Source organism: Pituophis catenifer, unplaced genomic scaffold (assembly GCF_029215685.1).
Source record: "Pituophis catenifer annectens isolate HBS135680 unplaced genomic scaffold, rPitCat1.0.hap2 SCAF_3, whole genome shotgun sequence".
Taxonomy (NCBI): domain Eukaryota; kingdom Metazoa; phylum Chordata; class Lepidosauria; order Squamata; family Colubridae; genus Pituophis; species Pituophis catenifer.
This window is the reverse complement of record NW_027256883.1, coordinates 214,537,844-214,608,470: the sequence shown is the minus strand read 5'-3', so window position 1 is coordinate 214,608,470 and position 70,627 is coordinate 214,537,844. Positions and strand designations below refer to the sequence as shown.

At 46.6% G+C, this 70,627-nt stretch overlaps 1 protein-coding gene across 1 annotated transcript; it reads right to left on the bottom strand.

The window, feature by feature from the left end:
* Positions 1-16,324: 16,324 nt before the first annotated feature.
* DNMT3B (DNA methyltransferase 3 beta) lies at positions 16,325-55,022 on the bottom strand. Its single transcript, XM_070941856.1, has 20 exons — positions 54,866-55,022; positions 53,224-53,309; positions 51,425-51,577; positions 50,004-50,132; positions 47,837-47,995; positions 44,667-44,774; positions 42,784-42,925; positions 41,392-41,523; positions 41,125-41,169; positions 40,822-40,901; positions 40,389-40,501; positions 38,693-38,876; positions 36,127-36,211; positions 25,240-25,385; positions 24,736-24,826; positions 24,482-24,630; positions 23,799-23,884; positions 19,542-19,611; positions 18,967-19,085; positions 16,325-16,466 (listed from the first exon to the last, which is right to left on the bottom strand). The coding sequence occupies exons 1-20, from the start codon at positions 55,020-55,022 to the stop codon at positions 16,325-16,327; spliced, it is 2,376 nt and encodes a 791-aa protein (XP_070797957.1).
* Positions 55,023-70,627: the final 15,605 nt, after the last annotated feature.

Genomic DNA, 70,627 nt, shown 5'->3' with positions numbered 1-70,627 from the left:
CTTCCTTTCCTTTCCTTTCCTTTCCTTTCCTTTCCTTTCCTTTCCTTTCCTTTCCTTTCCTTTCCTTTCTTCCTTCCCTTCCCTTCCCTTCCCTTCCCTTCCCTTCCCTTTCCCTTTCCTTTCCTTCTTCCCTTAGTGGCACAGTGGTTACAATGCAGTATAGCAGGCAAACTCTGCCCACTGCCAGCAGTTCGAGCCTGACTGGCTCAAGATTGACTCAACCTTCCATCCTTCCAAGGTTGGTAAAATGAGGACCCAAATTGTTGGGGGGGCCAGAGGCTGACTCTGTAAACCGCTTAGAGAGGGGCAATAAAGCAAGGTGAAGCAGCATATAGGTCTAAGAGCTGTTGCTATTCAGCTCTCCACCATTTTGCCCATATGAGACATTTCAAGGTACATCTAACACCACAGCACTGCATAGAACTTTAAGACACGCTTAAGATACACCCACCGCTCCGAAAAGTGGTGCAGGTAGAATCTCCTTCTACCCCCCCAGGAAGGGAAGGGAAGCATTCCAAGTAGAAATTTCAAGAAGATTGGGCCAATGCTACAAAGGCAGTACACTTCTGTCACCTTTGGTGAGCTGGATAGATGTAAGTTTGATAAAATAAATTTACACTTAAGTCAGAAGGCAAGCAACTACCCACCAGAGAGAGCCCCGTTACCGTTTTCCAACTGCTTAAAAGGAGAAATAGTCATGAGGAAAGGCCTCGAACGGACAGTCTTCTGATCTCAGAGGTCCCTCTTACCTGAACAAAGTTGCTCTATCTTCGTTAAAGTTAGTTGTAACGACTCGTTGATCCAGGCGAGCATGTCATTGTCGGCTTAAGTTATCACTCGTCACAGAGGTGGAATACACGTTCACGGCCATTTTCTAGAGAAAAATCGATCGAGAAAGGAGACGGTTTTTACTCAAGAGTTCAGAGCCATAGCTTGCTCCTAGACATCATCTGAGTCAGTGTTTCTCAACCTTGGAAGCTTGAAGATGGGTGGACTTCAACTCCCAGAATCCCCCAGCCAGCGCTGCTGGCTGGGGGATTCTGGGAGTTGCAGTCCACCCATCTTCAAGCTACCAAGGTTGAGAAACACTGTGTTAATCTCTGCTCTTGTGGGTATTTTATTTCTGGCCAGGAACTGCAGTGATCTCTTAGCTTTTTGATTGTCTCTTTTGAATGGTGTGTAAATGTGGTCCATCTCTATGTGCCCGTTGATGGCCGTTTTGTCTGAGTGCCGCTGGCTGGGGGATTCTGGGAGTTGCAGTCCACCCATCTTCAAGCTACCAAGGTTGAGAAACACTGATCTGAGTCATCATCAATTTAGGGCACTCGCTTAAGCTCACTTTACCAGAGACAGCGTAGCTCAGTCTTTCTCAATCATGGCAACTTTTAAGATGGATGGACTTCACTTCTCCAATTCCCAGAATTCGCCACCAGCATTCATTCAGCTAAAAGGTTTACTCCACTCTACAAGTGTGGGTATATATGGGTATATATATTATACATATAATATATATGCATACGCATTATATGTGTCTGTGTGTGTGTATATGTGGGTATACACACACACATTTATGTATATATGTATGTATATGTATATAATTAGAGGACCCAGATGGTTGGGAGCAATATGCTGACTCTGTAAACCACTTAGAGAGAGCTGTAAAGCACTGTGAAGCAGTATATAAGTCTAAGTGCGGTAGGTAGGTAGGTAGGTAGGTAGGTAGGTAGGTAGGTAGGAAGGAAGGGCTGTGGTGGAGTAATGGTTAGAATGCAGCATTGCAGGCTGACTCTGCTCATTGCCAGGAGTTCGATCCTGACCAGCTCCAGGTTGACTCAGCCTTCTGTCCTTCCTTCCTTCCTTGAGGACCCTGATAGTTGGGGGCAAGAGGCTGACTCTGTAAACCACTTAGAGAGGGCGGTAGGTAGGTAGGTAGGTAGGTAGGAAGGAAAGGAAGGGAAGGGAAGGGAAGGGAAGGGAAGGGAAGGGAAGGGAAGGGAAGGGAAGGGAAGGGAAGGGAAGGGAAGGGAAGGGAAGGGAAGGGAAGGGAAGGGAGGAAGGAAGGCCGGGCCGTGGTGGTGTAATGGTTAGAATGCAGCATTGCAGGCAGACTCTGCTCATTGCCAGGAGTTCGATCCTGACCAGCTCCAGGTTGACTCAGCCTTCCGTCCTTCCTTCCGTCCTTCCTTCCGTCCTTCCTTGAGGACCCTGATTGTTGGGGGCAAGAGGCTGACTCTGTAAACCACTTAAGAGAGGGCTGTAAAGCACTGTGAATATACCGGTAAATCTAAGTGCTATTGATATTACACACACACACAATCTGTAGGCATAATGGCCTACCAGAAAAGATGAGGAAAATAGACTCATTAGCAACTGAGTCACATAACTTTTCTGTTTGAGGGATTTGGTGTCTCCTACTTTGCTCACTTGCATAGAAATCACTCCAGACAGGAGGTGTTTTCTCACACGCACACACAAAAAGGAACTGACAAATAAATCTGAGATTTAACACCCTTAGACCCAAAGGACTAGGAACTTAAGTTAAGGGGGAGGGAAAAAGAAAATTAATGGGGTCAGATAGAGTAGAAGGCAGTTGAAGGTACTATAGGATGAAAGGGTCGTAAAGAAGGAAAGATTCCGCAGAACGGAAGGCATGACGATCAAAATGAAGGAAGCAATGATGGCTAATAAGAGAGATTGAGGAGAATATTTGAAGCTCAGGGTTGAAATGAGGGGACTTTGGGGCTGAGCTTGGTGATTTTCTAGCAGACGTTTCATTACCAAACTAGGTAACATCATCAGTGCTACCAGTAGTAGGCAGTGGGGTTTGCTCTCATTTTTATAAAAGCAAGAAAACAACCAAGCTCAGGGAGCACCAAGGATCCCACGGTCCTCCTCCTCCTCCTCCTCCAACCTACAAACCTCACTCCCTTCTAGCATTGATGATGTTACCTAGCTGGGTAACGAAACTTCTGCAAGCTCAGAGAGCACCAAGGACCCCTCACCATCAGAGATTATTGGAAACAGAAATTATTTCAGCATCGACCACACTGCAAGGCGCAGAAGCTGAAGATAGAATGGGAAGGGCCAGGCTACCTACGGAACTGTCTTCCTTCCGTTACATCAGGTTGTCCCACCTGGTCAGAGAGGGAGGGCATGCTGCAGAACCCATCAGCTAAAGATTGCAAGGGTCCAGGAAGAGGGCCTTCTCTGCTGTTGCCCCTGCCCTGGGCAATATCACCTCTCACTCCCCAAAGGTGGGCCAGGCCAGGCAACTCTCCTGTCCTTCTGGAAAGGCGTGAATTGGACGGAAAGCTCAGAGAAGCAGCCAGCCAGGAGCTGCTTAGTATCCTGAAAGCCTTCCCTTCAAAGTTCAATTAGCTTGAACATTGTCTTATCATCCTTGCCTCCCTTCTTACATTCTGTTTTTAATGCAGGTATCCCTTGACTTACAATAGTTCATTTAGTGACCAAAGTTACAACGGCACAGGAAAAAAAGGGACTTAAGTTTTCACACCTACGATGGTTGCAGCATCCTCTTGGTCACATGATCAAAACTCAAAGACACTTGGGCATCCGATTCGTATTTATGACGGTTGCAGCATCCTGGGGTCACGTGATTCCCCCTTTTTGCAACTTTCTGACAAGCCAAGTCACTGGGGAAGCCAGATTCACTTAACAACCATGTGGCTAACTTAACAGTAATTCACTTAACGGTGGCAAGAAAAGTGGGGCAAAATTCACTTAACCACTGTCTCACTTAGCAACAGACATTTTGGGCTCCATTGTGGTCGTAAGCCGAGGGCTACCTGTATATTTTTATATTGTAATACTTTACTGTACACGAGGGAGATGACCGGTTCAGATATGTGACAAATATATATTATAAAAAAAAAAGAAAGGATTTAAAAGCAGGGTGTTTTTCACACTCAGCCGCTTGAAGACTGTCTGCTTCAATTCAGTGGTAACAGAATAACAGAGTTGGAAGGGACCTTGGAGGTCTTCTAGTCCAACCCTCCCCCCCCCTTTTTTTTTTTTTGCTCAAGCATGGGAATTCTGGATGTTGAAGTCCAGGCATTTTTCGAGTTGCTGAATTTGAAAAACAGTGCAGAAGAGCACAGAGAGGATTTGAAAGATTCCGTATTCTGGCGACTGCCATATGGTTTTACGATGCCTTGTTACGAAGTCTAAGGAAACCCATTGATATTCCTAGAGTCGCCCCAAGCAATGAGATGGCAGTATATAAATTTTATTATAAATAGTAACAGATAAATAAAAGTCCTTGCGCAAGGAGATTATAGGAGAGGGGAGGCACACAACTGGGCATACAACTGCAGTCCTCCAAATGCTGCCGGAGTACGGCCCCCCTCCCAGTCAGCAGCCAGCGGTGAGGGAAAAAAAATGGAAACCAAACTCAGCAATTTCCAGGGAGAGCCAGCTTTCCTGCTTGTGAAAGAGCATTTCTGCCATTAAGACTAAGGTGGGACCCACACCTCGGGGGCACGCTTTGGGAATACTCGAGAGGAAACATGGCCTCCCCCAGCAGTATCAAAGAGGATGCAAAGAATCCCTTAGAAGAAATGGGTGGTGTAAAAATGCCCCAAAAATGAAGAAAAAAATAAATGGAATATAATAAAAATGAAATATAATAAATAAATCCTAAATACAAGCTGAGTTTGGGAAGCCAGGCATTCTCTCTGTGGTCTTAGGGGAGGGGAGGGGAAGTGGAGGAGGGAGAACTCTGCACATGCCCAGAGCAAGTCATTAAAAGGCAGGGGTGGAAATTTAAGAATAAAACAATCTGAAGGGGGAGGGGAGGCAGCCCTTCTTCCCCACCAGCAGGAAGGCCTCTGCACATGCCTGGAGGAAGTCGAGGAAAGGCAAAGTGAAAATTTAAGAATAAAATAAAAATAAACACTCTGAAGGGGAAAAAAAGCAGTTGCCACCACCCCACCCAGGAGGGAGGATTCTGCACATGCCCAGAGCAAGTCAGTTAAAGAAATCTAAGACTAAAATAAATAAAATAAAACAAGTCAGAAGAAGAAAAAGCAGCCCCAACCCCCACCCCAAGCCCCAAAGCAGCAAAGAATCTCTGCACATGCCCAGAGCAACTCCTTGAAAGGCAGAGTGGAAATGTATGAATAAAATAAAATAAAATAAAATAGGAAAAAGCCCCCCCCAAAAAGCAGAGAGCACTCTGCACATGCCCAGAGCAACTCCCTGAAAGGGAGGGTGGAAATTTATGAAATTTATGAAATGAAATGAAATAATAAAATAAAATAAAATAAAATAAAATAAAATAAAATAAAATAAAATAAAATAAAATAGGAAAAAGCCCCCCCACACACACAAAGCAGAGAGAACTCTGCACGTGCCCAGAAAGGGAGGGTGGAAATTTATGAATAAAATAGGAAAAAGCCGGGGCGGTGGGGGGGGGGGCACAAAGCAGAGTGGTCTCTGCACATGCCCAGAACAATTCTCTGAAAAGGCAAGAGTGGAAATAAAATAAAGAAAAATGAATAAAATAAGAAAATAAAATAAGAAAAAAAGCAGCACCTCCCTCACCCCCCCCCCCCCCAAAAGCAGAGAGGACTCTGCACTTGCAGAGAGGAGAAAGTCATTGAAAGGCAGGGTGGAAATTTCGTACAATAAATGAAATATAAATATAAATATAAATATAAATATAAATATAAATATAAATATAAATAATATAAATATAAAAATAAATATAAATATAAATATAAATATAAATATATATAAATATATGCTTTCTTCTCTTATCGTAGGTTTAAAAGTATGTATTTTTCTTCAGCCGGGTATTTTCCTACGTAAATCAAGTTTTTCAAATTGCAGCCATAGCTCAGTGAAATCACATCCACTATCCTCGGCTATATAGGTATAGTATTAGTATAGTATAGTATTAGTATTAGTATTAGTATTAGTATATAGTATAGTATAGTATAGTATAGTATAGTATAGTATAGTATATAGTATAGTATAGTATAGTATAGTAAAGTATTAGATAGAGAGATATAATATATATATACACATTATATATATATAGTAGCCCCCTCCCCACCCTTTTCTGCAGGCAAGGAGCCCCCCCCGCCCCCCACATGGTGAAAGGGCTCTGGGTCACACCCACCCACAGGCCCCACGAAGTAGCTTTGGGGGCAGGGAAGCCCCCTCCCCCAGGCAGGGCCAGACCCCACCCCAAGAAAGGAGGGGTGGGATAGCAGGGCCTGGGGGGGGCAAGAGGGCCAGACCACTCCTCAAAAGCAGCGCCTTAGAGGTCAAAGGGTGGGGGGAGGGAGAGAGAAGCCCCTTCTTTGGACCATACACAGCCCCCCCCACCCACCCATAAGGAGGAAGGGCAACCACCTTATTTGGGGGAGGGGGGGACAAGCCCCTTCCCCGCATTGGGAGGCTAAAGTGGGGCGGGGGGGACGGGTGGCGGGCCCTCCCTTTCTAACACCCCCCCCAGCCCAGTAACCAGGTTGGTTGCGGGAAGCCAGGCCGGGTAGGCCCCACGACCCCCCCCACGTCACCCCGCCCCCAACAGACCCTCTTTTCTCTCCCCCCCCCCCGCAACGACGCAAGGGGGGGGACGCAATTGCCATGAAACCCCCCCCCCGTAGCCCTTAGGCGGGGGAAAGGGGAAGAAAGGCCGAGCGGGGAGCCGCCGCCTCGGTTTGGGGCCTCCCGCCCGCCTCGCCCGCGCCTCCCGTTACCTCAGCGGTTCAGCCGTTCCGCCCGGCCCCGCCCGCCTCGCCCGGGATCTGACGTCACGCGCAGGCCGGCAGGCGCGTTGACGTCACCCGCGGGAAAACGGAAGGGGAAGAAACGTCGATGCCGGACACGCCCCCTGGAGGGCGGGGCTCGGCCCGGCGCCGTTGCTAAGAGCCCGCCTTGCGGCTGAGGCGACGATGGCCACGCCCCCCCCAGGAGGCCACGCCCCCACCCTAAATTTGAGGTGATGGCTTCCAGCTTCTTTAACAGGCCTAGTTCACTTTTTACTCGACCTTAGCCGCTTTAATATATGCAGGCGTCCGCTCTATTTATTTATACAATAAAATTAAAAATGATAAAAACCTGTTTTATTTATTAAATGAAATAAAGTTTTATGATTGTAAATTATTATTAAGGTTAACGCTAGGCCTCCCCTCAGCCCGTCTTGCCCACATTTCGGCCCATTGGCCGGAAGAGGCCGGGCAACGCTTGATCAGCTCCCGTTCCCCATTGGCGGCGCTCTGGCAGGAGTGGGCGTGGCCTGGCCTTAGCAGCCAATCGAGGTTTAGGAGCTTCCGCTGGGCTGCCGCTGCCGGGGCAGTGAGTTCTGTACTAGAGCGGCTTTGTTTTCCCAGGGCGCTCTTTCCCTCCGGCTCATTTTCTTGGAGGCTGAAAGGGCAGGGAAGGCCATTTGATTGCAAAGATACTTTTAAAGCAGTGTTTCTCAACCTTGGAAGCTGGAAGATGGGTGGACTTCAACTCCCAGAATCCCCCAGCCAGCGCTGCTGGCTGGGGGATTCTGGGAGTTGAAGTCCACCCATCTTCCAGCTTCCAAGGTTGAGAAACACTGTTTTAAAGCTTTGCAAGAGGGTTAAATCTGGGCTTTAAATCCAAATCCTTTGGTAATTCACTCTTACTTTATCCTCCTGCCACATATTAAGCTCTTTGGCCATGGGGTGGAAATAAACCCCGCAATTTAAACCAAATCAACTTTGCATAATTTTTTTTCAGAGGGTGATTTTGCTTAATATTCTGTAAGGATAAATTGCCTTATTTTGAATTTATTTTGAAGTTCATTTTGATCAGATTCAGCATGTTGAACAAACGCAGCTCTTTTGAATTTTTCCATGTATGGCTTAGTAATAGGTATGAACTAGTTCATGTGGGTTTTGTGGGAAGCCCTTCCCCCCACTCCCCAAAAAATGAAATATTTTGGGAAATATTAAAAAGGCAGAATATTATATTACCCCCAAAAGGAAAAATATGTTTTTTTGAGGAAGTAAGCAACCCCCAGGTCTTTCTTAATAGCCCACAGCAGATGCCAACATTTAAGAGAGAAAGAGCTTATTGAAAGAGGAAGACAAGTATCTAGATAGCTCTATTCATAAGCAAAGCAAAGACTGCAGGCAGCCATCCATTCAAGACAGGATATTTTGAAACTCCCTGAAGCAAAGTCTGAACAAAGGCAGAGTAGTAGGATTAGAAGCAGCCCCACACCTAAGTAGCCAGAGGTTGACCAGATTAGCTCAGACAAGCACCTGGGATTTGCATTTCCTCTTTTGCCTCTAGAGTCTAGACCCAGCTATGACCCTACATAACCCCATAGGAAACTGACAACAGCCAATAGAACATTAAAGGACATGTTCTGGAACAGGAAGCTCAAATACAGAGTCCAAAGAAGGTATAAAAAAAACCCCACTCTCAACTCCCATTTTGTCACATATTTATGTATAAATATGTGATGAGTAGAATATTATGTTAGTGATGAATTGATATTATGGACTGGATAACGATCAAGATAGAAGAAATGACAACTATACAGAAGAAGAAAGAACTTTGGAAGATAACACCGAGATGTCACAGGGAAGAGAAAACTGATGTATTAAATGTTTGTTTGTTTAAAAAATAAAAACCTTTTTTAAAAAAATGGTATAAAAAAAAAACCCTCTCAACTCCCATTTTGTCAGCTGCCCAGAATCACATTGATGCTTCTGCTTCATCAATGAACTATCTTTCCAATCAACCTCCATGTTTCCAATGCTTTTCTCCCAGTTTGGAAGTGAGTCAGAGAGATACTTCTCCCCACAGTTTGTTTAGCAAACCATGATCTGAGAATTGAGGGATTCCTTTGCAATTAAATCTAGAATGGCTTTGAACATCACACAATTTACTGAAGCTAATTGCATGGTTTTATACACTACATCAATATTTTTCATCCTGGCGGCTTTAAGATATGTAGAAGTCCGCACATTTTAAAAGCTGCCCAAGTTGAAAAATACTGCACTACAAAGACTAAGACGAACAGGCCTGGAGGCTGCATCTTACAAAGCCACAGAATTAATTGATCCAGATTACACAAGTTTAGCATCCTATTTAAAATGCAGCTCGGAGGCTTTGATCTGTGCTGGTTTAGCATGTTATGTCAATGCCTACATCAAACTGGGCCGTTCCCAAGTCTGGAACAGACAGAGGAAATTGGTGGAGACTACGGTAGTTATCTCTCGTGCACGGAGATACAGCTTTTGAAGAGGAGCCAAATTTAATTTAATTTTAATTTCCAAATAATGGCAGAAATGTTTTTAACACTCTGTGATGAGCAGGGCAGGGGTGGGTTCTAAAAAATTTTACTACCGGTTCTGTGGGCGTGGCTTCGTGGGGGATAATGTGACTGAGTGGGCGTGGTCAACTTTTTTTTTTTTTTTACTTTTAAAAGCATTTTTTCTACAACCTTAAGAGGTTGCAGAAAAAAAATGCTTTTAAAAGCCTCTGACGATCAGGCAACTCAGCTGGGATCGCCAGAGGCTTTTAAAGGCATTTTTTTTTTCTACAACCTCTTCAGCTGAAGAGGTGTAGAAAAAATGCTTTAAAAGCCTCGGACGATCCCAGCTGAGTCGCGCGATCGTCAGAGGCTTTTTTTTTAATTTTTAAAAGCATTTTTTCAGCCAAAGAGGTTGTAGAAAAAATGCTTTTAAATGTTAAAAAAAAAAAAAGCCTCTGATAAGGTGGGCGGGGTAAGCGAATGGCGACCAGGCCGGGGACCAGTTCGGGAGCGTGGCCAGCCAATGTTATTACCGGTTCTCTGAACTACTACAAATTTTTACTACTGGTTTGTGCGAACCGGAAGCAACCCACCACTGGAGCAGCGGGTTGGACTAGAAGACCTCCAAAGTCCCTTCCAACTTCTATCCTAATTCTAATTCATTCTATTCTTCCCTTCACTTTCTAGACTGTGTTTATTCTACCCAAGGAAGCTCCTTCTACCATCCTACTCTCTTGGTGTCTCCTTCAGGCCTCTAAAGCACGAAGCGTCATTTCCACTTTTATCCACCCGCACAATTTGTGTTTTCCACCCAACTCTGTGTGTTTGCCTAGCTGTCCATCACTCCTAAGATCCTAATTAACTTGATTGGTATCCCACACAGTGGTGGTATATAGCCGGTTATATCCGGTTCAGGCAAACTGGTAGCGGCGGCTGTGGGAGGCTCTGCCCACAGGCTCGGATGTCATCACGTCCCATTTTTGACACTCTGCGCATGCACAGAAGGCCCTGTGCATGCACGGAGGTGGTGCGTGCGCTCACATTTGCGAACCAGTAGTGAAGGTGAGTGAATAGCACCCCTGATCCATAATGATGCCGTAATGAGACAGCAGCATGGATTCAATTTTTCATGCAATGTAGCTTATCTAGTAGAAAGTGGGAATGGGGTAGATGTAATATAACTTAATTTCGGGAAAGCAGTCATAGAAGAATCCCAGGATATCAGCCAGATCATAGAGAGGGGCTCCTCCGGGTGCCGTCGGCCAAACAATGTCGACTGGCGCCCCCTAGGGGGAGAGCCTTCTCTGTGGGGGCACCTACTATCTGGAACGAGCTCCCCCCGGAGATACGGAGGATCCCGGAACTGTGCACCTTCCGCCACGCTCTTAAAACCTTTTTATTCCACCAGGCGGGCCTGGCCTAATCTTTTTAATTATGCAAATTTTAATCGGTTTTTAAATGATTGGGGTGTTTTAATTTGTCTGGGCCAAATTGTTTAATTCGATTTTACTTTGTTTTTAAATTTTGTATCTATGTATTTTTACTGTTTGGCTGTTCACCGCCCTGAGTCCTTTGGGAGTAGGGCGGTATATAAATCAAATAAAGTAAAGTAAGTAAAGATGGCACATTCATTCATCCCAATTGGAAGACTCAAAAAGCGGCTCTTCTTCCATTTATTTATTTTGATTCTGGTACACACACACGCCCTCTGCCCCCTCCCAAGCTAAAGAATTCCTCACTCCCACCCCTAATTCTTTTCCTCTTTCCTGTCGTGACTAGCTTGGTGTCATCTATGGCTTGGGCATTGCACTCCAAAACAACTAGAAACAATTTTGTTCCCTCGTGCCATCACTCTGTGAACATCTAATTCCCACAGCACTGTCTTATTCCCAAGGATATTTACCCATGTAGCAGGGCCGTATTACTATTAACCTTCTCATCTTTCCTACTACTTTCTCTTATTGGCACTGTACCATTAGAATCAGAATCAGAATCAGAATCAGAATAGAGCTGGAAGGCACCTTGGAGGTCTTTTAGTCCAGCCCCCTGCTCAAACAGGAGATCCTGTACCCGTGATGGCGAACCTATGGCACGCGTGCCACATGTGGCACACGGAGCCATATCTGTGGGCACGCGAGCGCTGCCCTAGCTCAGCTCCAGCGTGCATGTGTGTGCCAGCCAGCTGATTTTTGGGCCTTCCGGGCCCACCGGAAGTTGGGAAACGGGCTGTTTCATGCCTCCAGAGGGCCTCCGCAGGTGGGGAAGGCTGTTTTCGCCCTCCCCAGGCTCCTAGAAAGCTTCTGGAGCCTGGGGAGGGCGAAAAAACGGGCCTATCAGGCCCACCGTGCCATCACATGCCAAAAGCAGGGGGAGCACGGAGGGTCACATGCACATCCGCGGGGACCCCCCTGCACTCCCCCCGGTTTTGGCACGCGACGGCAAAAAGGTTACCCATCATTGTCCTATACCATTTCAGACAAATAGTTGTCCAATCTCTTCTTAAAAAGCTCCAGTGATGGAGCACCCACAACTTCTGGAGGCCAGTTGTTCCATTGGTTAATTGTCCTCACCGTTAGGAGTGTTTCTCCTGAATTCCAGGTTGCTTCTTTCCTTGATTAGTTTCTATCCATTGCTTCTTGTCCTGTCTTCTGATGCTATGGAGAATAATTGGACCCCCCCCTCTTCTTTGTGGCAGCCCCTCGAATAATGGAATATTGCTATCTTGTCCCTCCTAGATTAGCCAAACCCAAATCCTGCACCCGTTCTTTTAGTCCCCAGGCCCTGAAATCATCTTAGTTGCTCTTCTTTACGCTTTTTCCAAAGTCTCAACATCTGAAATGTGTTTGAATATTAGTAGCTCGGCTGTTGGATTTGAGCTCCCAGCTCGGCAATTTGGTTGCAAACGTTTCGTCACCATTGGAGGAGACGTCATCAGTGCACTTTGAGTTGGGTTTTGTCAACTCAAAACGCACTGAGGATGTCTCCTCGAATGGTGACGAAACGTTTGCAACCATATTGCCAAGCTCGGAGCTCAAATCCAACAGCCTCTCAACATCTTTTTTGGAAGGTGACCAAAATGCAGTATCCCAAGTGTGGAATTCAGTGGTGGATTTCTACCAGTTCACTCCAGTTTGGGAGAACTGGTAGCAGGGGTAGGAGGCTCCGCTCGCCCACCCGGATGTCATCCCAGACACTCAACAGTTCAGAACCCGCAGCGAAATTAAGTGGAACCCACTACTGGTGGAATTACCCTGGTTTTTTTTGCAAACAGCTTATGCACCGGAAACAACTTCCTTGTATGTCTAATCCCACTTGGTCAATATTCTATATTCCCGTGATGGCGAACCTATCGGTGGCACCCGGAGCCATATTGGTGGGCACTGAGTGTTGCCCTAGCTCAGCTCCGCCACCCGATTTTCAGGCCTTCTGAGCACACCGGAAGTTGGCAAATGGGCTGTTTCTAGCCTCCAGAGGGCCTCCGGGTGGGGGGGGGGGCGTTTTCGCCCTCTCCAGGCTCCTAGAAAGGCTCTGGATCCTGGGGAGGGCAAAAAAAATGGGCCTGCCCGGCCCCACTGAGCCATCATGTGCCAAAAGCTGGGGGAGCGCAGGGGGGCTGTCACACACGCATGCATGGGGGGGCACATTGAATTATGGGTGCGGGCATGCCCCCCCCTGCTTTTAGCATGCGGCAGCAAAAAGGTTAGCCATCTATTCTATATTCAACACGCAGCCCCTCTCAAACCCCTGCAGGGGTTTATATTCAATTCACAGCCCCACTCAAACTCCTAAAATGGACCGGAGGCCCTTCCAAGCTGCAAATCACAGATGGGGAAAGACCTCGTCCCACCCCAATTGCACCCTTCCCCACCCACTGAAAGGAAAAGTGGACCTTTATAAAGATCTCATAAATCAAATTTAGGAAGGACAGAATTGGGCAATGCTCTCCCTTAAGAAAGGGATGACTAACTATGGCAACTTTACGAGTTGTGGACTTCAACTCCCAGAGTTCCCGAGCCAGCCATGTATGGCTGCCTTGGGAATTCTGGGAGTTGAAGTCCACGGCACTTAAAGTTGCCGTCGTTTTATTCATTCCTGCCCTGAAGGCTTTGACCTCATCTATCTTCAAAAGTGCACAACCCACCCTCTGTATCTGCTGGGCCATTTACGAAGACACGACGCACCCCAAATAAAAACAACAGGCCACGCTCTGTTATAGAAAAACACTGACTTTAATTAAACCATGATAAATGTTTAAGGCAAATGTGTGTCAAAACCGTTTCGTTTCCAGCACTAAGAAACACCAAAGGAAAAAAAGTTGGGGGGTGGGAGGATTTCCCTCACCCTCGCTAAGGCTCACTTGCAGCCGTCCTTTTTTGGGGTTGAGCTTCTGTCCCCCCAAAAAAGAAAGGGAAGAAAAGAAGAGGTTTTTTTTTAAAAAAAGAAGAGTATATAAAAGCACACACACCATTTTGACGTTAGAAAAGTATAAAAAAAGATAGCACCAACGTTAAGAGGTCCTTTGAACATCTTGGAAATGTCATTTCTGTAATGTTTAAAATGCCGTAAAAAGGAGGTTTTATTATGCTACTTTGGGGAGGGCAAGATGTTTTTTTTTTATTGATTTTTAATATTGTCTTACAAACCAGAAGGGATCCTATAGAAATCTTCCCGGAGACCAAAGATGAAAGATTTGCTATACTCTTCAAAGGGGTCAAAGGAGAAGAGACAAGCAGAAGGTACAGCAAATGGCTAGTTACAAGCACCCACACTTTCACCCCCGTTCCCTTGAACATCCCCACAAGTTGGGGGGGCTGCAGAATTCCCTATTGACCCTCATTCCTTTCGCTTGTGGCATGCAAGCTTCATTCACGGGACCAAGGATTCAGTTCACAAACCAGCAAACGCACCTAAAACATATAATACAGTAATGATTGTCCCACGCCCAGAGGTATCACCCACGGCATTCGCACGTCCACGGATTCACAGACACACACTTCACCCAATTCGGGGCAGGGATTTCAGTGGCTCAGGAATGCGATACACACACACACGTCCAAGGAATCTCTACTTCTGGCCTTATATTACTGGCGTCCGTTTTCAATGGCACTTGCCCGTCCCTGAGACTCGTCACTCCTACCGGCGTAGGATCCATTGGGATGCCAGCAGCAGCTGGAGGATTGCCAGCGGGCATTGGGCAAAGGAAAGACTGGCCAAGAGATGGGCAGAGAGCCAGATGTGGGCAATCCTCTTGGCACAGAACTGATTATAGCCGAACGCCTTTTGCACGCTTCCCCATTGAGGCAACGCCTTCTGGAGTGTGCAGAAGCTGCATCGTCGGATAATGTGAAGTGGCCTTCCTTTGGCAACCTCAAATACTGACAAGGAAAAGGAAGGAGAGACCCCAACGGCTCCCATTTGCCCTCAGGAGGGAAAAAATGTACCAAACTGGAGCAGGGATGACTCTCAACAATATTCCCATGACTCGAGAAAACTTTCCTAACCGATCGACCATCTGCAATCCAAAAGTTTCGTTCCCGGATGGATTTTGGCAACTTGGCATCCAAGCCAAGCTCACCCCCTGCCCCCCCCCGCCCCCAATCTCTGATGGCAAGTTGGAAGTTGGTTCAAGAGTAACACGGGCACCTCTCCCCCCCCCCCATTTTTGCCAATGTGTCGAAAGAGGTTTTGCATCATCTGGAGAAAATATATATAGACATCTCTGATTCTGGACAGGCATCCCGGTTGCAGAGAATGCAAAGGATCGTTAACTTGTCTCCTGCAATGATTTTCGTGGTTTGGTTCATACAAACACCGGGAAAAGTCCAGAGGAAGGGATCGATGTGTAGCCCACCCACTTGCCCGCCGAGGGAAACGTGGGATTGCAGATTACCAAAAACCATGGCAAATTTCAGATTAGGAAACGAGCGAGCAGAAAGACTCTACAAAATCTCAGGGTGTCTTTATCCCTCCCAGGGGGGTGGCGTCCATCCCACCCAATCCTGGTCTATTGAAATCAGGGTTTGAAGAACAGACAGTCAAAGAAAACGATCCAACGGATGAAAATAGCAGCATCGGTGAAGACTGAAGTCCGCTGGGGTCCAAGCACGGAAAGGCAGCTACAGGGTTTGAAAATCTCGATGTAGCAGCTTTTAAACTCTTTTTCTCTCTGCAAGGGGTTGTATTCTTCAAAGAGGGAAGGCCAAACCACAGTAAACATTTGTAGATTGTCTTTTTTTTGTTTCCCGTTTTCCTCCGCTGTCTGCTGGGAATTTCCCTGCCTCTGAAAGGACCACAGTTGTGCAAATGCTCTCGCACAGCTCTTCAAAAAAATAACCCAGCGAAAATTGAAACGGGGTTGAAGAAGAGTTCTTTGCACTAAAATATCCCCCAATGCATTAAAGGCATCATGTAATTTAAAAGTATAACCGCGTATGGCATGCTTCTTTTTTTTTTTTTTTACCTTCCCATTTTGGCTCCGTGTTGTAGGATTATCGCCCGGTTTGCATCCAGCCCAAATTCCTCTCTAGGAATTTTCAAATCCGGCTGCAAAATGGCTGTAAAAGTCTCTCCCCAATCCCACCCCCCCCATCCCCTGAAGTTTTACGTTCTTTAAAAAAAAAAAACTTAAAAAAGAAAAGAAAAATTTTCCTGTTTTTTTTCCCAGCGCGAACAGTGGGAAAAAACCCAAGTCAAGCTGGCTCATTGCTACAGACAGACGGGTGTCCTTGGAGTTCCATCCTGCAGTTTTCCCGTTTTCAAGTTATCGCTTTGGTTCTCGCGGCCGGTCGGGAAATGGCTCTTCGTTCGAGCAGCCTCAGTTTCCCCATCCGCACAAGACGAGGGGTGAATGCTACCTCTCTGCAGTTCCCCCAAAAATCTGTTTGCTTGGTTGTTTGTTTGTTTTTTTGGCACAGCGGGAACGCAAAGATCTGGCGAGCTTGGAAGAAAGTCGTGGATGGGAAGAGTTTTTCTGCGGAGGAGGTCTCCTTTAAGGGGGGCATGTCGAGGGGGGTCTCGGCACTTCTCCTTCCACCCGGGAGACCACAGGACCCCTGCAGGCTAATCACAGGAAAAATAATCCTTCAGGGGGGCAAAGAGGTGGCGGATGACGGGGACACTCCACGACCTCCCGAGCAGCTTCTGACGTGCCTGGCGACCCATGTTAGACACGTCGGTGTAGTGGAGAGGGAAGCCAAAGATCCTGGGGGGGGGAGAAGAGACCGTTAGCTCAGCCCCTCTGCCCAATCCGCAAGGAGAGGGGTTAGGACCCCCACACACACACAAAAAGAAGGGGACCCTTTTTTGATCCCATCAGTGAACCCAAAAGATGAATATAGCTAGTCCTCGACTTACGACCAAAGTTTCTATTGCTAAACAAGGCGGTCGTTAACGAATCGTGCCCAATTTTTCCCCTCTTCTTCCCCCACGGTGGTTAAGTCACTGCAGTCGTTAAGCGAGTCATGCAGTCGTTAAAAAGAGAGAATCCAGCTTCTCTCATTGACGTTGGTTGTTTGAACCCGGCTGGGAAGGGTTTAGTGAGCTGGGCTCTGTTTTTAATGACCTTTCTTGGAATAGTCGTTAAGTGAATCACTGCAGTTGTTAAAAGTGAGGAACACGGTTGTTAAGTGAATCTAGCCTCCCCGTGGACTTGGCTTGCCAGAAGGTCGCAAAATGGGGATGACATGACCCCAGGACACTGCAACCGTCGTAAATATGAGCCAGTTGCCAAGCATCTGAATTTTGATCACGTGACCCTGGGGAAGCGGCAACGGTCGTAAGTGTGAAAAACGGTCATTTCAGTGCCATTGCAACTTTGAAAGGTCACTAAACAATCTGTTGTTAAGTCGAGGACTATCTGTAATTCCTAGTGCCTATAATTACCTATAACCAATTCCCAATATCACCTTTAATCAACGGTCGTAAGTGTGAAAAACGATCCCGTTGTAACTTACAACATACCCCAATCAAGAACTATCCAAACAAGCTAAAAGCAAACAACAACCCAATTAAGGAACTACCAAGACGTCTCCCACCAATACTGACAGGGCAACCCACAGTATATAAACAGAGAGCAAACCCCACTCCCTTCTAGAACTGATGATGGTCCCTAGTTGGGCCATGAAACGTCTGCAAGAAAACCAAGCTCAGAGAGCACCAAGGAGTCCCACAGTCCTCCTCCTCCTCCTCTCCCTTCTAAATGTCGTACATCATCAATGCTAGGATGGGATGGGGCTTACTATTGATGGAAGGCGAATATATGTGTCCCAGGATAACATGGCAGGATCCAATTTGGGTCACAGAACCAGAGTTTTTAGTCTTTCGGGCTTTCGGACTTTACTATTTATATACAAGTGGTTTGCCCTAGAGAGCAAAGCCCCTCTCCCTTCTAGAACTGATGATATTCCTTAGTTGGGTCATGAAACATCTGCAAGAAAACAGCCAAACTCAGAGAGGACCAAAGATCCCATAGTCCTCCTCCTCCTCCTCCTCTCTGCAATCCCCACTCCTTTCTAGTCCTGATACTATTACCTAGTTGGGTCATGAAACATCTGCAAGAAAACCACCAAAGTCAGAGACCACCAAGGACCCTACAGTCTTCCTCCTCCTCTTCCACCTCCTCCTCCTCTCCACAAACTCCCCACCCTTCTTGCACTGATCATGTAATCTAGTTGGGTCATGAAACATTTGCAAGAAAATCACCAAAGTCAGAGAGCACCAAGGACCCCAGAATTTTACGGTTATCTTATGTTTCAAGGGGACACATCTTTTGGGGGCATTTCATACTGGGAAATGAGAGCATTTACTCACAGAGTCACGGGTTGCCCTCTGAAGGCTGTAAAACAACACCGAGAAATTGCCAAGGAAATACTCAAAACATCTCAAGAACACGACAGAGGGAGAACAGCAGCAGAAGGAGGAGGTCTTGCAAGACGAGAAAATTGCAAAGTGGGTCTCTTCGAACCTGGGGTCCCTAAATAAGGTTGGAAGAGAAGCCTGACCCCACCCCCCACCCCCAATTAGCAGGACAACACCCAGGTCTGCATGAGAACGTGTGAACACCAATATATCTGAGCAACGGGTTGGGGAAAATGCTTTTTGGAGTCTACAGCTCGTAGAAGAAACGCAGAATAATTGATTCATCCTCTTTGCCAAGTACAAGGCACAGACACAAGGACTCCTGGACTTACGACGGTCATTGAGCCGGCAATTTCGCTCATAGGTTATGAGGATCACCAAGCAGGACTGTGCCTGATTTTGGAACCATTTTATTAAGTGAATGCAGTGGTCATAAAACAAACACTGCTGTCATTAAGCCAATCCTGGCTTGGCGATTCTGGAAGTCCTCCCATCTCAAAGCATTCTGGCTGGGGAATTCTGGGAGTGGAAGTCCTCCCATCTTAAAGCAGTGACTAGGGAATTCTGGGAGAGGAAGTCCAGCCATCTTAAAGCATGCTGAGTGGGGAATTCTGGGAGTTGAAGTCCCCCCATCTTAAAGCATGCTGAGTGGGGAATTCTGGGAGTTGAAGTCCCCCCATCTTAAAGCATGCTGAGTGGGGAATTCTGGGAGTGGAAGCCCACCCATCTTAAAGCTGCCCTAGAGTCTTCCCTTTGGGAGCCATTCCAGGACTGACGAGTTTTCCCACCCCTTCCTTCCTCCCCACCCCCATATCCCGGGTTCCCTCGCCCTGCCCATCCCTCACCTTTCCAACTCTGTGCACCATAAATCGTCATCCTTCCCGTTCATGGACACGGGCAGCGTCTTGGACCTCCCCTGCCGAATGGAGTTACTCTTCGTCGTGATGGTCCGAACTTTTTTCATCTGCAGAAGAAAAGCAGAGAATGAAGAAGATCATTTGGAAAGGGGGGGGGGGGGAAGGGGCAGAGGGAGGCAGCAGATTCCCGACCAAGGATGTCGGCGCAGGCAGCATTCCTAACGGGGAGTGGGGACTGCTGGTTTTTGTTCGTGGCCAGCTGGAACGATCCCAAGTATGAAAAATGGTTCTAAGTTGCTTTTTTTTCCGTGTCCTTGTAACTTCAAACGGTCACTAAACAAACCGTTGTAAGTCTAGGACTGCCTCTTGCTGTCTCCTTTGGCCATTGGGGTGACCGAGGACACTGGGCTGGAAAGAAGGGAGGGCCAACCCCCCCACCCCAAAACCACCCCTCCATACATTTTGCAACCACGACATCCGGATGAAGCTGGCATGCACAAACGGGAGCTGTTCTGCACCCTCCTTTATCCCAGGCGAGAATAATGGGGGACAATTGGGGTTACCTTGGCCCTCCGACTGTACTCCAAGCAATCCTGAAGCTCCAGCTTGTCTGCCTTGGAGGCCACCAGGGGCCTGGAAAGAGAAAAGGTTGATGAGACTCTGTGATCCGCCCCCGCCCCCACGCCTCCCCAAAAGTCACGCTGCTTCGTTTGTAGGGTGCAGGAAACGCTCCCCAGGAAAAGAGATCACAAGACACCGATAGAGGAGAGCATTTGTGGCTCAGGGTTGAAATGAAGGGGTCCTTGGTGGTCTCTGAGCTTGGGGGTTTTCTTTGCAGACGTTTCATGACCCAACTAGGTAATGTCATTAGCGGTAGAAAAGGTGGAGGGTTGGAGGAGGAGGATTGGGCAGTCTTTCGTCCTCCCTAAGCTTCTCCTCCTTGTCCTCCTCCTCCTCTCCCTCCCTCCCTCCTCCTCCTCTCCACACACAACCCTCCTTTCTAGCACTGATGATGTTATCTAGTTGGGTCATGAAACATATAGAAGGCCACAATTTACAGACAGGATGGCATGCTATTTTATGGGAGGAAAAGCATAAAGTCCATCAGTACTTCTGGAGGCGTTATATCAGGAGGGCTCTATTAGATATTTGGATTAAGACAAGAAGAAGTAATTATATTGAAATTCCCAACTGGGTGTCAACTTTGGAAATGTATACTCATCCAAATTTTACTAAATTAGGGGATTGTCACCTATAAAGATATTCTGAATGAGAGAGAGAAGAATTGAAAGCGAGAAACATTTTAAAGGAAGAAGGAATCGAATTGGTGGGCATACCTCCAAATACAATCTAAATTTAGCAAAGATAAAAAGGAATGGGGTGCAAAGCAAGAATTATCACAATTAGATAAGATTTTATTAAGCAGGGAGGGCAAGTCCATAAGTAAACTATATTGCTATTTATTGGAACAAGACATGATTGAGGAACAAGTCAAAGAAACAATGATAATTTGGAGTAAATATTTTGGGCATAGTATTGATTTGGACAATTGGCAGACTCTCTGGGAAAAAAATTTAAAAATTACATTGGCAACTTCATATAAGGAAATTTTATATAAGATGTTTTATAGGTGGCACCTCCCCCCCCCACAAGATTAGCACAAATCAATAAGGGAAATTCTTCGGCATGTTGGAAGTGCGAGGTGACTCCGGGGAACTTCTATCATATGTGGTGGGAATGCCCAAAGGCAGAAGAATATTGGAATCTGATAAAGAGTTGGTTGGAAGAAATTTTGTTAATGAGCATAGAAGTCAAACTGGAATTTTTCCTTTTGGGCAAATACAAGAAAGACATAAATTATCTACTACTGCATATACTTACAGTGGCACAGATAGCCTTTGCACAGAAATGAAAAGAGAAAGATACCCCAACTGAAGAGGAAATACTACTAAAAATTTTCAACTGAGCAGAAATGAATAGACTCACCTTGGAACTCAAGGATAAAAGCGAAACATTGTACTATAAAATCTGGGCAAAATTCTATGAATGGTTTGATAAAAGGAGGATAGCCGAGACAAATGTGTAGTGTTAGATTAGAATTATATACGTTATTATAGATAAATATGTATGTGAGTTGTATAGCTAGGTATATGGAAGTATAGATATGTATAATTGTATAGGAATAAGGTATAAATGATTAATATTATACTATGTTTAAATAACGTATAAGGTGTAAGGAATATATTATTATATCATCATTAGTATATTATGAATTAACTTAAATTGTTGGAAGATGCTTGGGACCAGTGATGTCATATCTATGTCCAATGTTTTTAATTTTGAATTACTAATAAAAAACTTTAAAAAAAAAAAAAGAAACATCTGCAAGAAAACCACCAGATTCAAAGAGCACCAGGAACTCTTAGACCAAAGCACACACAAACGCAGACTAACATCACATCTGTATTCCAAAACATCTCACAGGCATTCTTGCATGGTGTGTGGGTGGGTGTAAACCACTGAGAAATCTACTTCCCACCTTGCTTTCTGGGTGGGGGGGGGGGAGAGAAAAAGAGAGGGGGGGAGAGAGAGGAGAGAGACAGAGAGGGAGGGAGACAGAGAGGGAGGGAGAGAGAGAGGAGAGAAACAGAGAGGGAGAGAAAGAGGGAGAGAGAGGAGAGAGACAGAGAGGGAGAGAGAGAGAGAGAGAGACAGAGAGGGAGAGAGGGAGAGAAAGAGGGAGAGAGAGAGGAGAGAAAGAGAGAGGGAGAGAAAGAGGGAGAGAGACAGAGAGGGAGAGAAAGAGGGAGAGAGAGAGGAGAGAAACAGAGAGAGAGAAAGAGGGAGAGAGAGAGGAGAGAGACAGAGAGACAAGAGACAGAGAGGGAGAGAAAGAGGGAGAGAGACAGAGAGGGAGGGAGAGAGAGGGAGGGAGAGAGAGAGGAGAGAGACAGAGAGGGAGAGAGGGAGGGAGAGAGAGAGAAGAGAGACAGAGGGAGAGAAAGAGGGAGAGAGAGGAGAGACAGAGAGGGAGAGGAGAGAGAGAGAGAGGGAGAAAGAGAGGAGAGAGACAGAGAGGAGAGAGACAGAGAGGGAGAGGAGAGAGACAGAGAGGGAGGGAGAGAGAGGGAGGGAGAGAGAGAGGAGAGAGACAGAGAGACAGAGGGAGGGAGAGAGAGAGAAGAGAGGCAGAGAGGGAGAGAGAGAGGGAGAGAGAGGAGAGACAGAGAGGGAGAGGAGGGAGAGAAAGAGGGAGAGAGAGAGGAGAGAGACAGAGAGAAGAGAGACAGAGAGGGAGAGAAAGAGGGAGAGAGACAGAGAGGGAGGGGGAGAGAGAGAGAGAGGAGAGAGACAGAGAGGGAGGGAGAGAGAGGGAGGGAGAGAGAGAGGAGAGAGACAGAGAGGGAGAGAGGGAGGGAGAGAGAGAGAAGAGAGACAGAGAGGGAGAGAAAGAGGGAGAGAGAGGAGAGACAGAGAGGGAGAGGAGAGAGAGAGAGAGAGGGAGAGAGAGAGGAGAGAGACAGAGAGGAGAGAGACAGAGAGGGAGAGGGGGGGAGATATAGAGGGAGACGGAGGGAGGGAGAGAGAGGCAGACAGAGACAGACAAACACAGGGAGAGTATATTACATCTGTTTCCCCAAAAACCTCACAGCCTTTCTTGGTGGGTGGGGGGTTTAACCACTGAAAGCCGTTTCCACCTAACGTTTCAATCAGGAGCATTCTCACTTGCACAAAAACAAAAACGACACAGGAAGACACCCACACATCCACACATCCACACCCCTGCCTGGGCAAAGTACTAGAAAAGACGTTGCGGACATCTTCTACATCTTCGGTCGAGCCCAGCTTAGGAGCCATTTTGTGAGTGTGCAAATCCTCCTCCTTTTCCCACGTTGGCCCGTCTTTCCTGAAAGGGTCCCTGCTCTCTCTCTCTCTCTCTCGCTCTCTCTCTCCAAATCACAGGTAATCCTCAACTTACAACCGCTGTTTAGTGACCGTTCAAAGTTAAAACAGCAGTGAAAAAAGTGACCGAGGACCGTGATTCACACTTGAGGACCGCTGCTGCAATCCCCAGGGTCACCTCATCCAAATCCAGACGCTCGGCCACTGGCATGGATTTAGCACGATTGCAACGTCCCAGGCAGTGGCGGATGCCCTAATGACCTGCTGGGTGGGCGTGGCCATGGTGGGCGTGGCCATGGAGTTTGACAGGCAGCACTAGGCCTCCTGCACCCCCCTGGGAGCACAAACGGGCTGCCGGGGGGGGGGGGAAATGACATGCCTCCCCGCGCCCCGTTTTGGGCCTAGTAGGCTTCCCTGAAGCCTCCTGGCAGAGAAAACGGGTTGCGGGGGATGCACTGCACCCCCCCAAACTAAATTGGGGCATGTGGGGACTCCTGGAAGGGGAGGGGTGGGAGGGGGAGGGGCCAGCCAGTAATTCAACTACCGGTTCAGCCGAATCCCACAACTGTTCCCCGGGATTCCCCTTTTGCGTCATTCTGACAAGCCAAGTCACTAGGGGAACCCGGATGCGCTTACCAACCGTGTCACAAACCGAAGGACTGCCGTGATTCGTTTAACAACGGCGGCAAGGAAAGTCATAAAATGGGGCAAAACTCACTCACTTAACAAAAGTTTCACCTAGCGACAGAAACTCTGGGCTCAATTTTGGTCGTTAAGTCGAGGACTGCCTGTACAACAGTACACCCCCAGCCTCTCCAATCTGCTATGGGTGACACGGGTTGCAAATCAGGAAGTTTCTTCACCCTTGTAACTTCTTCGGCAGGTCAAGGGCTCCGTCGTGTCCACTTCTTTCTTACCTGTTCATTCCTGGCAGGTTGCCCCAAAAATATCTGGCTCTGTGCGCAGCGGATACTTTGACTGCGTCGATCATCACCGGGTTGCACTGCAGAGAAAAGAAAAGGGGTTCAAGCATTGATGACGTTACCTAGTTGGGTCATGAAATGTCTGCAAGAAAACTTAATTCGGCTCAGGGAGCACCGTTCTATTCTATTCTATTCCTTCCTTCTAGCACTGATGGTGTTACCTGGTCAGGTAATGAAATGTCTAAAAGAAAAGAACCAAGATGAAAGAGCACCAAGGACCCCACAAAAGCCACAAAGATTGGCAGGAAGAGCTGGGCACGACGGCCTAAAGCAGGGGTGGGGGAAAAGTGGCTCTTTTACAACCTGTGGACTTCAACTCCCAGAATTCCTGAGCCAGTCTCAGGAATTCTGGGAGTTGAAGTCCACAGGTTGTAAAAAAGCCACTTTTCCCCACCCGTGGCCTAAAGCATCTTTCTCCATCCTGGCCACTCCTAAGCTGCCAGGACCACAGCTCCCAAAATTGCCCAGCTAACCCTGGTTTACACTAACCAGTGCTTGATGTTTCCAGTCTCAGAAGGACATCTCCCGGCTGCAAATAATTAAAGAGTTCACGGCAGCCCCTAAAAGCCCCCCGTTTCTTGGTCTCTGAGCCACGTGGACCCCAAAGCAGTTTTTACCTCCAGGAAACGGGAGATGTCTCTCTTGTCGTTGACCCGCATAGAAACCACGTTTTCGAAGAGCCAGAAGAATGGACGGTCTTCTCCAACTTTGGGACGGGTGTAATTCAGAAGGTGGTAGAACTCAAAGAAAAGTCGGCCGGTCCCCTCTGCCAAACAGAAGGGGTAAAAGAAAAGAAGGTCAAAGGAGAAAGCTCAGCGCCCCGAATCCGATCAAAGCCGACTCAAAACGGATCTCAAATTCCTCAGCTTACCATACAAACCTTTTCTGGCGGGATTTACCATGGAGAGGTCGTTGCACGGGCTTCCGCCGATCACCAAATCGAAGGGACCCCATTTGTCAATCTGCAAGAGAGACCCTCGTTACGGCACGGTCTCCGTTCCCAGCTTCCTGGGCAACTCAGCTGGGATCGTCAGAGGCTTTTAAAAGCATTTTTTTTACAACCTCTTCAGCCAAAGAGGTTGTTTTTAAAAAAATGCTTTTAAAAGCCTCTGACAACTCAGCTGGGATCGTCAGAGGCTTTTAAAAGCATTTTTTTAAAAAGTTGGCCACGCCCACTCAGTCACATTACCCCCATCACCCACCAAGCCACGCCCACAGAACCGGTAGTAACAAATTTTACATTTCACCACTGGTCCACGGAATTAAAGCTCCGTGGAAATCAAGAATGATTTGACTCAGTCTGCTTGTGACTATGAAGGGATTCTAGGCTGCTGCCTCTTTTGACTCCACCAGTGACCGACGCCGGATTCCTTACATGTCTCTTGGTGATGTTCCTGACGTCATGCACATATTTGATGTTTCCTTCATGCCGCACGGTCCCCACCGAGATGGAGTCTTCGCAGATCTCCGAAGCGATGTATTTCTCCACCTGGATGCCAAGATCCCGCAGAACCAGATAACCTAGGAAGGCAGGAAGATCTGGGGTGAGAAAAGGATCCCTTGGGAGCGGTTGGCGAGGACCTACGGAGGAGCACCCAGCCCGGGAAAAATCCACCTTGTGCTGCGGGGAAAAAAGGATGTGCAACCCTCACATTCTTGTGGTGACCCTGTAATATTTGTGCCCATAAGATGCCATCAAAGGATTTCTCCAGTACACAAGTGTGCAGGTAGTCCTCAGTTTACGACCACAATTGAGCCCAAAATTTATGTCGCCAAGCGAGATGGTTGTTAAGCGAATTTTGTCCCCATTTTACATCCTTTCTTGCTTCAGTTGCTAAGCGAATCACTGCTGTGGTTAGGTTAGTTACCCGGTTGTTAAGTGAATCTGGATTCCCCATTGGCTTTGCTGTCAGAAGGTCGCAAAAGCGGATCACGTGACACACGCACACCACGGGACACTACGACCGTCATAAATGTCTGAATTCTGAGCATGTGGATGCTGCAATGGTCATAAGTGTGAAAAACGGTCATAAGTCGCTTTTTTTTCAGTGCTGTTGTAACTTTGAACGGTCACTAAATGAACCGTTGTTAGTCCGAGGACTACCTGGAGATGGAAGGAGACATACAGGTAGTCCTCGACTTATGACAATTGAGCCCAAAATGTCCGCTGCTAACAAGACAGTTGTTAAGTGAGCTTTGTCCCGTTTTATGATTTTTTTTTTGCCATCACTGCGGTTGTTAAGTTAGTCACACAGTTGTTAAATAAATCTGGCTTCCCCGTTGACCTTGCTTGTCAGAAGGTCGCAAAATGGGATCACGTGACCCTGGGACACCGTCATAAATATGAGTCAGTTGCCAACATCAAACGGTCACTAACAGTGGTGAAATTCAAAAATTTTCCCTACCGGTTCTGTGGGCGTGGCTTGGTGGTCATGTGTCTAGGTGGGCGTGGCTTGGTGGTCATGTGACTGGGTGGGCGTCGCTTGGTGGTCATGTGACTGGGTGGGCGTCGCTTGGTGGCCTAAGCCACCAAGCCCCTTTAAATCTTTCCCCTTTAAAATGTAAATTTTAAATTTGTTTTTAAAATTATTAGGTATTTTTAATTTGTCTCGGCCAAATTGTTTAATTTGGTTTTATTCTGTTTTTAAATTTTGTATTTATGTGTTTTATTCTGTGGCTGTTCACCGCCCTGAGTCCTTCGGGAGTAGGGCGGTATACAAATCCAATAAAAGACAAAAGATAAAGATAAAAAGATGTGACTGGGAAAACAAACTATCACACTTTACCCAAAAATAACACAAAAGCTACACAACTGACTCACACACAATGCAAAAACAACTGGACTTCATACAAAATGGCCCCCGCATCAAGCAGGAACCCCACAGAGTCAGAGAGAGCTCAAAAAGAAACTATCACACTTTACACAAAAATACCGGTTCAGGCAAATAGGTAGTAAGGAAATGCTTTAAAAAGAAAAAAAAAAAAAGTTCCGAAGATCAGCTGTGCCACACAATTGTTGGAACTTTTTTTTAATTTTTTTTAAAGCATTTTTTTTACAACCGGTTTGGGCGAACCGGTAGCATTTTCCCTACCGGTTTGGGCGAACCGTCCCGAACCGGTAGCATTTCACCCTGTTCATTGAGTGAACGATTGTAAATTGAGGATTACCTGTAACACACCAGGTGGAATGATTGACAACCGAACGTAGTGAGTTACAGGAAAGAAAAATGTCTTTCATAAAAGGAGGAGGAGGAAGAAGAAACGATATATAGACAGGCTTTAAAGAAGGAAACTGATTCTCCCCAACTTTCTGCCAAGACTGAAACTTTGTGGAGGAAGATTGTGGTAGAAATTATGGTGGGCCTTGCCGTTTTCCTCACAGCGGCTTGATGTGGTAGAGTCGTACATGTCTCCGTGCTTTGCAACACACCTAGTTTCCTGAAGGCATCGCTGCTAAGGAGACCTTTATTTAGCGTGTGGCAAAAAAAAAATTGTTAAACAGCACATCACCACCACATTCTCCATGACCAGATATGAAAATATTCCCTCTTATTGACCAACCCATCAAAGGTCCTTGACATACAACAACAATGGAGCCTGAAATTTCTATGACTGAACAAGACGGTTGTTAAGTAAGTTTTGCTTTCCTTTTACAGCCTTTCTTTTCATCGTTGTTAAGTGAATCGCTGCCATTATATAGTCGGTACATGCCTCAATCAGAATAGAGTTGGAAGGGACCTCGGAGGTCTTCTAGTCCAACCACTTCAATCAATCAATCAATTAATCAGTCAATCAATCAATCAGAATAGAGTTGGAAGGGACCTCGGAGGTCTTCTAGTCCAACCCCCTGCTCAATCAATCAATCCATCAATCAGAACAGAGTTGGAAGGGACCTCGGAGGTCTTCTAGTGCAACCACTTCAATCAATCAATCAATCAATCAATCAGAACAGAGTTGGAAGGGACCTTGGAGGTCTTCTACTCCAACCACTTCAATCAATCAATCAATCAATCAATCAATCGGAATAGAGTTGGAAGGGACCTCGGAGGTCTTCTACTCCAACCACTTCCATCAATCAATCAATCAATCAATCAATCAATCAATCAGAACAGAGTTGGAAGGGACCTTGGAGGTCTTCTAGTGCAACCCCCTGCTCAATCAATCAATCAATCAATCAGAACAGAGTTGGAAGGGACCTTGGAGGTCTTCTAGTGCAACCCCCTGCTCAATCAATCAATCCATCAATCAGAACAGAGTTGGAAGGGACCTCGGAGGTCTTCTAGTGCAACCACTTCAATCAATCAATCAATCAATCAATCAGAACAGAGTTGGAAGGGACCTTGGAGGTCTTCTACTCCAACCACTTCAATCAATCAATCAATCAATCAATCAATCGGAATAGAGTTGGAAGGGACCTCGGAGGTCTTCTACTCCAACCACTTCCATCAATCAATCAATTAATCAGTCAATCAATCAATCAGAATAGAGTTGGAAGGGACCTCGGAGGTCTTCTAGTCCAACCCCCTGCTCAATCAATCAATCCATCAATCAGAACAGAGTTGGAAGGGACCTCGGAGGTCTTCTAGTGCAACCACTTCAATCAATCAATCAATCAATCAATCAGAACAGAGTTGGAAGGGACCTTGGAGGTCTTCTACTCCAACCACTTCAATCAATCAATCAATCAATCAATCAATCGGAATAGAGTTGGAAGGGACCTCGGAGGTCTTCTACTCCAACCACTTCCATCAATCAATCAATCAATCAATCAATCAATCAATCAGAACAGAGTTGGAAGGGACCTTGGAGGTCTTCTAGTCCAACCCCCTGCTCAATCAATCAATCCATCAATCAGAACAGAGTTGGAAGGGACCTCGGAGGTCTTCTAGTGCAACCACTTCAATCAATCAATCAATCAATCAATCAGAACAGAGTTGGAAGGGACCTTGGAGGTCTTCTACTCCAACCACTTCAATCAATCAATCAATCAATCAATCAATCGGAATAGAGTTGGAAGGGACCTTGGAGGTCTTCTACTCCAACCACTTCCATCAATCAATCAATCAATCAATCAATCAATCAATCAATCAGAACAGAGTTGGAAGGGACCTTGGAGGTCTTCTAGTGCAACCCCCTGCTCAATCAATCAATCAATCAATCGGAATAGAGTTGGAAGGGACCTCGGAGGTCTTCTAGTCCAACCACTTCCATCAATCAATCAATCAATCAATCAATCAATCAATCAGAACAGAGTTGGAAGGGACCTCGGAGGTCTTCTAGTCCAACCCCCTGCTCAATCAATCAATCAATCAATCAGAACAGAGTTGGAAGGGACCTTGGAGGTCTTCTAGTGCAACCCCCTGCTCAATCAATCAATCAATCAATCAATCAGAACAGAGTTGGAAGGGACCTCGGAGGTCTTCTAGTCCAACCACTTCAATCAATCAATCGGAATAGAGTTGGAAGGGACCTTGGAGGTCTTCTACTCCAACCACTTCAATCAATCAATCAATCAATCAATCAATCAATCGGAATAGAGTTGGAAGGGACCTCGGAGGTCTTCTAGTCCAACCACTTCCATCAATCAATCAATCAATCAATCCATCAATCAGAACAGAGTTGGAAGGGACCTCGGAGGTCTTCTAGTCCAACCACTTCAATCAATCAATCGGAATAGAGTTGGAAGGGACCTTGGAGGTCTTCTACTCCAACCACTTCAATCAATCAATCAATCAATCAATCAATCGGAATAGAGTTGGAAGGGACCTCGGAGGTCTTCTAGTCCAACCACTTCCATCAATCAATCAATCAATCAATCAATCAATCAATCAGAACAGAGTTGGAAGGGACCTTGGAGGTCTTCTAGTGCAACCCCCTGCTCAATCAATCAATCAATCAATCAATCAATCAATCGGAATAGAGTTGGAAGGGACCTCGGAGGTCTTCTAGTCCAACCACTTCCATCAATCAATCAATCAATCAATCAATCAATCAATCAGAACAGAGTTGGAAGGGACCTCGGAGGTCTTCTAGTCCAACCCCCTGCTCAATCAATCAATCCATCAATCAGAACAGAGTTGGAAGGGACCTTGGAGGTCTTCTAGTGCAACCCCCTGCTCAATCAATCAATCAATCAATCAATCAGAACAGAGTTGGAAGGGACCTTGGAGGTCTTCTAGTGCAACCCCCTGCTCAATCAATCAATCAATCAATCAGAACAGAGTTGGAAGGGACCTTGGAGGTCTTCTAGTGCAACCACTTCAATCAATCAATCAATCAATCAATCGGAATAGAGTTGGAAGGGACCTTGGAGGTCTTCTAGTGCAACCCCCTGCTCAATCAATCAATCAATCAATCAATCAATCGGAATAGAGTTGGAAGGGACCTCGGAGGTCTTCTAGTCCAACCACTTCCATCAATCAATCAATCAATCAATCAATCAATCAGAACAGAGTTGGAAGGGACCTCGGAGGTCTTCTAGTCCAACCCCCTGCTCAATCAATCAATCAATCAATCGGAATAGAGTTGGAAGGGACCTCGGAGGTCTTCTAGTCCAACCACTTCCATCAATCAATCAATCAATCAATCAATCAATCAATCAATCAGAACAGAGTTGGAAGGGACCTCGGAGGTCTTCTAGTCCAACCCCCTGCTCAATCAATCAATCAATCAATCAGAACAGAGTTGGAAGGGACCTTGGAGGTCTTCTAGTGCAACCCCCTGCTCAATCAATCAATCAATCAATCAATCAGAACAGAGTTGGAAGGGACCTTGGAGGTCTTCTAGTGCAACCCCCTGCTCAATCAATCAATCAATCAATCAGAACAGAGTTGGAAGGGACCTTGGAGGTCTTCTAGTGCAACCACTTCAATCAATCAATCAATCAATCAATCGGAATAGAGTTGGAAGGGACCTTGGAGGTCTTCTAGTGCAACCCCCTGCTCAATCAATCAATCAATCAATCAATCAATCGGAATAGAGTTGGAAGGGACCTCGGAGGTCTTCTAGTCCAACCACTTCCATCAATCAATCAATCAATCAATCAATCAATCAGAACAGAGTTGGAAGGGACCTCGGAGGTCTTCTAGTCCAACCCCCTGCTCAATCAATCAATCCATCAATCAGAACAGAGTTGGAAGGGACCTCGGAGGTCTTCTAGTGCAACCACTTCAATCAATCAATCGGAATAGAGTTGGAAGGGACCTTGGAGGTCTTCTACTCCAACCACTTCAATCAATCAATCAATCAATCAATCAATCAATCAATCAGAACAGAGTTGGAAGGGACCTTGGAGGTCTTCTAGTGCAACCCCCTGCTCAATCAATCAATCAATCAATCAGAACAGAGTTGGAAGGGACCTTGGAGGTCTTCTAGTGCAACCACTTCAATCAATCAATCAATCAATCAATCGGAATAGAGTTGGAAGGGACCTTGGAGGTCTTCTAGTGCAACCCCCTGCTCAATCAATCAATCAATCAATCAATCAATCGGAATAGAGTTGGAAGGGACCTCGGAGGTCTTCTAGTCCAACCACTTCCATCAATCAATCAATCAATCAATCAATCAATCAAAACAGAGTTGGAAGGGACCTCGGAGGTCTTCTAGTCCAACCCCCTGCTCAATCAATCAATCCATCAATCAGAACAGAGTTGGAAGGGACCTTGGAGGTCTTCTACTCCAACCACTTCAATCAATCAATCAATCAATCAATCGGAATAGAGTTGGAAGGGACCTCGGAGGTCTTCTAGTCCAACCACTTCCATCAATCAATCAATCAATCAATCAATCAATCAGAACAGAGTTGGAAGGGACCTTGGAGGTCTTCTAGTGCAACCCCCTGCTCAATCAATCAATCAATCAATCAATCGGAATAGAGTTGGAAGGGACCTCGGAGGTCTTCTAGTCCAACCCCCTGCTCAATCAATCAATCCATCAATCAGAACAGAGTTGGAAGGGACCTCGGAGGTCTTCTAGTCCAACCACTTCAATCAATCAATCAATCAATCGGAATAGAGTTGGAAGGGACCTTGGAGGTCTTCTACTCCAACCACTTCAATCAATCAATCAATCAATCAATCAATCGGAATAGAGTTGGAAGGGACCTCGGAGGTCTTCTAGTCCAACCACTTCCATCAATCAATCAATCAATCAATCAATCAATCAATCAATCAGAACAGAGTTGGAAGGGACCTTGGAGGTCTTCTAGTGCAACCCCCTGCTCAATCAATCAATCAATCAATCGGAATAGAGTTGGAAGGGACCTCGGAGGTCTTCTAGTCCAACCACTTCCATCAATCAATCAATCAATCAATCAATCAATCAGAACAGAGTTGGAAGGGACCTCGGAGGTCTTCTAGTCCAACCCCCTGCTCAATCAATCAATCAATCAATCAGAACAGAGTTGGAAGGGACCTCGGAGGTCTTCTAGTGCAACCACTTCAATCAATCAATCAATCAATCGGAATAGAGTTGGAAGGGACCTTGGAGGTCTTCTACTCCAACCACTTCAATCAATCAATCAATCAATCAATCAATCAATCGGAATAGAGTTGGAAGGGACCTCGGAGGTCTTCTAGTCCAACCACTTCCATCAATCAATCAATCAATCAATCAATCAATCAATCAGAACAGAGTTGGAAGGGACCTCGGAGGTCTTCTAGTCCAACCCCCTGCTCAATCAATCAATCCATCAATCAGAACAGAGTTGGAAGGGACCTCGGAGGTCTTCTAGTGCAACCACTTCAATCAATCAATCAATCAATCGGAATAGAGTTGGAAGGGACCTTGGAGGTCTTCTACTCCAACCACTTCAATCAATCAATCAATCAATCAATCAATCGGAATAGAGTTGGAAGGGACCTCGGAGGTCTTCTAGTCCAACCCCCTGCTCAATCAATCAATCAATCAATCAATCAATCAATCGGAATAGAGTTGGAAGGGACCTCGGAGGTCTTCTAGTCCAACCACTTCCATCAATCAATCAATCAATCAATCAATCAATCAATCAGAACAGAGTTGGAAGGGACCTCGGAGGTCTTCTAGTCCAACCCCCTGCTCAATCAATCAATCCATCAATCAGAACAGAGTTGGAAGGGACCTCGGAGGTCTTCTAGTGCAACCACTTCAATCAATCAATCAATCAATCGGAATAGAGTTGGAAGGGACCTTGGAGGTCTTCTACTCCAACCACTTCAATCAATCAATCAATCAATCAGAATAGAGTTGGAAGGGACCTCGGAGGTCTTCTAGTCCAACCCCCTGCTCAATCAATCAATCAATCAATCAATCAATCAGAATAGAGTTGGAAGGGACCTCAGAGTTCTTCTAGTCCAACCCCCTGCTCAATCAATCAATCAATCAATCAGAACAGAGTTGGAAGGGACCTCTGAGGTCTTCTACTCCAACCACTTCAATCAATCAATCAATCAATCAATCAGAATAGAGTTGGAAGGGACCTCGGAGGTCTTCTACTCCAACCCTCTGCTCAATCAATCAATCAATCAATCAATCAGAATAGAGTTGGAAGGGACCTCGGAGGTCTTCTAGTGCAACCCCCTGCTCAATCAATCAATCAATCAATCAATCAGAACAGAGTTGGAAGGGACCTTGGAGGTCTTCTAGTGCAACCCCCTGCTCAATCAATCAATCAATCAATCAATCAATCAATCGGAATAGAGTTGGAAGGGACCTCGGAGGTCTTCTAGTCCAACCACTTCCATCAATCAATCAATCAATCAATCCATCAATCAGAACAGAGTTGGAAGGGACCTCGGAGGTCTTCTAGTCCAACCACTTCAATCAATCAATCGGAATAGAGTTGGAAGGGACCTTGGAGGTCTTCTACTCCAACCACTTCAATCAATCAATCAATCAATCAATCAATCAATCGGAATAGAGTTGGAAGGGACCTCGGAGGTCTTCTAGTCCAACCACTTCCATCAATCAATCAATCAATCAATCAGAACAGAGTTGGAAGGGACCTCGGAGGTCTTCTAGTGCAACCACTTCAATCAATCAATCAATCAATCGGAATAGAGTTGGAAGGGACCTCGGAGGTCTTCTAGTCCAACCACTTCCATCAATCAATCAATCAATCAATCCATCAATCAGAACAGAGTTGGAAGGGACCTCGGAGGTCTTCTAGTCCAACCACTTCAATCAATCAATCGGAATAGAGTTGGAAGGGACCTTGGAGGTCTTCTACTCCAACCACTTCAATCAATCAATCAATCAATCAATCAATCAATCGGAATAGAGTTGGAAGGGACCTCGGAGGTCTTCTAGTCCAACCACTTCCATCAATCAATCAATCAATCAATCAATCAATCAATCAATCAGAACAGAGTTGGAAGGGACCTTGGAGGTCTTCTAGTCCAACCCCCTGCTCAATCAATCAATCAATCAATCAATCAATCAGAATAGAGTTGGAAGGGACCTCAGAGGTCTTCTAGTCCAACCCCCTGCTCAATCAATCAATCAATCAATCGGAATAGAGTTGGAAGGGACCTCTGAGGTCTTCTACTCCAACCCTCTGCTCAATCAATCAATCAATCAATCAATCAGAACAGAGTTGGAAGGGACCTTGGAGGTCTTCTAGTCCAGCCCCCTGCTCAAACAGGAGTCCCTATATACCATTTCAGATGAATCTTTTCCTAAAAACCTCCAGCGATGGGGCACCCACGACTTCTGGTGGCAAGTTCTACTGGTTGATTATTCTCACTGTCAAGAAGTTTCTCCTTAATTCCAGGTTGTTTCTTTTCTTGATGAGTTCCCATGCGTTGCTTCTCGTCCTGCCTTCAGGGGCTTTGGAGAATAGATTGAACCCCCCTTCTTGGTGGCAGCGCCCCCCCAAACACTGGAAGACTGCTATCCTGTCATCCCTAGTCCTTCTCTTGACGTACCCAATCCCTGCAACCATTCTTCATGTTTTAGTATCCAGCCCCCTAATCATAGAACATAGAATAATAGAGTTGGAAGGGACCTTGGAGGTCTTATAGTCCAACCCCCTACTCAAGCAGGAAGCCCTATACCAGGGCTGTCAAACTCGTGGCCCGCAGGCCAAATGTGTCACGTACTGCCCCCCCAACCAGGTTTAGCGAAGGGGGAAAAAGTCACGTGACACCACCGTCACGACGCGAGTTTGACACCCCTGCCCTATATCATTTCAAAAAAATGGCCATCCAGTCTCTTCTTAAAGACCTCCAGTGATGGAGCACCCACAATTTCCAGAGGCAAGCAGTTCCACTGGTTAATTGTTCCAATTGTCAGAAAGTTCCTCCTTAGTTCTAGATTGCTTCTCTCCTTGATTAGTTTCCATCCGTTGCTTCTTCTCTTGCCTTCTGGTGCTTTGGAGAATAGGTGGACCCCCTCCTCTTTGGGGCAGCCCCTCAAATACTGGACTACTGCTATCCTGTCCCGTCCCCCCACAATCCTTCGTTTCTCTAGACTGGCCAAACCCAAATCCTGCAACTGTTCTTCCTTTCTTGTTTTTGTCCCCAGGCTGTTGTGGCCCGTTCACAGCCTGTGCAGCTAGTAGCTGATTCCGACAGTGAGGAGGCTGGTGTGGTACTGCGCCAGCAGCCTGTGCAGCTGGCACTCGAGTCGGACAGTGAGGAGCCTGGAGAAGATGTGCCAGAGGCGGGGATTCCGCCAGGGCCTTTAGAAGCTCCCTTAAGTGAAGAGGACGAAGAGGAGGAGCCTCTTCTCGATGCACGGGCGCGCAGAGCTGCCCAAAGGCAGGAGTGGCTCCTCAGGAGGAGGTCTCCTCGAGAGTAAGGCTTGGGGCTAATTGGCCACTCCCTTAGCCTATTTAAGGAGGAACGCCAACTGAAGCAATTTGCAGGGAACAACTTAGTTCATATATCTTCCTGTTTTGTCTTGCTTATCTTATCAGCTTCCTGCAAATTGCTTCTGGGCATTCTGCCAACCATAGTAAGCTTTCAGTTATTATTCATTGAATTCTTGGCGGCTGTTAATGCAATTAATTAACAGCCGTTGTTGTAAAAGATTGGTTTATTTAGTAAACTGAGGTTTGAACAGACTCTGTGTGTGCTGCGTTCTTTGGGGTCCGTAGCTGGGGCAGAACAGTTGGAGAGGAACTTGGGCCAGTTCTGGGGGCTGGAGAAAGCTTAGACAAGGGCTCTGCGTTGGAGAGAACACAGGCCTTTAATCAAATGGAATTCCCTGCCTGGAGAGCACTAACCTGCCTCTCTCTTCATGACCTCCTGGGCCCTTGATACCTTAGACCCGAGCAAGGACTCACCTGTAGCGATGCCGTCGAAGAGAGACAACACTCGGATGGCCTTCCGTTTTGCGGCTGGGATAGCAGGGTAGATTTTGGGTGCCTTCTGTGATGGGGTGAGAGGCCAAAAAAAAAAAACACCATTTGTGAGACACACAAAAAGACACACCAGCAACTTTTAGACAGGTGAGTTTGGTACCACCATAGTTGGCCTCTGTCCCTCTCCTAAGTCTGGAAAATTATTCATTTCGCTGACACTGCTCCGATTTGGGAAGCGGGGAAATAGAATATGGGTAGTCCTCGCTTTACGGACATAACTGAGCCTGGAATTTAGATCGTAAGGCATTGCAGTCGTTAGGCAAGGCACCTAGGCCATCGTCAAACAACCACAATCCCCACTGACTCCCTGTTGCAGTCGTTAAGTGGCGCGAAGCACACAGAGCAATAAGAACTACAGGTTGTAAAACTGACCACCACAACTGTGCCCAAAATGTATGTTGCTAAGCGAGACAGTGGTTTAGTGAGTTTTGCCCCATTTTGCGACCATTCCTGCCACATTTGTTAAGTGAATTCACTGCAGTTGTTAAGTGAGTCACACGCTTGTTAAGTGAATCTGCCTTCCCCACCCCCCCTTGACTTTGCTGGTTAGAAGGTTGCAAAAGGGGGATCGTGTGACCTTGGGACACTGCAAACCGTCATAAATAGGAATCAGATGACAAGCGTCTGAATAAAGAGCCTTGATAGTACAGTGGTTTAAAGCACCCTGTTATTAACACAGCTGCCTGCAATTTCTGCTGGTTCGAATCTCACCAAGGCTCAAGGTCGACTCAGCCTTCCATCCTTTCTAAGGTAGGTAAATTGAGGACCCAGTTTGTGGGGGCAATAAGCTGACTTTGTATAAAATATACAAAAGTATGAAGGCTATTGCTTAACGCACTGTAAGCCGCCCTGAGTCTCCGGAGAAGGGCGGCATGTAAATTAAAGCAAAAAAAAAAAATTATCCTATGAACCCGGGGATGCTGCAACGGTCATAAGTATGAAGCAGGGTTGTGAGTTATTTTTTTTTCAGTACTGTTGTAACTTTGAATGGTCACTAAATGAATGGCCATAACTTAATTTGTCTGGGCCAAATAATTTAATTTGATTTTATCGGGTTTTTAAATTTTGTGTATTTATGTATTTTATTGTTGGCTGTTCACCGCCCTGAGTCCTTCGGGAGTAGGGCGGTATACAAATCAAATAAACTAACTAACTAACTAAGGGCTATCTATACCTGCTGAAAGTGGGGGGGCAGGCAGCTCCCCTCTTCAAAAGGGAAAGGCAGGCTAGGCTGGAAAAATAAAGCTGCAAAAAATCAAATACACTTCCTGTGTTTTTGATGGAAAAAAATAATAAAACAAGAGAGAAGTTTTCACCAGCCTCGAGAGCCCAATTTTGTACAGATCTCTCCAACAAGCAATGATTTCTTCTTAAGGAGGCTGGGTGAAGACGATCCCTTAGGATTCCCTGCATGGATTTTTGGGACGGACCTAGAATAACAGAGTTGGAAGGGACCTTGGAGGTCTTCTAGTCCAACCCCCTGCTTAGGCAGGAAACCCTATGTCACTTCAGACCAATGGCTGTCCAATTTCTTCTTAAAAACTTCCAGTGTTGGAGCATCTACAACTTCTGGTGGCAAGCAGTTCCACTGGTTAATTGTCCTCACTGTCGGGAAATTTCTCCTTAATTCCAGGTTGCTTCTCTCCTTGATTAGTTTCCACCCATTGCTTCTTGTCCTGCCTTCAGGTGCTTTGGAGAATAGCTTGACTCCCTCTTCTTTGGGGCAGCCCCTGAGATATTGGAAGACTGCTCTCATGTCTCCCCTGGTCCTTCTTTTCATCAAACTTTCATCAGTTCCTGCAACCATTCTTTATATCTTTTAGCCTCCAGTCCCCTAATCATCTTTGTTGCTCTTCTCTGCACTCTTTCTAGAGTCTCAGCATCTTTTTTACATCGTGGTGACCAAAACTGGATGCAAATATTCCAAGTATAGCCTTACCAAGGCTTAATAAAGTGGTATTAACACTTCACGGGATCTTGATCCTATCCCCCTGTTGATGCAGCCTAGGATTGCGTTGCGAGTCCATCTGGTGCTGATGCTGTCTAACCTACATTTTTCTATCTTATCAAGTAAGAGCCTGTAATACAGTGGACTAAAGCACTGTTATTAACATCTGCTGCTTGCAATTACTGCAAGTTCAAATCTTGCCAGGCTCAAGGTTGACTCAGCCTTCCATCCTTTCTAAGGTAGATAAATTGAGGACCCGGTTGCGGGGGCAATAAGCTGACTTTGTATAAATATACAAAAGGATGAAGGCTGTTGCTTAACGCATTGTAAGCCGCCCTGAGTCTCCGGAGAAGGGCGGCATATAAATTAAAGCAAAAAAAAAAAAAAAAAAGTAGTAGGTTACATTTTTCACTTAACCACAAACCAGCTTCTGTGTGACATTCTGGAAAAGCTGGCAAGAAGGAAGGGACAGGACAGCCTCTTTTCAATGGCTGGAGCGGGGCAGCTGAGCTTATCTCCCCTCCCCACCCCGTTCCTTACATATTCCTGCCCTTCCTCGCTGGTGAAAAACTCCTTCAGGCGCGTATTCCAATCCCGTCGTCGAAGCAGAACGCCGTGACGCTGTTGCGGCCGGCACATGTAACAGCTCCAAGGCTCTTCCTTCCGGGCAGCTTCCGCCGAGCCCCGTCCCACCAAAGTGTTCAAACAGTCCACGCAAAAGCAGCTGCAAAAGACGGGGGAAATCTTAGAAGCCATAATGAAGCCACGATGTCGTAGCCTGCCCCCCATCCCAATCCCGACCTCTGTTTTTTGGCTGCGACGGCCTCCTGCAACCCTCTGCCATGAAAACGAAGCATGGGAAGGCCACACGCAGCCCTCTCGAGCACCGTTTTCACTGGCAGAGACACTGTGGGCTGGTCTTTCGCTGTTTCCAGGGTGGCCCCGCAGGCCACTTCTAAGCACCCCACAGGCCGGATCTGGCCCTCAGGCCTTGAGTTTCACACCCCTGATCTATATCTACCTACCTATTCTATACAATGTACCTCTCTATCTCTATCTATCTATCTATTATCTATCCATTATGTATATAGCCATATCTCTACCCGTGTTTCCCCGAAAATAAGACCTTGTCTTATATTTTTTTGAACCCCGAAATAAGCGCTTGGCCTTATTTTCGGGGAGGTCTTATTATTTTGGGGTGGAAGGAGTAAGACGAGTCTTACCTGTTTTCCAGCTCTGTCTTCCTAACCCTAACCAGAGGAAATGGCGGGGATCGGCTGGGCATACATTTAAATATTGTTGGGGAGGGCTTATTTTCAAGGAGGGCTTATTTTAGCACATGCGCTCAAAAGCTCAACTGGGCTTATTATCAGGGGATGTTTTATTTTCGGGGAAACAAGGTATATCTATCATCACATCACCTATCCATCTATCTATCTGTCTGTCTTTCCTATCAAGTATTATCAATCTGTCTGTCTGTCTGACCATCTACCTACCTATTCTATATCATGTATCTCTTTTTCTCTATCATCTATCCATTATCTATCTATTTATCTCTCTCTATATATATATCTATATGTATCATCACATCATCTATCCATCCATCCATTCAACCATCTCTCTCTCTCTCTCTCTCTCTCTATCTATCTATCTATCTACCCTGTTTTCTCCAAAATAAGACATCCCCTGATAATAAGCCCAATCGGGGTTTTGAGCACATGGCAAAAAGGCTAAGCGCTTATTTCAGGGTTCAAAAAAATATAAGACAGGGTCTTATTTTTTGGGAAACACGGTATCTATCTATCTATCTATCTATCTATCTATCTATCTATCTATCTACCTACCTACCTACCTACTATCTATCTATCTATCTATCTTTCTATCGATCGATCTTTCTATCTATCTATCTATCTATCTACCTACTATCTATCTATCTATCTTTCTATCTATCTATCTATCTATCTACCTACCTACCTACCTACCTACTATCTTTCTATCTATCTATCTACCTACCTACCTACCTACCTACCTACTATCTATCTATCTTTCTATCGATCTATCTATCTACTATCTACCTACCTACCTACCTACTATCTATCTATCTATCTATCTATCTATCTATCTATCTATCTATCTATCTATCTATCTATCAAATCATATCAACTATCTATCCATCCATTATCCAGCTACCTATCTTCTTTCTTAATGGCCAGTGCCCAGTGGAGGAATTGCCCACCTGAAGCAGCTGGCACTGTCGCAGAGAAGTAACTCGCTTCCTTCACAGCAGATGGTGCAGTACGTCTGGTACCCGTCTTCATCATACATGTAGAAAAGCTCCAGAAACCGATCCTAGGAGACAAACAAGACACATGTGACCTGAGTGCCATTTTCTGCCCAGGTTTACCCATGGCGCTGCAGAGCAGTCTTGAGATGGGCAGCGAAGTAGATTGAAATAATAATCAAACAAGTTGCAAGATGCCAGATACCCTGGGCTTCTAAAAGGATTCTTGGTTATTTAGAATTTTCCTACCAAAGAAGCATCCTCATCCTATTGAGCTGAGCTGCAGGGGAGGAAAGTTGAATCATCCCAACCCTGCCTCGGCCAAGCGAAGGGATTTACCTGAGGCCAGGTGAAAGCAGAGCCCTTGCCCGGCCCATGCCCAACTTACCTGGCACGTCCCGCAGAGTCCCCCTTCAAACAGCGGGTGGTCAGTCACAGGGTTCTTCTTCCCACAGGACAGGCAGCTGTCTGTGCAAAGAGAGTTCAGGATAAAAGGTAAAGGTTTCCCTCGCACATACGTGCTAGTCGTTCCCGACTCTAGGGGGCGGCCCTCATCTCCGTTTCTAAGCCAAAGAGCCAGCGCTGTCCGAAGACGTCTCCGTGGTCATGTGGCCGGCATGATTCAATGCCAAAGAACAGTTGCAAGTGGACGGACTAACTGTACGCTTTGAAGGGCAAAGAAGCTCCTTACCTTCTAAGCTCTTTTTGTTATTTTTGGCTTCAGAAACCATCCGTTCTGCAAAAGGATCACAAAAATCGTTTCGTAAGCAACTGATGGGAGATATGCACAGAAAGGACTCTTCCCCCCAAAGGGGCAGCTTTAAAAAAGTTCCCCAGAATTTCTGGGTGCAACACACATGGGATCCTTCCCCCAAAGATCCCAAAAATGCCAGGCCCCCATCCCAGCCTCTCCCCGCCCCACGGTCCTTGTTGAAGTGACACACACAAACACACATACCTCTGGATCGATTCTCCGGGGTCTCCTTACTGCTGGTACTGCTAGACCCATTGGTCTTAGATCGCTTGGGTGGGGGCTCAGGATCTGGGGGGCTCGAGTCCTCTATGATGATGGTGGGAAACGGTTTAACATCTGCAAAAATTAGAGAGAGAGAGAGATGGATGGGAGAGAGAGAGGGAGGGAGGGAGGTGGGTTGGTGGGTGATAAGGAAGGAAGGAAGGGAAGGAAGGAGATGGGAGAGAAAGAGAGAAAGCAAGAAAAAGAAAGAAAGAAAGAAAAAGAAAGCAAGAAAGAGCGAAAGGAAGCAAGGAGGGAGGAGATAAAGAGAGAGAGAAAGAAAAAAGAATGAAAGAACGGAAGGAAGGAGGGACAGAGGGGGAGATAAACAAAGAAAAAGAGGGAAAGAAAGAAAAAGAAAAAGAAAGAAAGAGAGATAGAAAAAGAAAGGAAGGAAGGAAGGAGAGGAGAGAAAGAGAGAGAAAGTAAGAGAGAAAGAAAGAGAGAGAAACAAAGGAAGGAAGTAGAGAGGGAGGGAGGTGGGAGATAAAGAGAGAGAGAAAGAAAGAAAAGAGAGAAAGAGAAAGAAAAAAGAAAGAATGAAAGAACGGAAGGAAGGTGGGGGAGATAAACAAAGAAAGAGAGAAAGAAAGAGAGGGGGAAAGAAAGGAAAGAAAGAGAAAGAAAGAGAGAAAGAGAAAGGAAGGAAGTAGGTAGGAGATAAAGAAAGAAAGAGAAAGAGAGAGAGAAAGGAAGAAAAAGAGAAAGGAAGGAGGGAGGGAGGTGGGAGAGAGAGAGGGGGGGGAAGAAAGGAAAGAAAGAGAAAGAAAGAGAGAAAGAGAAAGGAAGGAAGTAGGTAGGAGATAAAGAAAGAAAGAGAAAGAGAGAGAGAAAGGAAGAAAAAGAGAAAGGAAGGAGGGAGGGAGGGAGGTGGAGAGAGAGAGAGAGAGAGAGAGAGAGAGAAAGAAAGAAAGAAAGAAAGAAAGAAAGAAAGAAAGAAAGAAAGAAAGAAAGAAAGAAAGAAAGAAAGAAAGAAAGAAAGGCAGCAGAGGTCAGAGTCCAGGTCATTTTCCCCAAAGGAGATGGCAGAGATGAGGGATCGCTGGCAAAGCCCCCCCCCCCCATCTGACTGGCCCCCATGCCATTAGCAAGGGAGAGAGACCAGCTCGACCCACCCACCCGCCCCTAAGCCACAGTCACCATCGGATATCCCGAAAGTTCAATTCCATGCAAAATTGAAGTCCTGTCCGAGCTGAAGAAGCTTCTTGGATGAGAAGCGAAATGTCTTCAAAGAAGAAAATTAGAAGAAGAAAAAATCCAGCCCGTGCAGTCACAGCCAAAACCCCCACTGCCCTTTGCTGGTGAAGCCTGGGGCTGGGGGGGGGGGTGTCTTACCCAAAGTCTTGGGGGGCCTTAGCCCCTTCTCTCCAGCGGGTTTGAATCCGTGGTTGGCCCAATCCAGCATAGGTTTCAATTTCTCATCCAGAGATTCCCCAGCCACGGTGGAGAAAGTCTTCCCAGCTCGGCTACTCGCAACCTGCCATCCACAAGAAGTTTGGTCACAGCAGGATTGGGGCTGGGGGGGGGCACTGAGCTGGAGGAAATGCCCAGAAGCCCCCTCCCCACTCACCATGCCATTGACAGTGCAAAGATTCTGCCCAAATCCCAGTCAGCCTCTTTTTTTAAGAGGAGGGGGCCAGCATGGATGGGTTTTGAAGCATTGCTTCATAGCCCACCTGGAGCGGTTTGGATTTGGGAGCGTACACACAAAAAAAATCTCACAAAAATATATCAGTAAATAAGGGGGAGGAATGTCCGTTCAAGGGCAATCAATGGTGATTTTACTGCAGCCATCTGTAGCTTTTGGGTTAAGGTTTATGGGGTCCTCTCTGAGCTTGGCTGTTTTCTTGCAGACGTTTCATGACCCAACTAGGGAACATCATCAGTGCTAGAAGGAAGGAAGGAAGGAAGGAAGGAAGGAAGGAAGGAAGGAAGGAAGGAAGGAAGGAAGGAAGGAAGGAAGGAAGGAAGGAGAGGAAGAGGAGGGGAGGAGGAGGAGGAGAACTGTGGGGTCCTTGGTGCTCTCTGAGCTTGGATGCTTTCTGGCAGATGTTTCATGGCCCAACTAGGGAACATCATCAGTGCTAGAAGGAAGGAAGGAAGGAAGGAAGGAAGGAAGGAAGGAAGGAAGGAAGGAGAGGAAGAGGAGGGGAGGAGGAGGAGAACTGTGGGGTCCCTGGTGCTCTCTGAGCTTGGATGCTTTCTGGCAGATGTTTCATGGCCCAACTAGGGAACATCATCAGTGCTAGAAGGAAGGAAGGAAGGAAGGAAGGAAGGAAGGAAGGAAGGAAGGAAGGAAGGAAGGAAAGAAGGAAGGAAGGAAGGAAGGAAGGAGAGGAAGAGGAGGGGAGGAGGAGGAGAACTGTGGGGTCCCTGGTGCTCTCTGAGCTTGGATGCTTTCTGGCAGATGTTTCATGGCCCAACTAGGGAACATCATCAGTGCTAGAAGGAAGGAAGGAAGGAAGGAAGGAAGGAAGGAAGGAGAGGAAGAGGAGGGGAGGAGGAGGAGAACTGTGGGGTCCCTGGTGCTCTCTGAGCTTGGATGCTTTCTGGCAGATGTTTCATGGCCCAACTAGGGAACATCATCAGTGCTAGAAGGAAGGAAGGAAGGAAGGAAGGAAGGAAGGAAGGAAGGAAGGAAGGAAGGAAGGAGGAAGAGGAGGAGGAAGAAGACTGTGGGGTCCTTGGTGCTCTCTGAGCTTGGATGTTTTCTGGCAGATGTTTCATGGCCCAACTAGGGAACATCATCAGTGCTAGAAGGAAGGAAGGAAGGAAGGAAGGAAGGAAGGAAGGAAGGAAGGAAGGAAGGAAGGAAGGAAGGAGAGGAAGAGGAGGGGAGGAGGAGGAGAACTGTGGGGTCCCTGGTGCTCTCTGAGCTTGGATGCTTTCTGGCAGATGTTTCATGGCCCAACTAGGGAACATCATCAGTGCTAGAAGGAAGGAAGGAAGGAAGGAAGGAAGGAAGGAGAGGAAGAGGAGGGGAGGGGAGGGGAGGGGGAGGAGAACTGTGGGGTCCCTGGTGCTCTCTGAGCTTGGATGCTTTCTGGCAGATGTTTCATGGCTCAACTAGGGAACATCATCAGTGCTAGAAGAGAGGGGAGTTTGCAGAGGAGGAGGAAGAAGAGAACGACTGAGGGGTCTTTGGGGCTCTCTGAGGGTGGGGCGACTGTGGAATGATTGGTGGTCTCCTGTTTTCTTTCCACCCAGCCCCTTCTTACCTCCAAAACATGGAGAATGGATTGTTGGTAGGACACCAACTTCTGAAACGTGGCGGGGTTGAAATGTTCCCGGAAATGTACCAGACCCACCAGTTTGTCAGCGGAGATCTGCAACAATAGCAATAGCCCTTAAGACTTATATACCGCTTCGCAGTGCTTTCCAGCCCTCTCTAAGCGGTTGACAGAGTCAGCCTCTTGCCCCCCAACAATTTGGGTCCTCATTTTACCCATCTCGGAAGGACGGAAGGCTGAGTCGACCTTGAGCCTGGTGAGATTCGAACTGCCAAATTGCAGGCAGTCAGCAGAATTAGGCTGCAGTACTGCACTCTAACCACTGCACCACCCCGGAAGGACGGAAGTCAACCTTGAGCCAGTCAAGATCGAACTGCTGGCAGTCGGCAGAGTTAACTTGCAATATGGCATTCTAACCACTGGGTCACCATGCCTTCCTTCCTTCTTTCCTTCCTTCCTTCCTTCTTTCCTTCTTTCCTTCCTTCCTTCCTCTTTCTTTCTTTCCTTCCTTACTTCCTTTTTCTTTCCTTCACAAGCAATAGCCCTTGCACTTATATACCACTTCATAATGCTTCACAGCCCTCCCTAAGCAGTTTACAGAGTCAGCCTCTTTCTCCCAACAATCTGGGTCCTCATTTTTACCAACCTCGGAAGGACGGAAGGCTGAGTCAACCTGGATCCGGTGAGAATCGAACTGTCAAATTGCAGGCAGGCAGCAGGCAGCAGAAGTTGCCTGCAGTACTGCACTCTAACCACTGCACCACGATTCAATAAGGAGAAAGCGACTGGACCCAACCACTCTGACCTTCGTCTCTTTATCCCAGCCATCCAAGAAAAGACCCCTCCCCGGGGCAGAATCCTCAACTCCTGTCAGTACTTCAAGCTGCATTTACTCTAGTGCTGACATAAGAAGGAGAAGCGAAGGTGTCTGGAAAGGGACGTTTGACTTTTCACCTACTTATTTTCCCTGGAGATAATATCCCCTAGGAGATGGGATGGGAGGGGGGAAATTCCTTTGAGCTGGAGCAGTAGATAAGGGGTAGAGTGACTTGGAAGATGGCCAATGAGTGCAGGGGAGTGGGGAACAGAAAGGGAGGGTTTTGGGGCTGGAAGTCAGTGTTGGCTTCGATTGGAGTCGGGTTAGAATGTCGTGCTTAATAAAATGGGAGTTTTTCATCAAAGACTTTGTTTGAAATGCAATTTATTTGAGACGACCTCAAAACTTGACAACTCCCCAACTCTGGGACCACTTGAAGATGGATGGACTTCAACTCCCAGGATTCCCCAGCCAGCTTTCATTTCTCCCCCCCCCCCTTCTTTTTATCATTGTAGGCCACCTAGAGTAGCCCCACAGCGAGATAGGTGACAAATTTAACAAATACATAAATTACCTAGCAACAACAGTTTTTTTGCCATCCTTTTTTTTTTCTTAACTAAACTGGGTTTGAAAACTGCAAAAAAAAAAAAAAAAAGCAGGTTTCGTCTGCAAATGTTTAGGCACGGACATGCCCATTGCCAACCTCCTGCAAAGAGCCCTCTTGAGGACTAGTGGGATGGATGGACGGATAGACACATAATTCAGGGCAGTTTAACAAACCCTGTTGCAAACAACACTAAGAAATCCGGTCCTTGAAAGTTGTGGGTTCTCCATCACGGGAGGTTTTCAAGAAAAGATTGGATAGCCGGTTGTCTGGAATGGTATAAGGTCTCCTGCTTGACCATAGGGTGGACTAGAAGACCTCTGAGGTCCCTTTCTCCTTGAACAGGTGAAGTAGTGAACCGTGTCTAAAATCAGGCAACCTTGGTGACTTCTTTACCGTGAATTTCCATGACCTCCTTTAATATCCCCACCTCTGCACTTTGGACTAGAAGACTTTCAACTCTGTTATTCTGTTACAGGAAGGGAAATAACAGAATAACAGAATTGGATGGGACCTTGGAGGTCTTCTAGTCCACCCCCCTGCTCAAGCAGGAGACCCTATACCATTTCAGACAAATGACTGTCCAGTTTCTTCCTTCAAAACCTCCAGTGATGGAGCACTCACAATTTCTGGAGGCAAGTAGTTCCGCTGGTCAATTATTCTGTCAGGAAATTTCTCCTTAATTCCATGTTGCTTCTCTCCTTGATTAGTTTCCATCCATTGCTTCTTGTTCTGTGTTCAGGTGCTTTGGAGGATATATTGGCCCCTTCTTCTCTGTAGCAGCCCCTCAAATATTGGAAGACTCCTGTCAAGTCACCCCTAATCCTTCTCTTCATTAGGCTCGACATACCCTTTTCTTGCAACCATTCTTCATATGTTTTAGCCTCCAGATCCATTCTCATTTTTGTAGTGATTAAGTGTGGTATTCATACAGAATACAGAATAACAGCGTTCGAAGGGACCTTGGAGGTCATCTAGTCCAGCCCCCTGCTTGAGCAGGAGATCCTATACCATTCCAGACAGATGTTTGTCCCGTCTCTTCTTAAAAACCTCCAGTGATGGAGCTCATACTACTTCTGGTGGCAAGCTGTTCCACTGGTTAATTGTTCAAACTTTCAAGATTCAAAAGGCCATGTATATTTTAATAATAATAATAATAATAATAATAATAATAATAATAATAATAATAATAATAATAATAATAATAATAATTTTATTTCTATACCGCCCTTCTCCTGAAGGACTCAGGGCGGTGTACAGCCAATTTAAAAACACACGACACAACAATGATTAAAAATTAAAATAATTAAATAGATTTGGCCGATTTAAAACCCCAAAAATTTTTAATACCCCAATTTAAAATTATTATGTTGATAGCCCGGCCTGGCGGAATTTTATATAGAATTTTGTACATACTGACTTGGGGTCGGATGGGGAAAGCACTTTTCCATGCAATTTATTATCAAATCGTAAACCAGGAAATAAATTTGACTGCAAGCGTTCTTGAAAATATATTAAAAATACATCTAAATTGGAAAATGGCTTTCAGTTGGTCTCTACAAAAAAAAACAGTGATGTGTAAACCATCATTCGTGGTTTAAAGTGTCGGAACCCAGCTAGTTGTGTTTTGATTCCACAAACCACAGCTTAAGAAAATGATAAGATGAATAAGATATTAGAGTCACAAAGGGACTGACCGTCTTCTCAACTATCCCGCTCCCCTTCCACGCCCCTCACCTCCGAAAACTTTCCGTCCCCAAACCATTTCAACCAGCGCATGCCAGGCGCCGCCTGGCGGTTGGAGGTCGTCTTCCAGGACACCACGATGGCCGGCCACCAGGAGAAGCCTTTGATCTTCCCCCAGACCAGTTCCCCGATTCCAAAGCCTTTTCCGTCCTGCGAGTCAAACAGAAACAAGGGGAAGGTTGAACAAGGGGGGGGGGTCGGTTAAGGTTAGGGGGCAACCCCACGGATTAGCAACTCAAGAGCCTTGGTGGTGCAGTGGACTAAAGTGCTGTTAAGTAGCACTTAGCTGCCAGCTGCCTGCAATTACTGCAGGTTCGAATCCCACCAGGCTCAAGGTTGACTCAGCCTTCCATCCTTTCTAAGGTAGGTGAAATGAGGACCCGGATTGTGGGGGCAATAAGCTGACTTTGTATAAATATACAAAAGTATGAAGGCTGTTGCTTAACGCCTTGTAAGCCGCCCTGAGTCTCCGGAGAAGGGCGGCATATAAATTGAACCAATAAATAAATAAATAAATAAATAAAAGTCGACCTGCCCAGAGTCGTTGGACAGTGTGATGAGTGTCATATCAATTTAATCAGTGAATAAAAGAAACAAATTACCCAGAGCAACAAAGTTGGTTAGCAAGGATTGGAGTCTTGTTTTCCAGCCCCAGCATTGCTAAAAATCATTCATTCTTTTTTTTTTTTAATTGAAAAGTTTTATGAAAAATACAAACATTTTCACCCCCCCCACCCTTCCCCGCTCAACCCCCGCTCCCCTTCCCACCCTCCCTTCCCCTCCCTCCCCCCACCCCCCTCCCTAGACTTCCCAGAACGAGCACAGGGTATAGCATTCACAAACCAAGAACTAAAATGTGCTAACAAATTATTACATTTCATATTTTCCCTAGGTCCTTAACTCCTTATAACTCAGAAAAAACAAACATAAACTACTTAATATTATTTCATTCATAAGCTATATGGATCTTCTTATTCGGATACTTCAATCATTCATTCTTGACGAAGAGCATCAAGTTGTCTGTTTTATTTGTTATTTATTTTCTTATTTGTAATTTATTTTCTTATTTTTATTTCTTGTTTATTTTGTTATTGTTATTTATTTATTTTGCTACTTGTTTGTTAGTTATTTATTTTGTTACTTGTTTGCTATTTATTTTGTTAACTATTTTATTTAGTTCCTTCCTTTATTATTTTTACAAATAACTCAAGGAAGCAAACGCACACAATACTCTTTCTGCCTCCTATTTTCCCCACAACAACCACTCTGTGAGGTGGGCTGGCCTGAGAGAGGGAGGTACTGGCCAAAGTCACCCAGCTGGCTCTCATGCCTAAGGCGGGACTAGAACTCACCGTCTCCTGGTGATTGACCCAAAGTCACCCAGCCGGCTCTCATGCCTAAGGCAGGACTAGAACTCACCGTCTCCTGGTGATTGGCCCAATGTCACCCAGCTGGCTCTCATGCCTAAGGCAGGACTAGAACTCACCGTCTCCTGGTGATTGGCCCAAAGTCACCCAGCTAGCTTTCATGCCTAAGGCAGGACTAGAACTCACCGTCTCCTGGTGATTGGCCCAAAGTCACCCAGCTGGCTTTCATGCTTAAGGCAGGACTAGAACTCACCGTCTCCTGGTGATTGGCCCAAAGTCACCCAGCTAGCTTTCATGCCTAAGGTGGGACTAGAACTCACAGTCTCCCACTTTCTAGCCAAAACCACTAGCCCAAACTGATTCTCTTTAGCAACCCTTGGGAAGATTTTACAACAGACCATACAGACTTCAGTCGATTATCCCCTTGAAAATGAGGAAGAAATTCACAGAAGGCAACATAAGCCCATCTTATTTTTTTTTTAACCCGATAACTTATTTAGTTGACTGGGGGAATGCAGCAGACATAATATATCTTAAAATCTCTTCTTGGAACAATGTGACGCAAGGACCCTTAAAAGACCGGCCCAAATCAGTTCTCCGTTTTCAGATTGGATGTTTAGGATGGTTTATCCATTATAAGGAATGGATTTTTGGTTCAAACTTAAAAACTTGGAACTATTTTGGAGGGCGCTCATTTCCCGCAATAACACGGGCAGACTAACTTAATGCGGGTGTCTCCTTTAAAAACTTTTAAATTCGCTCCCGAAGCCCACGCAGAGTCCCTGACCCACCTGGTATTCTGCCGCCCTTCTTGCTGTTCGGTAGTCACAGCCATTTGTGACCTCGGAGTTTTCCTGCTGCCGGGAATTCTCCTCTTCCGAGTAGTTTTTCTGGATGCATCCAGAAAGCCTTTTCGAGTGCTGGAAAGGAAGGGAAAACTGAGTCCCCCATGCAGAAAAGAGGCGAAGGAGGGCACTTCAACCAAGAAACAGACGGTCCTTGCTTATACCAAGAAAATGCCAACCTTTGAGCCCTGTGGACTTCAACTCCCAGAATTCCCCAGCCAGACATGCTAAAATTAGAACTCTGGCTTCTGTGTCTATGGTAGGACTAGAACTCACCGTCTCCTGGTGATTGGCCCAAAGTCACCCAGCCCGCTTTCATGCCTAAGGTGGGACTAGAACTCACCGTCTCCTGGTGACTGGCCCAAAGTCACCCAGCTGGCTTCGGTGTCTATGGTAGGACTAGAACTCACCGTCTCCTGGTGATTGGCTCACACAAGTAGTCCTCGACTTACAACTGTAATGGAACCTGCCGATCACGGTCATAATTCATGGCAGTTGGGAAGCAGGTTGGAGACGTGATCAGACCACGTTCTAGGACCTTTTTTTGTGACGGTTTTTAAGTTAATCCCACAGTTGTTAAGCAGACCAATTTTCCGCTATGAGCAGGATTTTATTTCTGGGTTTTAGGCAAAGCTGTTGTAAAATGTAATCATAAGTAGGGGGGAGGTAGGACTGCTGGAACTTCGAATCCCATTTGTAATAAGTCTATCACAACTTCAAATGGTCACTAAGTGGGTGGTCATAAGTCGAGGACTACTTCAACTTTTTCTTCCAGTGTTTTTTTTTCTTTTTCTTTTCTTCTTTTTTTTTTCTTGTCTTTTTAGTTTTCAGAAAAACTACTTCGATTCCTTCACTTTTTCTCATTCTTTTATCATGGTGTGTGCAGATAATCTTATTAGGTTGAGGTAGTCCTCGACGTACGACCACAAGGGAGCCCAAAATTTATGTTGCTAAGCGAGACATTTGTGAAGCGAGTTCTCCTCCCTGTTAACAACCGTTCCTTACCACAGGTGTTAAGTGAATCCCTGCGGTTGTTAAGACAGCAACATGGTCGTTAAGCGAATCCGGCTTTCCCTGTTGGCTTGGCTCATCAGACGGTCGCAAAAGGGGATCCACATGGCCATGGAACCCTGCGACCGTCATAAAGATGAGACAGTTGCCTACCGGCTGAATTTTGATCACGTGACCATGGGGAACCCTGCGACGGTCGTAAGTGTGAGAAACGGCCCTAAGTACCTGTTGTAACTCTGAACGGTCGCTAAATGGACTGTCGTAAGTCGAGGACTACCTATATTTTTCTTCTTTGCTTTTTGCAATGAGTTTTGAATTTTTTTTAAAAAAAAAAAGGAGAAAAAAACCTCCCTTACCCTGATTTTGTGACGTTCCTTGAAGCCTTCGATGCTTTCCACATCGTCTTTGACTTTCTTCTCCTGCGAGACGGGACCAGCCTGGAAGACGATCCGGGGTGCCGGTTTCTGCCTCAGGCTGTTCTCCCAGCCAGCGCTTCCTCGCACCGGGACCTGGGACTCCCGAGGGGAGGAAAACATCAGGATCCGAGGGTCTGATTCTTCCTTAAGGACCCCCCGAATCAGGGGGTTTTTTCCCCCACATTTTATTTCTTTTATTTATATAACACTCAATTTTCATCAAACTGTGTGTATTCTGGGTACAATTATATTTTGATAAGTCATATTTATACATCTTCATTATATTTAGTCATCACCATGGTATTAATAATATAATAATATAAGAGCCTTGGTAGTACAGTGGTCTAAGGCACCCTGTTATTAAGCTGGTTACTAAGACCAGATGCCTGCAATTACTGCAGGTTCGAATCTCGCCAAGGCTCAAGGTTGACTCAGCCTTCCATCCTTTCTAAAGTAGGTAAATTGAAGACCCAGTTGTGGGGGCAATAAGCTGACTTTGTATAAATATACAAAAGAATGAAGGCTATTGCTTAATGCACTGTAAGCCGCCCTGAGTCTCCGGAGAAGGACAGCATATAAATCAAATTAAAAAAATAAAATAAAAAAATAATATGATATAATAACCTTAATGCTTAACATTGAACATCGTCTTCTTTAACAACTCTCCTCTATACCATTTCCTCCCTTTATATCTCTTCCTTTCTAACTTCTGTTTCTATTATCAAGCCATTGATAAAATGTGTCCCGTATCAAAAAAATATTCAGTTTCTTCTTTATCCTTAATAGCAAGTGTTAATCTATCCATTTCTGCACAGCCTAATGTTTTTTTAATTACATTATCCTGAGACGGGGTCTCATCTGGCTGCCGTTAATATGTGCAAAATCAAATATGCAGTCTTTTTGTCTTATTTTTGTGGCAGAATATGCCCAGCAGAAATATCTCTGTAGTTTCAGATCTATATGTAGATTTATCATTTTTTTCCAGCCAGGTGTGTATTTTTGTCCAATATTTTCTCGCTCTTGGGCAGGAACTCAAACCAGCTTTAAAGGCTACCCTTTCCCTCATCAAAAACAGGAAGATTGAGCCCACCCACCCCAAAACTATCACTCCCAGGGAAGAAATGCATTTTCCGATGCTCCCCAAATCAATTAACTATCGACATATTTATTTAATTTATACCCCACCTGTAGTATTTTTACAGACAATTCAAGGCAGTGAACACTTTCCTCCTGCTCTTTTCCCCACAAAAACAACCCTGTGAGGCAGGCTGAGCTGAGAGAGACAGAGAGAGAGGGACTGGCCCAAAGTCACCTAGCTGGCTTTCATGCCTAAGGCAAGACTAGAACTCACCATCTCCTGGTGATTCCACCAATTGGCTTTCACAGCTAAGGCGGGACTAGAACTCACCATCTGCAGTGGGTGATTGGCCCAAAGTCACCCAGCTGGCTTTCATAACTAAGGCAAGGCTAGAACTCACCATCTCCTGGTGATTCCACCAATTGGCTTTCACACCTAAGGCGGGACTAGAATTCACTGTCTCCTGGTGATTGGCCCAGACTCAACCAGCCAGCCCATATGCCTATAAGGAAGGACTAGAACTCGCCATCTCCTACCAATAGGCTCAAAGTCACCCAGCCTGCTTTCATCCCTAAGGCAGTACTAGAACTCACAATCTCCCGCTCTCTAGCCTGGTGCCTTAACCACTAGCCTAAACGAGCACATCCTGTCTTTGGCTCACCTCTCGGACTTGCTTGGGGATGTCATCAGCCTCCTCTTCCTCCTCCTCCTTTATCCCAGAGGTCACACTTTCCGCCTGGCTGGCGTCTGCGCAAAGGAAGCATCCGTCACTAAGAGGGAGCTGGGCCTGAGGTTTGACACCCGGGATTTCCTTTCTGCAGAAATCCCCAACAGCTTCCCAGTTCTAAGCCCGTTCAACGAATTTGGCTTCTCCAAAAGGATTTCAGTGCTGGAAGTTCCCACGACTGCCTGCCTGAGATCCAGTCCGGCAGCCAAAGATCTCCTGGTGGTCTCCCATCCTTCTCTTCTTCCTCTCTGCAACTGCAAGACGTCTACTTCTGAAGCCCGTCAGAGACTCCACGTGCCTCCAACTCTCTGCGGGCACTTGGCCAAGCAAAAACGGGCTTTTCTGGGTTCACAAATTGACTTGCAACCACAGCCGTCACTAAGTGAGATGGTCATTATCTGAGTCACATCCAATTTTATAACCTTTTATGTGGCGGTTGTTAAGGTTGGTCCTTTCCTAACCAAGCAGATCTGGAGACTATCAAGATGTCTCCTTCTTTGACCCAAGGAGCTTATTCTAACACATGTTCCACCCAAACTCTCTCTTTTCCTTCCTTCTTTTGTTCCTTCCTCTGTCTTTACTCTCCCTCCTCCTTCCTTCCTTCCTTCCTTCCCTCTCTTTCTTTCTTCCTCTTTATCCTCCGTCCCTTCTCTTTCCTTCCTTCCTTCTTCCTCCTTCCCTTTTCTTCCTCCCTCTTTCCTTATCCTCCCTCCCTTTCTTCCTCCCTCTTTATTCTCCCTAGCTTCTCCTTCCTTTTTACTCTCCCCTCCCTTCTTCATCTCTCCCTCTCTCCTCCTTCCTTTCTTCCTCTTTTTATCCTCCCTCCATTCTCCTTCCTTCCTGCCTTTCATCCCTCCTTCCTTTTCCTTCCTCCCTCCTTCCTTCTTTATCCTCCCTCCCTTTTTATTCTACCTAGCTTCTCCTTCCTCCCTTCCCTCCCCTTCCTTTTTACTCTCCCCTCCCTCCTTCCTTCTTCATCTCTCCCTCTCTCCTCCTTCCTTTCTTCCTCTTTTTATCCTCCCTCCATTCTCCTTCCTTCCTGCCTTTCATCCCTCCTTCCCTTTTCTTCCTCCCTCCTTCTTTCTTTATCCTCCCTCCCTTTTTATTCTACCTAGCTTCTCCTTCCTTCCTTCCCTCCCCTTCCTTTTTACTCTCCCCTCCCTCCTTCCTTCTTCATCTCTCCCTCTCTCCTCCTCCCTTTCTTCCTCTTTTTATCCTCCCTCTGTTCTCCTTCCTTCCTTCCTTCCTTCCTTCCCTCCTTCCCTTCTCTTTTCTTCCTCCTTCCTTCTTTATCCTCCCTTCCTCCTTCCTTCCTTTCGTCCTCCTTCCTCCTTCCCTCCCTCCCTTCTCTTCTACATCCTTTCTCCCTCCCGCTATGGAGATTCTCCAGGTCATCCAGGTTTGTCCCAAAGGTGCTTTTTCAAGAGGCGACTGGACTTTCTGGAAGTCCCTTCCTTCTCTTCGCCCCCAGACAAGGCAAGCCCACCCACTTTCCAGCACCTGAGTGATGACCCCAGGGTCAAAGCAGGGGCTCCAGCCTTCCCCACACTTGATGGCCTCCTGGGCGCAAAGGTACCTGCAGCATCGTTCTCCTCGGGGGCAGGGTCCGAGTCGCTGCAGTCCCCGTTGGTCAAGGTCAGATCCATCGTCCAACGGATGTTCTTTTCTCTTTTCATCTTAACCTGCGGGAGAGATTTCCCAGGGAGGCAACTTTCAGGCAAACCAAACTTCATCCCTGCAAACAGATCTCCCATTTTCTTGGATCCCAAATGAGAAGATTTACCTCACAGTTGCAATGTTCCCATTTTAAAAGTTTTTTTTTGCAGGCTGAGTCAAAATTTCAACTCCCAGAATTCCCCAGTTAGCATGCCTTAAGATGGGGAGACTTCAACTCCCAGAATTCCCCATCCGTCATGCTTTAAGATGGGTGGACTTCCACTCCCAGAATTCCCCAGCCAGAACGCTTTAAGATGGATGGACTTCAATTCTTCAGAAAAATCTCCTTTTTTCGGGCCTAGTTAGACCAGTGTTTCCAACTTTGGCCACTGTAAAACATGTGGACTTCAACATATTGTGAAAGTTTTTAAAATGTTATCTAATTTTAGGTTCTATTTAATTGGGCCAAACTATGTTATAATAATAATTTTAATTAGCAATTTTATGATGTTTGTGTATCTATATTTTTATTGACTGTACACCGCCTTGAGTCCTACGGGAGAAAGGCGGTATAGAAATAAAATAAAATAAAATAAAATAAAATAAAATAAAATAAAATAAAATAAAATAAAATAAATAAATAAATAAATAAATAAATAAATAAATAAATAAATAAATAAATAAATATGGCTGGCTGGGGAATTCTGGGAATTGAAGTCCACCCACCTGAAAGCAGGCTGCCTAGGAAATTCCCAGCTATGACCTATATCCTATTGGTCCGTATTTAAGTCAGTATTTTTCATACTTAGCAGCTATAAATTGGGTGGACCTCAACTCCCAGAATTCCCCAGCCAGCATGGCTGGCTGGCTGGCTGAGGAATTCTGGGAGTTGAAGTCCATTCATTTTGACGTTGCTACAGTTCAGAAATGCTTCCTGCCAAACTCTTGCAAAAGTTAAACCGGCTTAATTCAGCTGCCCCGTCCCCCCCGCACTCCAAAACGAAACTTTAGTTTATTATTTTAAAGGGGGACACCCCCTCCCCCTGAGTCCCAGGATTTCCCAGAGCGCCCCCCCACCCTGTCCCTCGCCATCTTTGCCCCAAAGGCCAGGCAAAGAAGAAGGAAATGTGCGTTGTGTATTTTGGGGAGGGGAGGGGAAGGGAAAGGGAGGGGGGAGGAACAAAGCCGCCAGCTGTTTGCCTTGATCCTGCAGGGATCAAAAAGGGATCTGCCCAGGCAGGCAGGCAGGCAGGCAGGGCTTCCCTTGGGTTGATTGCAAGAGACAAGAGGGAAAAAAAACTTTTTTAAATGGGTTTTCCAGCAAAGAATATTCAAAGAGAGAGGGAGAGGCTCTTGTTTATGGGGCCTCAGGCTGAAAACACAACACAACACACACTAGAGACACGCAATCATTTCCGTGCAGCGCTGCCTGCATGCCACCTTCATCACAAAAGGGTGAGACCAGCCTGGGATGGCATCGCATCTTCCCTAACATTGTGTGCCAAAAGTGAATTAAATTCACTTTTTAATTCTTGGAGCCTTGGTAGTACAGTGGTCTAAAGCACCCTGTTATTAAGAACAGCTGCCTGCAATTACTGCAGGTTCGAATCTCCCCAGGCTCAAGGTTGACTCAGCCTTCCATCCTTTCTAAGGTAGGTAAATTGAGGACCCAGATTGTGGGGGCAATAAGCTGACTTTGTATAAAATATACAAAAGTATGAAGGCTATTGCTTAACGCATTGTAAGCCCCCCTGAGTCTCCGGAGAAGGGCGGCATATAAATCGAACCAATAAATAAATAAATAAATAAATAAATAAATAAATAAATAAACAAACTTCAAACAATTGCTGAACAAATGAGCTCTGGTGGCTGAGCAGACTAATTAACATCCACTTACATCTGCTGCCTGCAATTACTGCAAATTCAAATCTCCCCAGGCTCAAGGTTGACTCAGCCTTCATCCTTTCTAAGGTAGGTAAAATGAGGACCCAGTTTGTGGGGGCAATAAGCTGACTTTGTATAAAATATACAAAAGTATGAAGGCTATTGCTTAACGCCTTGTAAGCCACCCTGAGTCTCCGGAGAAGGGCGGCATATAAATCAAATTTAAAAAAAAATTGCAAATCAAAGCAAATTCTGGATGGGCAGCCCTGGCAGACCCTTAAAAGTACAGGAAGTCCTCGACTTATAACCATTCATTGAGTGACCGTTCGGAGTTACAACAGCACTGAAAACAATGACTTAGGACCATTTTTCACACTTAACGACCGTTGCAGCACCCCCGTGGTCACATTATCAAAATTCGGACGCTTGGCAACTGATTCATATTTATGATGGTTGCAGCATCCTTCAGTCATGCAATCCCCTTTTGGGACTTCAGACAAGCAACATCAATGGGGAATGAGATTCACTTAACAACGGTGGGATTAACTCAACAACATCAGTGATTCGCTTAACAACCGGGTCAAGAAAGGTCGCAAAATGGAGCAAAACTCACTTAAAATGTCTTGGTTTAGCAGTACGGGTCGTCCTTGAGTTACATCAATTCGTTTAGTGACAATTTGAAATTACAACGGCACTAAAAAAAGTGAGTTATGACCTTTTTCACACTTACGACCATTGTGCGATCAAAATTTGGACGCTTGGCAAGTGACTCATATCTATGATGGTTGCAGCGTCCCGGGATCACATGATCCCCCTTTTGTGACCTTCTAACAAGCAAAGTCAGTGGGGAGCCAGATTCACTTAACGACCACGTTGTTAACTGAACAACCACACTGATTCGCTTAACAGCCGGAGGCAAGAAAGGTCGTAAAACGGGGCAAAGCTCACTTACCAAGTGTCTCACTTAAGCAACAATTCGGGCCTTGGCAACTGGCCTGTATTTTACAACGATCGCAGCATCCTGGAGACCTATGACCACCATTTGCAATCTTCCTAGCCGGCTTCCAACAATCCACGGAGGATTTGTTTAATGACCACACGGATCTATGACCGTTTTGCCACAGCGTATAAGCGAATCGCTGCAGTTGTTAAGCGAATCAGGTGGTCGTTAAAGCAAATCCATCAATCATGGCGACCTATGAGCCAGGATGCTGCAATACCTGTCGGTTTCTAAGCAACCAAATTTGATTACATAACCACGGGGATTGCTGCAATGTGTAACTGCGAGGACCGGTCCCTAAACGGAACAGTTGCAAGTTGCCTGTACTCAAAGAGGCTTATAAACATCCAGGTTTGGGAAAACTGGAAGATCTAAATTTTGGGGCATTTCCCTGGATTCCCTCTTCCCACCCCCCCCAAAAAAAACCCAGTTCCCAGAATGCTTCACTCCATTCCTCCAGCAAAAAGGATGTGGCTGGCCCTCCCTCCACCCTCCTCCAGCCTTCCTTCCCCCTTTCCTTGATATAAACCACATTATCAGCGGAAGTTCTGCAGCAGGAAACGTCTGTTTTCCAGCTTAGTAGTTTTCCGGCTTCCCTTCACTTAGGAAGGGTCTCACGTCTGCCACCAGCTTTGCCACTGACTCAAGAACCTTCCCCTTTAAAGGGATCATGGCAGGGTCTCAGGAAATGGGCCAGGTTAGAGGAAAAAGATATTTCTTTTTACTTTGATTGCATTTTTACAATTAAACAAATCTTACTCGCGTCTTGTGCATAACTGTGACCATTTACATACCATAACATTCCAATTCAAATACATTTTTTATTATACATTTTAATTCTACTTCTATTTTGTCTATTTCTTTTCCATTTTTCGGTTCTCAATCTAGTCGTACCACTTCTCCCATATGGCGTAGTATTCCGAATCTATTTGTCCTTTCAGTTCAATTGTCAATTTGTCCATTTCTGCACAATCAAATATTTTTTTTAATTACTAAACCTTCGGAAGGTATGTTTGTATTTCTCCAGGATTGCGCGAAAGCTATCCTTGCTGCGGTTATTATATGTAAAATGATATATATTATTCTTTTGTCATATTTCCCTTTACCTATCCCTAGGAGAAATAGTTCCGGGGTATATTCTATCTGAAGTCCTGTTAATTCCTGTAACCATCTATGTAATTCTTCAAATATTTTTTTGTTTTAGGGCACAACCACCATGTATGATTGAAGGTACCTTGTTTTAGACCACATTTCCAATAGTTCGGGCTTAGATTTGGATATATCCTCTAGACTAGCAAACGGAAAAGAGATTTAATGTGACTTTATCTAACGCATTACATTGTCTAACTAGTTTTGGTCACAACACTATAAAAAAGATGTTAAAACTCTAGAAAGAGTGCAGAGGAGAGCAACCAGGATGATGAGGGGACTGGAGGCTCAAACATACGATGAACGGTTGCAGGAACTGGGCCTGGCTGGTCTAGTGAAGAGAAGGACCAGGGGAGACAGGATAAAATCTTCCAATATTTGAGGGGCTGCCACAGAGAAGAGGGAGGTCAAGCTATTTTCCAAGGCACCAGAAGGCCAGACAAGGAATAATGGATGGAGACTGAACAAGGAGAGATTCAACCTGGAAATAAAGAGAAATTTTCTGACAGTGAGATCAATTGATGGAACAGAAGTTGCCTTCGGAAGTTGTGAGAGCTTCATCCCTGGAGGCTTTCAAGAAGAGACTGGACTGCCATCTGTCAGAAATGGTATAGGGTCTCCTGCTTGAGCGGGGGGTTGGACTAGATGACCTACAAGGTCCCTTCCAACTCTGTTATCTGTCTTTTTAATAAAGATGTCAGAATGCACAGTATTTAAGAGCACGTCCCTTGATGAATGCAGGAGAAAACATTGTTGGCATGTCGTTGATATGATTTTGAGCCCCAAGTTGGGATGGCGGGGAGGGAATTTTACCCCTTTTGTGAGACCCACCATCGTTGGAGTCATACATTCACTTGAGCAGCTGAGTCTAGTGGTTTTTTTGAAAACATTTCACCACCCAACTAAGTAACTTCATCAGTGCTAGAAGGGTGCAAAGTTCGAATTGCCTGGTTTGTCTGTCTATGTAGATTCTCAACCGTCCAGGTTGTCCCAAGGCTGCGTTTCTAGAGGCAATTGGACTTTTTGTTTTCGTTGAAAATGTTTCGCTTCTGACCCAAGAAGCTTCAGGTTCAGCGCTTCAGATGAGAAGTAAAATCTTTTCAAGGAAAGAAAACCAAGGAACTCCAATTGTCTTTTGAAAAGTATCTTTGGGGCAAAGTCTGGTTATGAAATGTCCACAAGAAACCCACCAAGAAGAGTTAAAAAAACATTATGCAAAGCCCCTCCTTGAGTTATTTGTAAAAATAATAAAAGGCAGGATGCAAATAAATAAAATTAAAAACAATAATATTCCCACCAAGATGGACAGGGCAAGTCTCTAGTATATAAATAGGGAATAAACCCCACTCCCTTCTACACTGATGATGTTACCTAGTTGGGTCATGAAATGTTTGCAAGAGGAGAGCACCAAGGACCCCATAGTCCCGCGATGGCGAACCTATGGCACACGTGCCAGAGGTGGCATGTAGAGGCCTCTCTGCGGGTAAGCGCACCGTCGCCAGCTGCTGTTTTAGTTTTCGGCACCGGCTAGCTGGTCTTTGGGCCATTTTTTGGCCTGAAAAACAGCCCAAAAACCAGCCTAAAAACAGCCCGAAACTGGCCTGAAAACAGCCCGGAAAATGGCCAAAAACCAGGCATGTGTGCACTGGCCAGTATTCAGGTTTCTGGTGCTCTGATGCACGCATATTCCGGTTTGGGCATTCAGTCCCGAAAAGGTTCACCATCACTGCCATAGTCCTCCTCCTCCTCTCTCCAAACCCCCTTCCTTGTAGCACTGATGATGTTCCCAAGCTGGATCATGAAACATCTGCTAGAAAGCAGCCAAATTCAAGAGTCGCGCTCCTCCTCCTCCTCATCTTCCTCTTTGCAAACCCCACTCCCTGTGAAACATCTGCAAGAATGTTTCACAAGAGAGCACCAAGGACCCCACAGAATTCTTCCTCCCTCCTCTTCCTGATCGTCTTCTCCAGACTCCACTCCCTTCTAGCACTGATGACGTTCCCTAGATGGGTTGTGAAACGTCTGCTGGAAAACCACCAAGCTCAGAGAGCACCAAGATCCTCACAGTCCTCCTCCTCCTCCTCCTCCTCCTCTCTGCAACTCCCCCCCTCCCATCTGGCACTGATGACACTACCTACCTGGGTCATGTAATGTCTGCAAGGAAGCCACCAGTCAAAGAACAACAAAGACCCCACACTCCTCCTCCTCCTCTCCACCAACCCCCACTCCCTTCCAGCACTGGTGATGTTACCCAGTTGGGATAATGGAACATCTGGAAGAAAATAACCAAGTTCGAAGAGCATAAAGGCACCCTAGGGAAGGTCTGTGAACAAACCACACAAACCGACATATATATAAGGGATGGAAAGAGGACAAAAAGACTTAAGTAGACAGTTTGATGCTCACTGGTGGTTCCTCACCCCAACACCCACTTGAAAGAGATCGAGTGGATCACTTCTGGTCCCTAAATTTCCACTCTGAAGAGGGTTTGGTGAACTGGTGTAAAAAAACAAAAACCAGCCTCGTTTTAAACGTAGGAAAAACTAAAGAGATCGCTGTCGGTTTCAGAAAAGGCAGGCAAAGCCACACACCTCTGCGTATTAATATTTCACCTGTGGAGGTGGTTAGCAGCATCACATTTCTGGGTGTGTAGCTAAGAAGTAGGCTGGCTTGGTCACTCAACAGCAAGATCCTAGTGAAGCCAGCACTGCATCACATGAGAAAAGTACATCTTCCTTCCTCTGTCCTTACCACTTTCTATAGAGCAGAGGTTTTCAAACTTGGCAGCTTTAAGACTTGTGGACTTCCACTCCCAGAATTCTCCAGCCAGCATAGCTGGCTGGAGAATTCTGGGAGTGGAAGTCCACAAGTCTTAAAGCTGCCAAGTTTGAAGACCTCTGCTATAGAGGGATGATGATTACTGTCTCGTTTGCAAGCATTAACCGGTTTGGACAGGAAGGCAGTGCCGAGAGTGGTGAGGACAGTAGAAAAAGATTATCGGCAGTCCACTCCCTTCTATCCAGGACATGGCATATAAGCGATGCTTGAGCAGGGTCTACAAGTGTGTTTGTGTTTGTGTGTGTTTGTGTATCACTGGAGGTTTTTAAGAAGAGATTAGACAAGTCACTTATCTGAAATGGTATGGGTTCTCCTGCTTGAACAGGGGGCTGGACTAGAAGATCTCCAAGGTCCTGTCCTGTCCTGTCCTTTAACAGATTAACAGAGTTGGAAGGGACATTATAGGTCATCTAGTCCAACCCCCCCCCCCCGTCCAAGCAGGAGACTTTACACCATTTGTGACAAATGGCAGTCCAATCTTTTCTTGAAAGCCTCCAGGGATGAAGCTCCCACAGCTTCTGAAGGCAACTTCTGTTCCATGGGTTGATTGCTCTCAGTCTCGGAAAATCTCTCCTTGTTCAGTTTCTATCCATTGTTCCTTGTCTGGCCTTCAGGTGCTTTGGAAAATAGCCTGACCCCTTCCTCCTCTCTGTGGCAGCCCCTCAAATATTGGAAGATGCTCTCCTGTCTCCCCTGGTCCTTCCTCTTCACTAGACTAGCCAGGCCCAGTTCCTGCAACTGTTCATCGTATGATTTAGCCTCCAGTCCCATCATCATCCCGGTTGCTCTTCTCTGCACTTTTTCTAGAGCCTCGACATCTTTTTTATAGTGTGGTGACCAAAATTGGATGCAGAATTCTAGGTGTGGTCCTATCCTATTCTCTACTTCTCATTCCGTTCCGTTCCGTTCGTCCATTCCATTCCATTCCATTCCATTCCATTCCATTCCATTCCATTCCATTCCATTCCATTCCATTCTTCTATTCTATTCTATTCTATTCTATTCTATTCTATTCTATTCTATTCCATTCCATTCCATTCCATTCCATTCCATTCCATTCATTCTTCCATTCCATTCCATTCCATTCCATTTCGTTCCGTTCCGTTCCGTTCCATTTGTATGTATATGTGTATATTTGTGTTATGTATGTGTGTGGGTAGGTATATATGGCTGGCAAGGGTGAATGCAGCCTGGAGGCATTGGCGAGAACTCACTAGTGTGGTATGTGACAGACAAATGCCAACCTGTCTTAAATCTAAGATTTACAAGACAACCATCCACCCTGTTGCATTGTAAGGCGCTGAATGCTGGGCAGCAACAACAGGGACCGAAAGCTCTCTCCGTGCCATGGAAATGCGAAGGCTCCATTGGATAGCGGGCATCTCCCTTCTTGACCACATCACTAACGACAGCATTTTAATGTGGCATCAGTTATAGAGAAGATGAGAGAAGGCTGACTCCGCTGGCATGGACATGGCCTGAGAGCAGTACCTTCCACCATGGTGGCCAAGACTGCTGACCAACTAGAAATCAATGGCCAGGGACCTTGTGGGCATCCAAAACAGAGATGGCAAGACGGCCCAGAGAAGCAGCTGACTGTGCAAAGTGGCATTCAATGAACCAAAAAGCGGGAATAAGCTAGGGAGGAGGAGGAGGAGGAGGAGGAGGAGGAGGAGGAGGAGGAGGAGGAGGAGGAGGTGGAGGAGGAGGAGGAGGAGGAGGAAAGGAGGAAGAAAGGAGGAGGAGGAAAGGAAAGGAGGAAGAAAGGAGGAGGAGGAAAGGAGGAAGAAAGGAGGAGGAGGAGGAAAGGAAAGGAGGAAGAAAGGAGGAGGAGGAGGAAAGGAAAGGAGGAAGAAAGGAGGAGGAGGAAAGGAGGAAGAAAGGAGGAGGAAAGGAGGAAGGAGAAAGAAAGGAGGAGGAAAGGAGGAAGGAGGAAGAAAGGAGGAGGAGGAAGCAAGGAAGAGGAGGAGGAAAGGAAGAGGAAAGGAGGAGGAAAGGAGGAAGAAAGGAGGAGGAGGAAAGGAGGAAGAAAGGAGGAGGAAAGGAGGAGGAGGAAGCAAGGAAGAGGAGGAGGAAAGGAGGAAGAAAGGAGGAGGAGGAAGCAAGGAAGAGGAGGAGGAAAGGAGGAAGGAGGAAGAAAGGAAGAGGAGGAGGAAAGGAGGAAGGAGGAAAAAAGGAGGAGGAAGAGGAAAGGAGGAAGAAAGGAGGAGGAGGAAGCAAGGAAGAGGAGGAGAAGGAGGATAGGAGGAAGAAAGGAGGAGGAGGAGGAGAACCCTAACTTAACAACTGTAGTGATTCACTTAACAAATGTGGCAAGAAAAGCCATAAAATGGGGCAAAACTCACTTTAACCAATGTCTTATTCAACAACAGAAACTTTGGACTCAACTGTGGTCGTACCACTCATTGCAATAGAGCTCCTATTTAGGATAAATGCCAGGCTATCATGAGCCAACCGAGCCAAAACTGGCGAATCCACCAGTATCTGCCCATTTCTGGACTGGGAGGCCCTGCTCGCTGCCACTCCTGCCCTCTTGCCACCTCTTGCTTAGATGGCTGCAATCAGCTCTAAATGGAGCCACTCCGAAGAGCATTCGGAAAACGTCAACTGGTTCAGAACGCAGCTGGTTGGGTAGGAAATACAGTCCATCCTTGACTTGCGACCACAACGGAGGCCAACATTTCTGCTGCTAAGTGAGACATTTCTTCACTTAGAATTTGGCCCCCGTTTACCACCTTCCTTGCCACTGTCGTTAAGCGAATCACTACGGCGCGTTGCTTTAACAGCTGTGGCCAAAGCGGTCATAAAATCGGGTGTGGCTCTCTTAACAATGGTGTTGCTCAGCGCCAGAAATCCTGATCCCAATTGTTGTCGTAAGTCGAGGATTAGTCGTGATAACAAAGTTTATACGAAGCTGCTTTCTCCAGTCTGAATGGCCCTTGCAGGTCTGGACTTCAGTTCCCAGAATCCCCTGCTTCTAGGGCACCAGATTTGGAGAAACCAGTGTTTAAAATGTTTTATAAAAAGGCAAAAATTGCCTAAAGCGACCCCAGGATGCCCTGTGACACACACACACACACACACACACACACACCCATCAACCACAGCTAAGTAAGTGCAACGCATAAGCCTACTTCCTATGATGGCTTAGCCATTCTGCATGTAAAATACAGGTATAACCTGGTTTACAACCACAACTGAACCCAAAATTTCTGTGCCTAAACCAGACAAGTTAAGTGTGTTTTGCCCACTTTACAACCTTCTTGCCACAGTTGCTAAGTGAATCACCGCCCAAAATTTCTGCTGTTAAGTGAGACATTTGTTTAAGTGAGTTTTGTCCCATTTTATGGCCTTTCTGGCCACGGTTGTTAAGTGAATCACAGCAGTTGTTAAATGAGGTTGTTAAGCAAATCAGGCTTCCCCGCGGACTTCGCTTATCAATGAAGGTCACCAAAGGGGACGCTGCCACCGTCGTAAGTATGAATCAGTTGCCAAGCGTCTGAATTTTGCCACAGTTGTTAAGCAAATCACAGTAGTTCTTAAGTGAGTCACCCGGTTGTTAAGTGAATCCGGCTTCCCCGTGGACTTCGCTTGTCGGAACTAAACGGCAACAGCCCACCACTGCTCCTCATCAATCGTCCATCAGAATAGGGCTGGAAGGGACCTTAGAGGTCTTCTAGTCCAGCCCCTTGCTTGAACAGGAGAACCTATTCCAGTGGTGGCGAACCTTTTACTCACCGAGTGCCAAACAGGTACGTCCTTCGCGAGCGCATGCCATCCGCGCTGATGCACGGCTCCTCCCCATGCATTGCGCGCCCAACTGCACAATCTGCCCATGCGCAGAATTTTTGTCCATGCCCGCAACGTGCATTGCACACACAATCCCACCATCTGTGCATGCATGCATGTTTCGTGTGGCTCCCCCATGCACTGCGCACACAATCCCACCATCTGTGCATGTGCACAGGTTTCGCGTGGCTCCCCCTCGTGTACTGTCCGCCAATCGCACCATTTGCACAATGCACGTGATTTTCACACACACAATGCAAGCCCACAAATGCTGTCTGTGCATTCATGCGCTGTGCACCAGTACTTTGGCATGTATGCGCAGGAGAGCTCCGAAGACCAGCTGGGTCCCCTGAATTGCATGCATGCACACTGGTGGCCTGAACACCAGCTGAGATGCGCGCGCATGCGTGACTACAGTTGAGTCAGGCGACAGCTCGCGTGCCCAGAAAAATAGCTCTGTGTGCCACTTCCGGCACACGTGCCATAGGTTTGCCATCACGGACCTATGCCATTTCAGACCAATGGCTCTCCAGTCTCTTCTTAAAAACCTCCAATAATGAAGCAACCACAAATTCTGGTGGCAAGTGGTTCCACTGGTTTATTGTTATCACTGTTAGGAAATTTCTCCTGAGTTCTAAGTTGCTTCTCTCCTTGGTTAGTTTCCATCCATTGCTTCTTGTCCTGCCTTCAGGTGGTTTGGAGAATAATTTGACCCCCTCTTCTTTGTGGCAGCCCCTCAAATATTGGAAGTCTGCTATCATGTCTCCCCTACTCCTTCTTTTCTCTAGACTGGCCAAACCCAAATCCTGCAACCGTTCTTCATGTTTTAATCTCCAGGCCTTTAATTATCTTAGTTGCTCTTCTCTGCACTTCTTTTTTTTTAATTGGATTTATATGCCGCCCTTCTCCGGAGACTCAGGGCGGCTTACAATGTGCTCAGCAATAGCCTTCATACTTTTGTATATTTTATACAAAGTCAGCTTATTGCCCCCACAATCTGGGTCCTCAATTTACCTACCTTAGAAAGGATGGAAGGCTGAGTCGACCTTGAGCCTGGCGAGATTCGAACCTGCAGTAATTGCAGGCAGCTGGTCTTAATAACAGGGTGCTTTAGACCACTGTACTACCAAGGCTCCTTTTCCAAAGTCTCAACATCTTCTTTGTAAGGCAGTGACCCAAACTGGATGTAGTAGTCCAGGTGTGGCCTTACTAAAGCTTTACAAAGCGGTACTAACACGTCACGTGATTTTGATTCTACGCCTCTGTTTAACACAACCAAAGATTGTGTTAGCCTTTTTGGCTGCTGTTGCACAGCGCTGGTTCCTATGACCCCTCCGCCAATCCCTTCCCACTAGCCAAAAAAAAAAACGATGCCCAAAGGGGTAAAATGCCACACTGGCCCAACAGACGTAACACACAACCTCCACCTCCCTGGGGAACGACTAGCCATCATCCTCCCCAAACTCGAGGGTTCTTTGTTGGGTGCTGGACTACAACTCCCATCGTTCTGGCCTGGGTTGGGGTGGGGGCTAACAATGCAACCGTCCGGATCTTTTGAATAGTCCAAGCGAAAGTAGGTAACCTGGAGAAGTCGTAAAACGAGGCTCGGATCAGTTCTCACCTTCCGGCCGCCAGCACGTGATGCGAGTCCAGTTTCGGCCAGCTGGACTCGTGGAAGGGTGCGGGACCCTCGAGGACCCGGGGCGCGCCCCCCACCCCCACCTATGGCCATGGATAATCAGTAGACATCCTTGGAGGGGGAGGGGGCCAGGCGCCCCCCCTCCCGCCTGCGAGGGGGCGGGGGGCAACGCTTTGACTCCTCCACCCGGGGGTCTCCAGCAGAAAATGGGGCTGGGGGGGGGAAGGCCGAGAAAAAAAAACACAACTCAAGGAACGCCGGAAGAGCAGAGGGTCCCGCAGCGTGCTCAACCCTGCTTGCCCACGGAATTGCCCCCTCCTCCCCTAGGAAACCCCCCTCCCCCACGTCCGGGGACCTACCTGGCAGGGTTGTCGGGGATCCCCACCCCCCCACCCCTCTCTCTCTCGACCAGGAAAACTAAGCTTTGCTCAAGCAGGGCGGGAACCAGCTCGCCCACCCCCCCAAACCCCCAAACCCCCCAAATGCCCACCTCCGGGATGCGCTGAGCGGAGACCGGGATGCCGGCTGGAGGGCGGGCAGCCCAGGTGCTTTTCAGCCCCTTCGCAGCCCGGGAAAGCAGGGGGGGGCAAAGGGGGGAGGGGGTTTTGCAGGCGGGGGGGTGCAGGGGAGCCAGGCAAGCAGAAGAGGGGAGAGGTCCTCCCTAGAGCCCAGCTGCCCCCTTCCCCACTTTCTCTCTCTCTCTCTGCAGGGCACAGCCAAGCAGGCGCCCACCGGATCAAAAGGGGCGCCTGGGGAGGGCGGGCAGCAGGGGGGTCCCCCAAACTGGCACCGCCCAAAGCCGGTCCTTGCCCCCACCCCCACCCCTCCACCCCCGGCCAGACAAAGCAAGCCCGGCTGGAAAGCTCCGGCTGGGGATCTCCTGGTTCCCCTTTTTTGCTCCGCAGCGCTGAGTTTCTCGTCTACCGGCCAGGTTGGGCTCTCCTCTCCTGCTGCTCCCGCCGCTTCTCCCTACCTGCTCCGCCGCCGCTGCCAGGCGTGACTTTTTCTTTTCTTTTCTTTTTCTTTTTTTCCTTTTCCCGGGTTTCGAATCGGAAGCGGGCGAAGCCCAAACCCGCCCTGCGAACCTGGGCGCCGACTTAACCCTCCGCGCGCTGCGCCTTCCTGCGCGAAAGCCCAGCCGTGGCCAGGATGGGTTGGGTTGGGCGACCCCTCCCCTCGGGCCAGGCGGGAGGGGGAGGGGATCGGAGGGCAAAGCACGCCCCCCCCTCCCCCGCCGGCCCTTCCCCTCCCCTCCTTTCCCTTCCCCAACCTCCCTCCTCCTCCTCCCCCCAAGTCTGTAATCCTCCCTGGTCCGGGGCAAGGACAAAGAGGCGGATCTCCAGGTGAATGCGTTTCCCTGCTGGGGGTGGGGGGGGGGAGAGAGAGAGAGAGAGAGAGAGAGAGATTGAGAGGAAGGAGCTGCCGGCCTGGGCCAGGCTTCCTCTCCCCCTCTCCCCCCCCCCTCAAATAGCCTGGAGGTGGGGGGGGGGGAAGGCAGGATTTAGGTAAAGGCAAAAGGGCGATTTGCATTAAGAAAGTGGCACTCCCCCCATCCTTATTTGCCTGGAGGCCTTCCTCTCCTTCCCTCCCCCCAGGACCTAGGCAGAGCTCCCCCCACCCCCAGGGGAAGGAGGGTCCTTGCAGGGCGGGGGGGGGCTGGGGGGTTTCTTTGCAATCCAGAAAAGGCAGCCCCTTCCCCCCACTTTGGAGAGGTTTTTTTTTTTAACTCAGGTGAAGTTTTGGGGTGCAGGTTGCAAGCAGGATCAATCAGGAGTGGTTGCGTTCCTTGGCTGCTTAGATATTTTGGAGGGTGGTCTCTGCTCTGGAGCCTTAACAAGGCAGGGGGCAAAAAAAGCGAAGATTTGGGCAAGCCCCCCCCCCGCCCCCCCAAAATAGTAGGAATCGAGAGAATGGAAACCCACCAAGTCCTCACCCAAAAGATTCAATCCTAACTAGGCCTGCCAGATTGCAGAGTCGAAACCGAAAGTCGTAACCAGGGGGAGCTGAAATGCAGGGTGGGGGAGGGCTGCAGGCTTGGGGAAAGACCCTGAGAGTCTACCCCTCTCTTCAATCCCCTGCAATCAAGCGGGAGATCCTCTTTGGATCTCCAGATCCAGTGAGGCTGAGAAGCAAAAGGCCCCTTCTTGTCTTCCAGCAGGAGGTTATAAAAATGCACCTCCGGGTTTTAAAATTCCACGTTCCCAATTAGGGCCTGGGGCTAAAAGGGGAGGGGGTTGCCCAATAGATAGGAATCGCCCAGGGCAAGGTCTGGTTTACATAGCCGAGGAAAGAAAGACCAGCTGGATTCTCACTGATTGCAAGGAAGCCGGAATTAGAAATCTGCAGCGCCTTCTCCAAGGACCCAATCTGATTAAAATCCAGAAATTTCGGTGCTCTCTTGATTCCTACAAGACGCTGAACACAAAACGTGTCAGCTTTGAATAAAGGAGAATATTTGTAGCTCAGGGTTGACATCGAGGGGCCCTTGGGGCTCTCTAAGCTTGCTATACTAGAATATAAAACCGTCGGCAAACATCACTTCTTACTAGCACTGATGAGGTTCCCTAGTTGAGTCATAAAACGTCTGCAAGAAACAAGCAAGCTCAGAGAACAAGCAGGATTCCTCATGTCAGCCTTTGTTTAGCTTGATCTACATCAGTGTTTCTCAACCTTGGAAGCTTGAAGATGGGTGGACTTCAACTCCCAGAATCCCCCAGCCAGCAACGGAGAAGGAATTCTGGGAATTGGAGAATTGAAGTCCATCCATCTTAAAAGTTGCCATGATTGAGAAAGACTGAGCTACACTCTCTCTGGTAAAGTGAGCTTAAGCGAGTGCCCTAAATTGATGATGACTCAGATCAGTGTTTCTCAACCTTGGCAGCTTGAAGATGGGTGGACTGCAACTCCCAGAATCCCCCAGCCAGCACTGCTGGCTGGGGGATTCTGGGAGTTGCAGTCCACCCATCTTCAAGCTACCAAGGTTGAGAAACACTGATCTACATCGTTGGAATCCACTCGATTTTTACCCCAAACCTCATTTATCCAAAGTCCATCTGGAAAACCAGATTTGCTCAAAAACTGCATTACTAATTTAACAAATGCAGCGATTCACAAACAAATGTGTCATTTAAAGTCAATTTTTTAAAAATTCTGAATTTTGGACACAATTTTTGTTGTCAGCGGATAAATTACCTGTACTTTTCCACCACCCCAGATATTTGGAAGGGGGAGGGGGCAAGGGAATGAAAACGAGCTATGCAATCCATTTTTGTTTCCGTGATGATGTCATGGCATGTAGGATGTAGTCCTGCCTGGTGAGCGTTTTGTCTCAAGCCATTTCTGATGTAAATTAATTTCATTTCAGGATTGGGATGATTAGGGGT

Coding starts and splice junctions, on each gene's coding strand:
- DNMT3B (XM_070941856.1), bottom strand. CDS start 55,022: ATGAAGTTTGGTTTGCCTGAAAGTTGCCTCCCTGGGAAATCTCTCCCG. Junction 41,170..41,391: donor CCCGGAGAATCGATCCAGAG/GTATGTGTGTTT, acceptor ATCCTTTTGCAG/AACGGATGGTTTCTGAAGCC. Junction 19,612..23,798: donor AACCTGCCAGGAATGAACAG/GTAAGAAAGAAG, acceptor TTCTCTTTCCAG/GCCCCTGGTGGCCTCCAAGG.